This window comes from Sceloporus occidentalis, unplaced genomic scaffold (assembly GCF_023333645.1).
Source record: "Sceloporus occidentalis isolate IW3139 unplaced genomic scaffold, rSceOcc1.0.p SCAF_5, whole genome shotgun sequence".
Classification (NCBI taxonomy): domain Eukaryota; kingdom Metazoa; phylum Chordata; class Lepidosauria; order Squamata; family Phrynosomatidae; genus Sceloporus; species Sceloporus occidentalis.
The window spans coordinates 183,743,203-183,814,698 of record NW_028316985.1 but is presented as its reverse complement, the minus strand read 5'-3'; the positions used below and the strand labels follow the sequence as shown (position 1 = coordinate 183,814,698).

Below are 71,496 nucleotides of genomic sequence, written 5' to 3'. Positions count from 1 at the left end.
CTGGGAGGGTGTCAGAGATGGAGGAGGGATGGAGGCACATAAGGCTGGCTGTGCATTTGGGGGGGGGGGGGAGGGTCACATGTTCCAAGCTAAAGAAAAGGAAATCAATTCCAACATTACAAAAAGAAACTGACAATAAGAACAGTGAAATAGCCTGTCTCAGAAGACAGTGGACCCCAACCCCTTTTTGGAGGGTTTTAAACAGAGGTTGGATGGCTATCTCTTGGGCTGCATCTGCCCTGCAGAAATGATACCATTTGAGACTACTTTAATTGCCACCAATCAATGTTACAGGATTTGGCAGCCCTTTCCTCCCCAACTGCCACCAAACAGATTTCTAAAGCACCATCTTGCTCTCAGGAGAAACTCATTAACTGGAAGCAAATAAAGAGAAACAGGAGAAAGGCCCGGTGCATCTACACTGTGGAAATAATGCAGTTTAGCACCACTGTAACTCCATCCTATGGAATCCTGGGATTTGCAGTTTTACAAGGTCTTCAGCCCACTCTGCCAATGAGCACTGATGCCTCAGAAAACTACAAACCCCAATATTTTGTAGGCTTAATGTGTTCATGAAACCACTTACTCAGAACAGTAGCTGTCTGAGGCTGCACCCACACTGCAGAAACAATCCAGTTTGACACCACTTTAACTGCCATGACTCAATGCAGAGGAATTCTGGAATTTGTAGTTTTGTGAGATATTTAGCCCTCCATGTCAGAGAGCTCCAGTGCCACAACAAAATGACAAATTCCAGGATGGAGCCATGGCAGCCACCAGCAAAGAATTTTCTCTGTCTCGTGCTTTTCTGAATGGAAACCTAAGGGCAAGGAGTAATCATTTATGTATGTCTCTCTAGGAACCTTTGGGGGCATGCAAAGTGGAGTATGTGTGTCACACACACACACACACACACCACATAAATAATAGAAGACCCTTCCCAGGTTTGACTTTCTACTTAGTTGTGAAGTTAACCAAGTCCTCCTTGACTATTTCTCCTCCCCACGTTCTTTTAAAAAAGAAAATCCTATCCAATATTGGTTATTGGGGGAATTTATCAGCAAAAAGAATTAAATCTGTCCATGACAAATGACAAATTACTGGGGCATTGTGCCTTTGCATCAATGGCTGCGTGACGTCAGCTTTTTACTGGAAGTTACTGTCTGAATAAAGACAGCCAAGCTTTGTAGATTTCCCAGCAACCCAGAACAAAGAAGCTGCCCTGTTTCCAAGAGATGCCCTCTATGTTTCTTCAGTAGCCAGCTGTGCGTTCTCATTGCATCTGTCTATAGGAAAAGACCAAAAAAATGGCAGCTACTTCTCATTCACTCATCCCTTCCTTTATATTCCACCTTTACTACAGCACTGAGGACTAGGGTTGCCATCATTCTCATTCAACCAGCCATAGCTTTAAAATATCCCCTAAAATATACAAATTCCAAAAAGTGAACCTTGATTTTGCTATTTTATATAAGGGACACCATTTGACTATGGCACTTGAGTATCCACGGATTTTGGTATCCAAGGGGGGCCTGGAACCAAACACCAAGGTCCCACTGTATTTCATTTGTTGTTGATTTGTATATTGCCATCCGTTTATATTCTGGGATTTGGAGTTTGTTGCTTCTACCGGCCCAGCTGACGTTTTTCAAACCCTTCAATCCAGGATTTTCCTGGTTTTCTGGGACAAATGGTAAGCCTACTGAGGACCCTTTCACATTACATAGTTATAGTGCTATGATTCTACTTTAACTGTAGTGGCTGCATCCTAAGGAATCCTGGGACATGTAGTTTGATGAAGTTCTAGAGTTCTCTGATTGAGAATCTTAAATGACATTCCCTAAACATAATCGGACAAACAGCATGGGATAGTGCTTTGAGCATTGGGCTACAACTCTGGAGACCAGGGTTCAAATTCCCATTCATAGAAGTTGGAGACCCCAAGGGCCCTGCCATTCAGAAATACATAACTAAAGTATTCCTGAGAGATGCTCACCCAACCTGTGTTTAAAGATTTCCAAAGGAAAAGCGTCCACCCACCCTCCAAGGTAGACCAAAAAAGACCAAGTCAAGTCACACTATTTCATACTCAGAGGATGGCAATGACAAACCCCTCTGAAGAAACTTGTCAAGAAAACCCTATGTTAGGTTCGCCTTAGAGTTGCCATACATCATACAAACAATTTGGAGGCACACAACAGCAACAACAACACATAATCAATTTAGTTGGTGGCTGAATTATTAGTAGATTTCTGGAAGTCAACACATAGGCAAATCCAACTGATTCAATGACTTTGCTCTAGTTGGGACTAACAATAGGATCTAGGCCCATTTGTTCCCTATAGTTTTTTTAAATAAATAAATGCTAATATCTCGCCTTTCAACTGCAGGTCAATATAGGGTATAAATTCAAAAAAGAAGAAATGAGAGAGAGAATTTATCCAATACTGGGTAGATTTAAAGGTTGCTTTCATGCCATGCCGAGTCTCGGGTTGCCTCCCCCACTTCTCTCTGCTTTAGCACATTGGTTGATGAATCATTGGCTAATCTGCTTTACACCTGACCCTTTTCAGCAAGAGAAGATAACAATGCTTAGACAAACAGCAGAGTAATTATGGCCCAGAGTAACTCAAGGGGTGTGAGTGTGTGGAGAGAAAAGGTGGCGCATAAAAGAGTTCAGCTGTTCAGAAAACATCCACAGATGCAATCATGTTGCATTCATGCTATGGAAATAAAATCAACTAGAGGAAGGCACTTGCAATCCAGTCCGGAGATGCATAACAGAAGACTTGTGCCACCATGGTGCACAATCTCATGTTCACCACGTCCATCCTCCTATGTCTGTCATCTTTCATCGGCATGATTGGCAATCTCATCGTCCTCTTTGCCTTCATCAGCAATGCGATCCGAAACAAAGTGTTGCAGCCTTTGGACCGGATCATCATCAACATGGCTCTGGTGAACTTCCTTCTCTGCTGCTATAAGATCATACCTGGCTTACTTGTTTATACCAGTACCAAAGTTGTGGGTGAGCTGGGCTGCAGGATAATTCTCTATTCGTACCATACATTGAGGCTGGTCAGCATCTGGTCTGTGGAGAACCTAAGTTTTCTTCATCTCATCAAGATCCGAAGGCCCAACCTGCAGTGGTCAAAGTTCATCCATCGGCACCAGGGACGATACGTCAACAGCACCCTTGCCGGTTGTTGGATATTCAGTATCCTCTTACACATTTCATATTTGCAGTATGAGAGAACAGTAGCCAGGGACAATGAAACTATAATTTTCCTGACAACTTCAACATGCCTGGGATGCACAGAGAGTTTTGCCATGAAGCTCACCACGTATATGTCCATCACTGTGGACCTCATCCTGGTTGTGTTAGTCATTGTCCTCAACGGCTTCATTATTGACCTCCTCTATAAGCACAACCGGAAGGTGGAAGTCACTACCTCGATTGCCAGCAGCTGCTGGAACAAGCACACTGCCCAGGCCACAAAAGTCTTGCTGTCCTTGCTCTGCATATATGTGGTCTGCTGGATCTCCAATGACATGGTGTGGATAGCCATCATGTCTGGGTACATCAAGAGCAATTTTGAGAACAGCATCCTCAACGAACTCTATGCAATCCTGTCTTCTGTTTATTACTCGGCCAGTTCATACGTTGTGGTGTTTGGCTACAGAAAAGTCAGAGAGTACCTTATTGAATCCTCCTGGTGTTGCAGATATAAAAGATCCACCATGGTTCAAAGCATGTCTTAGGAGGCTGCATCTCATAGCAAATTCCAATTAGATGGAAATGAGAATCCTATCCATGAGATCTTGGTCCCTACTAGAGGAAACTGCAACCTAAGAAGAAAGTTACCATCCTAGAGTCAGCATACCAACACCTGGTTTTCTGGATTCTCAACATGCCAATGCCTGGCTTTCTAGATCCTTGACATACCAACCCCTGACTTTCTGGATCCTCAACATATGTATGCCTGGCTTTCTGGATCCTCAGCATACCAATGCATAGTTTTCTGGATCTTCAATATACCAATTTCTGGCTTTCTGGATCCTCAACATACCTACGCCTGGCTTTCTGAATCCTCAACATACCAATGCCTGATTATCTGGATCCTCAACTTATCAATGCCTGGCTTTCTGGATCCTAAATGGTTGGCATATTTTGCTGCCTTATTGGTGGAAGAGGATATAAAAAGGCTTTGCAAGGAGTCCAGCCATCAGACATGTTTAGAATGCATAGGTGCTGCAGGCAGGACTAGCCTACTTTTCTACCTGTGGTTTTATTTCATGTTGCCCATGTTAGGATATCAATATCTCACCTTTATTCTTCAAGTTGCACCTCAGCTTTAACTGAAATGCCTTCCCATTTGGCTTGTTCCAGGTAGTCCTTTGTTGTTGTGTGCCTTCAAGTCATTTCTGACTTATGGTGAACCTATTACAGGGGTTTTATTGTTTGGGGTTTTTTTTTGCAAAGTTTGTTAAGAGGGGGGTTTGCCTTTGTCATCATCTGAGACTGAGAGAGTGTGACTTGCCTAAGGTCACTCAGTGGGTTTCTATGGCTGAGGAGGAATTTTAACCCTGGTCTCCAGGTCCATAATCCAACAATTACACCACGCTGGGTCTCCCAGGTAGTCCAACCGATGTGCTCTGTAGATGGAGGGAGTATCCAAAATAACCAGCATCCAAAAGAGGGGAAGAAGGAAAGCAAGCCAGTGCAAGGAAAGAAAGGAGGAAAGGAGACTTTAGTCTAGAGCAAGTGTTGAGGAAATGAAGCAGAGAGGCTGTAGTGGGAGGCTGGTCTCCAAGGGCCCCCCAACCCTCAAACTCCTAGTTAAATTAAGGCCACTTCTAGGCCTAAAACAGTCCAAGACATTGTCCACTGCACTCCCAAGAGCAGTGTTACTCCAAGTGGAGGTCTGCAGACCCAAACTGGCCCATGAACTATTGGTTGCCAGCATGTGATGAGATTCTAGGAAAGAAACAGCTGTACAGTGGTTCCTCCACATTTGCTGGAGTTAAGGGAGAAGGACCCCCATGAATGTGGAAAAACCACTAATAAAAGAACACTATTCTTTTTACCAGGGAGGATGCTTCTCTAGGAATCTCCAGGTCTTCTGGTGCAACTCTGTGGTCAACATCTACCAGAGGTTGATCACAGGATCGTGCTGGAGGACCTACAAATGCCAAGAGAAGTGTTTTCTCTAGGAACGTATAGGTTCTCCGGTACAACTCTACAGTCAACTTCTGGTAGAATTACTCTGGTGGCAAACTGCATTTATTTCTGCAGTGCAGATGCAGGGTAAAAGGCAGCTCAGGAATATTAGGCAAGCAGCATGGAATGAGGTTGGGAGTATGAAGAATTTGCTATTTGTAGCCCTGTGGGAGACATTCCCACAAAGGAAAGTCCGGATCAAATTCATTACTTTGGAAAGAGGTTGCTGGGTGGAATCTTATCTCATCCGATTGCAAGAAGGCAAACAGCTACCATGGCTAGTTATAGAATCTCAGCCCTGCATAAAACCAGTTGTGTTCAGATAGGATCTGAGATGGCAGAGTAGCATTTGTTTCTTTGGTGGCTGCAACCTCAATGGCTGCTGGCACACCACAGAATTAATGCAGTTTGATACCACTTTAACTGTTATGGCCCTGTCCTATGGAATTTGGGGGTTTGTAATTTGTTGTGGCAACAGATCTCCCTAATAGGGAAGGCTAAATATCTCACAAAACTACAAATCTCAAAATTCCATAGCCTTGAGCCATGGCAGCCACATTTGTAGTTCCATTCCCTGAAGGTGAGATGTGTGTGTGGCCTTCTACATTTGATTACACACAGAGTTAAGAAGACCTGGGATGGGCCGAGCTGGATTTGCACCAAGCTCCCAGTTGAAGCTGCATGTGTCTTGCTTTTTTCCATCAGTGTGGGAAACTACTCTTTGGGGGTCGCAGAATGGTGTGACACCATTTGTCCTTCTTTTATGACAAGGCTGGAGATCATTCTGTATTTCTGTGTACTCAGCTGTGATGGCTCTGGCAATAAACAATAAAGTTACAATTACAGAAAACTGGGAGGGATCCCCATCACCACTTTACAAGGATGATGGGACAGATGTTGCATTTCTTCCCCACCAGTGGTCAAAGCTAAAACTCAAGGTAGTGTGTTCCCTAATGATACGGACCAAGCTCTCCAAAAATGAACTTTTTTAGCACTGGATTAAATGGCTGGCATCCTATTGGAGATTTATATATTGTGGAACCTCCATGTTCACTGGGATTAGGGGCATCGGACCCCCGTGAAAGTGGAAAAACCACTCTCTAGGAATATTTAGGTCCTCCAAGGCAAGTCTGTGATCAAGATCTGCCAGAAGTTGACCATGAAATGGCACTGGAGGACCTACAAATGCCTAGAGAAATGTTCTCTTTAGGAATCTCTAGGTTCTGCAATGTGAGTTTTGTCAGAAGTTGACAACAGAGTCATGCTGGAGGATCTAGAGATTCCTAGAGAGAACATATTAATTAAATCCGTGGCTAATCAAATCTGCAAAAGTCAAAGCCACAAACATGGAGGGGGAATTGTACACATAAGGGCCTAAATGTCCTAAAAACCCAACAGGTCCACGGCACGGAAAAGGTGCCATAGCCACTGCCACATAAAGGGTGCCATAGGCGCCACTGGTCTGCAGCTCTTCCGCAGCTCTTTGGCACAGTAGATCCACACACTGCGCTAAAGATGCAGCATGATGCCACCACTGTGCAGTGGGTGTGCAGCGTGATGCCGACATGACACCGGCATGAGGGCAGATGGTGGGCAGTCACCATGCCCCCCACTCTGCCCTCACGCTGGCGTTTCATCCCTAAAACTAATTCCTCAGATGCAAAGGTCAGTCCCCAGCTATCCATTCCACCAAACACATCTGAGGAAGCAGTCTTAAGCCTACGAAAGCTCATGCTACCAACTTCTTTCTTTCAGTTAGTGGCAAGGGTCCGTCATATAATGGAAAGTCTGTACAAACGCGGCACACACAGCACTACCCTCCAAGAGAGGAGAATGCTCAGGACATTTTTGGAAGAACAGCTGGAGATGTGACTGTGTCCTGAGGCAATTGCCTCACTCTGCCTACTGGCAGGGCCAGCCCTGCCTATTTGTTGAAAGGCCTGGCTCAAAAGCACCCTTGTAATCCCATGTTATCTCTTGAATCTGCTATGAAAACTCTCACTGGGGATTTATCCAGACTGTGAGGCTTGATCATTCTCCACCCAATTCTCTGTTCAAAATCTGATTTTAGATTCAAGGGTGTTTATCCAACCCACCTGTGCAAATTAGCCAGCAGCACCATGTACTATACCAGGGCCCCTTTACACAATTTATAGCACTATGATTCCACTTTAACTGCCATGGTTCCAGCCTATGGATGCCTGGGATTTGCAGTTTAGGGATGGGTACTTAGAATTCTCAGCCAGAGAGCTCAGGTACCTCTGACCAAACTACAAACCCCAGGATTCCATAGGATGTAGCCATGGCAGTTAAAAGTGAACAGGTAATGCTATACCTGCCTTGTGGGAAAGGGGTCCAGGTCATAAATCTGCTTTCAGTGCACCTAGCATTTTCAACTTGGATTTTCAATAATTTTTTATATCACCGGCTCCATGATCCTTTTACCTCTAAAACAAAACAAGCAAACAAAACACTTATACATGCCAAGGCTTTGAAGACAAGGCCTTATACTAGCAAGGCATAATCGCTGTCACTGAGTACTGTCTCTCCATTAATTTTTCATGCAGCACTTGTAAAGTTTCTTTTTTGGCCCACAGCACTTTGAATTCTCCCATGCAGAGCAAAAAAGGAACTTTTACAAGCTCTTTGTTCAATTAGGGATGGGGAAATCTGACGGTTTTGCTTTCTCCCACTTTGGACTACTTCCCCTCCCTTTTCAGGTTGTTCTTTACATCACAAAAAGTCTCATTATTGTTATTATATTTGTTTATATCCTGTTTTTTCCTCCAAAATTGGAACTCAGAGCGGCTTACACTAGAACACTACAAGTAAAAAATTTGCAGGTTTTTGATAACAGCAAGACAGTCCCCAAAGGCAACCATTTGGATTAAAATGCTGAACTGGAATCCGCAGCATTCTTCACCACTGACTGCCAGTTAGAGCTGAAGGGACACATGGTCCAACGAAACATCTGGAGGGCATCATGATTCTCACCCTGGATTTATGTCTTCAAATTACAGGATAATTTTTGTCTTTAAAAACGGTCTCACACTCCTGGACTTGAAAGCATACCTTTGAGATTGTAAATCAAGCCTCTATTTGAATTTATTTATTTTTGCCACGATGGCAGTAACCAACACAGGCAAACAGCTAAGCCACTCCTAGTAACTGGTGTGCAGTGTATACTTTGGAAAAACAGATTTCTTTCCCCAAGGCACATGTCTGGTAAACATTAGCCACCAATGAGACAAAGACAAATTAATGGCTCCAAGCATTACCATCTCTACCCGGAACACTGGAACAAAAGCTCAACTCATAGTTGACCTCTGAGCACTGAAATCTCCTGTTTATGTTATCTAACAAGGCAAAAAGGAAAAGCTCAAACCCCACTACCACCACCAAAACCATGAGCAGTGCATAAAAATTAACACTGCAATCCAGCTGGCAGTGTTCTTAAGAAACTGTCACATATATGGGCAAAGAGCAACTTTAGAAATAAAACAGAATCATAGAATCAAGGTCCCCCATGATATTCTTGCAAACAAGCTGGTAAAATGTAGACTAGACAAGGCAGCTGTAAGGTGGATTTGTAATTAGTTGACTGGCTGAACCCAAAGGGTGTGATGCGGCAGCTAACAAGGCCAATGCGATTTTAGGTTCCATCAATAGATGTATAGTGTCTAAATCAATGGAAGTAGTAGTGCCACTCTATTCTGCTTTGGTCAGGCAACACCTGGAATATTGCATCCCGTTCTAGGCAACACAATTTAAAAAGGATGTTGAGAAACCGGAGCGTGTCCAAAGGAAGGCGACTAAAATGGTGAAGCATCTGGAAACCATGCCCTATGACAAGAAACTTGGGGAGCTGGGGATGTTTAGCCTGGAGAAGAGAAGGTTAAGAGGTGATGCGATAGCCCTGTTTAAGTATTTGAAGGGATGTCATATTGAGGAGGAAGCAAGCTTGCTTTCTGCTGCTCCAGAGAACAGAACAACGGTTCAAGCTACAGGAAAAGAGGTTCCACCTGAATATTAGGAGGAACCTCCTGACAGTAAGAGCTGTTTGACAGTGGAATATAGTCCCTCAATGGAAAGCAGTGGAGTCACCTTCTTTGGAGGTCTTTAAACAGAGGCTGGATGGCCATCCATCGGGGATGCTTTGATTGAAAGTTCCTGTATGTCAGAATGGGGTTGGACTGGATGGCCCTTGCGGTCTCTTCCAACTCTATGATTCTATGATACTTGGGACTTGTATATTTGTAGTGACTGAGTTGCTCGTGCCATTCATTTTGAGCAGCGGGCAAAACCCACCCCAGAGGACAGGGAACAGCAAATGCTTTAAGCAATGGGCTTGGTGTGGAAGGGTTCCCCTAAAGCTTTTTAAAAGCTTTAGAAGGCTCATATAATGTGCCACAGGGACAAGCTGCCATGTAACCCTCACCTCAAGACCATTCCCTAATGCATTTGCTGTTCCCTCTGAGAAATGCACCCTGCCTCCTTCCCCCCCCCCCCCCCCCCGTTAAAAGCTGGTTCTTGAGACTCACTTTGAGACTCAACTTGAAAGCATCTTCCAATGACTTGAGATTCGACTTGAGACTTGGACAGAAAGACTTGAATACATCGCTGGGTGGGAACAAGGGAGATATGACAGGGCCTCCTTGTCTTAGTTCCAAATAAAGACAATAAAATACTTTAAGCAAATCAAACAAGGTGTCATAAACAAGTGCATGGTTCTGTCATGATAATATGAGGATATGATGATATGATGCAATGGCGCTGTGATAACATGCGGGGTATCGAGAGGGAAATGTTAATCATGTAAAATTTAAGCCGGGGAAAAGAATGGAAGAGGCAAATGGCCAGCGGATATTGACAGAGATGGATATTGATAGCAGATATAGACAGAAATGGTTTAAGTGGATACATCTTTGCCAAATTCGATTATCAAGCAAACATAAGGAATAGTTTTTTGCGGGGTTTTCCTCAGAGAGTGGTGGGTCTCCTTCTTTGGAGGTCTTTAAACAGAGACTGGGCGGCCATCTGTCAGGGGTGCTTTGATTGTGAGTTCCTGCATGGCAGAATGGGGTTGCTAATGGCTAGAACCAACTACAAATGTGTTAGGTGAGTTCCACCCAGAAATGAGGGGATTCTGGGAATTATATAACAAGAAATTAACTTTTTCAAACTCTCTTCCACACCTGGAAAACTGAAGCTGAAGGAACTGACCTGCCCATCCGAATATTCTGCTTGACCGCTGAGTCCAGACTGTGCAGCTAAAAAACACCTGAGGTTTCAGAAGCATTTGTAGCAGGGCTCAAATTTTTACGATGTCTACATTTTTAAAAAATCACTTCACTCACTTGATTTTTCTCCGCTGCTGGAAGAATGGCAGGAGTGAACAAAGGGAAAACAATATGGTATTTGGTCAAAGATACAGCACATTGCTGATCTCCAAGGAGGTTATCACACGGGGAAAAGGGGGAAAGAAAAAGGCATACTCCTGAGATGAAGCCGCCATAGATTTTCAGATGACGTTGCGCTCAATCGGGACTTTTCCCAGAAAGAAACAGCAATTAAATGGGAACAAACTATTCATGGGACATCCTGTGAATAAACTTCCCAATACTGTGATTAAAGTGTGATTGCCAGGGTGCGAAAGCCAATCGTGCTTCAACTGCGGCATCAGGGAAGCAATCCAGGCATTTTAAAGGGTCAGCATCAGCCAGGCATCTTTACGTTTTAAAGGGAACCAGCCAGGGATCGTTGAATTTTAAAGCAGCTGTGGGCAGCAGCAATGGAAATTTAAAATTTAAACCGCATATGTGCAGAACAATCAATTTCAATGTAATACTGAATCGTTATCTGATACATGCGGAAAGCAGTTGCGCAATTCTTTTGGTTTTGGGTATCGTTTCTGTATGAAAGTGCGGCTGTGTGAAAATATTGAGGGCTAAAGCATCATTATTCCTTTCTGTTTTTACTACTGCCATTATTGCTGCCTTGGCCCTGGTGTGATAATCTCCCAAGTCGCCAGACGCTTAATCAGGAGAGATAAAGAGCAAGATGAAGAGCAAACACATCCTGGGTGGACTTAATGGTAGCCTGTCATTTTGTTTAGCTGTCGGCAAAAGGAAAACCTCTCAGTGTTAAGAACCTCATTCAAACGGAGGCTGGAAAGCACTCTGTAAACTGATATATTAGGGCTTAACAGTGCTTTTATCTGTAGACATCAGGCTCAATCCTGCTTCTCATTTGCTCGCCATATACAGCACTTCATGCCCCCTCATCAATCACACTACTATAATATCATCAGTTTCCCTGCACAAGAATAACTGTCAGTTGCGCATATATTCCAAAGAAAGATCAATACAGATATGCAAACAAATGTGGGTTTTTCTCCATTTCAAGCTAGAAGATAGCCAGATGCAAGCAGATTATGCACATTCGAGGAAACTATTGTTTGCTGTGCCACCAAAACTCCTTGTAGGAGTTCACAGGTGTGCCAGAGCCTGGTCCTCATTGGTCATGCAGGCTGGGGACACACTGGGTGTTGCAACAAGGGAAAGTCAGGGGGAAGTGGGGTTTAAAAGTTGCATTATCCCATGGAAGTTGCGCGATCAATGCTATGCAATAATTTGTAGTTTTGTGAGACATTTAGCCTTCTCTCTCTGGGAGCTTTGGTGCCACAAAAAACTACAAATCCCAGGATTTCGTCAGATGGAGGCATGGCAGTTAAATTGATGTCAAATTGCATTAATTCTGCAATGCAGCAGCAGCCAAAGAAGCCCCTTTTTACAAAGTCTTTTTGCATATACCCTGCCTCCCCATTTTGCTTCTTTGACAGCTATGGAGCTGGAAGTTTTTCTGTCTTGTTTTGTTAGCAGCATTGGCATTGGGAAAGATGGCGAAGGAGGAATGGAGAAACATACTTTTAGTGCTGGGCTGCAGTAGTATGTCTGCAGTAAACAATGTAGAAAAGCTTGAGTTGGGAAAGAATAGGATTCAGCTCTAGCCGATCCTACTATAGCTGCATGTATGTGCCTACATATAGCAGGCAAGGTAAACATCAGCTGCCTGCAGAATCCCTTATTGAGCTTGCATGAACAGCGAAACAGAAAAGAAGGAAAGCAAATAAACCTGTCTCACTAGCCACCCCCAGTATGTCTAAAAAGCGTATTCCTGTATGTTTGGCCACCAAAACTGAAAGTGGAAGCTGGTGAGGGGGAAGCAAAATTTGGAAGACACTTTCAAGTGGTCTCTAAAAGGTTCAAATGTTTGGTTTTGTTTTCATTACTTCTGCAAGGGGTATCTGACCTGGCTGCTTTATTATGTCACGCGTGCAGATTGTCCGTTTTGAATTTAGAAATTGCTAGAATATGTTGAACTGCTCTCGTTTTTTGCACATCGGAACCTCTCTCTCTTCTTTCCATGTTATTTCTGCCTCTGACATCCAGTTTTCTGTTAAAGAAACACAATGACTTTGTTAATGGGGGCATAAATGTAACCGATGGAATAAGAGTAAACGGAAGTGGTAAATGTAAAGCCAATTGGAATTGAATTCTGTTGAGAACCATCACCTTCTTCTGAAAACTCAAAGGATTACCACCAGTTCGTTTTATGAATCCCTGTTGAATGCACAAGGTCCCTCAAATACAGTTCTCATGTTCAGAGCTGATTTTTGTTTGTTTGTTTGTGGCTTGTTTATTTTGTTTATAATTACCTCTAAGAAATTTTGGGATTTTTTAAGTATCTTCTTGAGTTCTAGAGAAGGGGTTACATAAATAAATAAATTTGCTGGACCTTGGACAGTATGAGATCCAAGAACAAACACAGAAAAGAATGGACTGAGACATGATATACTAGTCTTGAGCTTAACCCACCAGATTTAGTGCTCTCTATATGTATGAAATGTCACATGCCATCATCCCCAGACTGTAGCACAGGAGCTAGAGTGGATCACATTGGGAAGCACATCTTTGAGGGGAGTTGCATGTCATCTTTTGTGCATCGTTCATCTTAAGATCTGGAGTGACATCTAGTGGTGGGATTAAAGTGGCAGAGAATTGCTACCAACAAAAGCATCTCTTAAATCTGATCTGCACTGGAGATATAATGCAGTTTGATACTGCTTTAACTGCCATAGCTCAATACTATGGACATTTGGGGCTTGTAGCTTTGTGAGTGATTTAGACTTCTCTCTCAAAGAGCTCTGTTGCTAAAACAAACTACAAATCCCAGAATTCCATAGTCTTGAGCCAGATAGAGTTAAAGCGGTGCCAAACCAGGTTATATCTCCAGTGTGGATGCAGCCTAGGTATGCATTTTGACCCCACTTTAACTGCCCTGGCTCCACCGTAGCCTAGTGAATCCTGGGATTTGTAGTTTGGTAAGAACTAGGCACCAGGCCTCTTTGGCAAGGAAGGCCAAAGCCTTTGTCAAACTACAAATCCCAGGATCCCACACAGGACTTAAAAAAGTGAGAGTCAGCAGCTACAAGGATTCAATACTATTTGCCACAGCCCTGCAGGCAGTAGATTAGGCAGCCCCTCGAATGAGCAAGGGCCCTAAATAAAGCCATATAGCTTTGGAAATATCAAGACGTTTTGCCATAAATACTTTAAAGAGAGTAAATGTTTCTCCCTCATAAAAAACTGCGTCTTCTTTTAACGGGCAAAGGCCTTAAAAACAATATTTTTCCAAACAGGCACGCTATTAGATAGCCATATTGCAAGGCCCTCCTTGGTTGCTAGGCTACCGCCCAAAAGGACCGCACCATGGCTCCGCCTTCTCCGTACTGTAGATTTGGTGACGCCTGCAAAGAAGTGGGCGCGGCTAACTTTCCTCTCGCTCTGGATTGGTCGGCTCTATCATGAAGCGCTAGGAGTAGGGGGCGTGGCTAATATTCCTGCCGCTCAGGATTGGTCGAGTCAACCAAGAAAGGGAGGGGCTCGGGCTCGGGGGCGTGGCTAACTTGCTAAAATAAAGGGGCGTGGCTAAATTTCCTGTCGCTCAGGATTGGTCTCGTCAATCCTGGAGGGAGGCGTGGCTACCTCGGGATTGGTCGCGTCAATCATGAAGAGAAGCTAAGGCGAGGGGGCGTGGTTAGATTTCTTGTCGCCCAGGATTGGTCGTGTCAACCAGGAAGGGAGGCGAAAGTCGCTATTGGCGCAGTTAAGGGAGGAGCTAAGATGAGGGGGCGCGGCTAACGTGTCTGCCGCTCAGGGTTGGTCGCGTCAATCACGAAGAGAAACTAAGGCGAGGGGGCGTGGCCAACTTTGGAAGGGAGACTAAAGCGAGGGGCGTGGCTACCTTTTCTGTCGCTCTGGATAGGTCGGATCAAGTATGAAGGGGTGGGGTTACGGCGAGAGGCGTGACTAACTTCCCTGTCGCTCACGTTAGGTCGCGTCACCACAGGCTTAGGCGACAGGGGGCGTGGCTTGAGGTCACATGGTGAAGATGGACCCCGTGCTGTACGTCGTGGCGGCGGCGCTCTTGGCGGCGCTCCTGATTTTCGTCAGTCGCGTCAGAGGACAGGCGCGGGCGGGTAATGATGACGTAGAAGGGGGCCAACGCTAAGTGGGCTACTCACTTCTCTTTGGGGGGAGACAGGGAGAAGGGCCTGTGGCTGCTCCAGAACCTATTTGTTGTCTTTTAGTGTGGCCTCCCTCAAGATGTGGGCCTTCTAACAGACTGTGTTTGGAATTGCCAAGCAGGAGTGCCTCTGAGCACATGCAGAGTGCCTTCCCACAGTGTATGGAAAGCCAATGGGAAAGGCACTCTGTAAATGGACTAGTGGATTATTATGTACCTTTAGATATCTGTATGCGTGAGACATAGTGGTTTTGAGCCCTGGACTACGACTCTGGAGGCCAGGGTTCGATTCCCAGCTCGTCTGTGGAAACCCACTGGGTGACCCTTGGGCAAGTCACACTCTCTCAGCCTCAGAGGAAGGCAGTGGCAAACCTCCTCTGAGGAAATCTTGCCTGCAATAAGGTCGTCATAAGTCGGGAGATAATAGCTGTGTGTGTAATTATAATATGTGTATCTGTGTTATATAATATACAATGTTTAATATATATATATATATATATAATCACACATAAACACATATATGCTTATATATATATGTATATGTGTGTGTGTGTATAATTATATATATAATCATATATAAATACATTTATTTATTTATTTGTAGCCTGCTCTTTTCCCAGGACTGGGACTCAAAGCGGCTATATATGTGTGTGTGTGTGTGTGTGTGTGTGTGTATATATATATATATATATGTATAATCACACTCACATAAACACATATATATATATTATCATTAACTTTATAAAGTGTGGAAAGTTTACAGAGCGCTGTACATAGAACAGAATAAAATAAAATGGACCTGCTGCAAGTGGCGTATATTCTAGAAAATAGAATATAACACAAAATCGAAACACAATGTCATTCAACAAAATATGCAAACAACAGATTAAAAGAAACATCAAATAACAACCAAGTGATGTCTGGGAATATATGTGTGTGCGTGTGTTTTATTTCCTCAACCATTTCTCACTTTATTGACCTTTATTGAAAATCCATGTGCCAATCAATATACATAAGAACTAGCCCTGCCAATATTACTATTGAGATTGCTAGGGATGGGAACTGAACAGTAAAATGTCAATGTATAATAAAATAGTGACATGCCATTGATTGAGCCCCTATGATGTCTTATTCTGCATCTCTCACTATCAATAGGAATTACTGCATATATGTGTTTATATGAGTGTGATTATACACACACACACACACATGAATGTGAGAGCCAGCGCAGTGTAAGGGCTTGCGCTTTGGACTGTTTGTCCGAATCCCTGCTCAACCGCAGAAACCCGCTTCATGACTTTGGGTGAGTCAGGCACTTTCAGCCCCCCAAAACCTGCAATAAGGTTGCCTTAAGTTGGAAACGACCTGAAGGCACACAGGAACAACCATATTAAACACACACACAGTTGGCCCTTTGTATCCACAGATTCAGCCATCCGCGCCTTTAAAATTCAGTACTCAAAAACAATACAAATTCCAAGGGCCCACTGTATGTATGATGATGTTGTGTGCCTTCAGGTTGTTTCCAACTTACTGTGATCCTAACATGAGGTTTTCTTGGCAAGATTTGTTCAGAGACAGTTTGCCATTGCCTTCTTTGAGGCTGAGAGTATGTGACTTGCCTATGGTCACCCAATGAGTTTCATTGCCAAGCTGGGAATCGAACCCTGGTCTCCAGAGTTGAAGGCCACCACTTGAGCTACATACTATGCCATGCTGTGTATGTGTGTGTCATATATACATGTGTGTGTGTATGTTTTATATTATTAGAATTTAAGGATATAGCTGTGTTAGTCTGTAGAATCAATACGCAGAGAGATCTTGTAGCACCTTTGAGACTCATTGAAAGAAAGAAGTTGGCAGCATGAGCTTTCATAGGCTTCAGTCTACTTCCTCAGATGCATTTTAGACACATATTCCTTTTATATTATTAGTTTTGATACAATGTCAGAGACTCCAAACCTGTCAAGCAGCCTTCTCCCACCTAGTGCTGTCCAGATGAATTATGGACTACCATTTCCTGAAGCCAATTTTTCAGTGGGCAAGGACTGTTTTTGCTCTTTGAAACCTATTATAATAACGGAGTGCCTCTGAGCCTGTGCAGAATGCTTTCCTAAGGAATCTGCCTCAGTCTTGCCCTCCTACACTGAGAGGCAACACAAGGCTTCAGGGAGTCCCACCTAAGGCTTGTAATTACGAATACTGCATGTAGGTACAAAGCATATGCTCAGCCACTGTGCGGCGGCAGTCACTTTTCACAACAGGACTGCTTTCACATTTGATGCTTAGCAGCCTGGATGATACTGATTAATAATAATGATGATGATGATTTATTTATATCACGTAGAATCTGAGCAGGTTACAGCAATAAAAAGTACAATATAATTCAATACAAATCAACAAAAATCAAAAGAAAAAATGCTTGCCTCCCCCCCCCAAAAAAAAATCAACTTTAAAGGGGGTGGGAATAGTATATACCAATTTTATGTAGGATGTCTTTCTTCTAAATACCTTGGAGACACCAGATGCTGCCTGATCTTGGCAGCCAAGAAGGGTCAGCCTTGGTTGAGGGTGGCCAGATGTCCTAACCGCAGAGGCACTGCATACTGTAGGACATTCAAGGAAAATGGAGGATATTCCCAAGCAACAGCTAAAAACACTAATCATATAAATGGAAATTCATGCTTCTTAGTCATGCTAAGAAGGGCATTTTGAAATTACTCCTGGAAAAGGAGGATATCTGGCCATCCTGGCCCCGGTTAGCATTTGGACGGAAGATCACCATGTGCTGTAGGCAGTTGCAGAGGCTTCTGATTATTCCTAGACTAAGAAAACCATACGAAATTTATAGGGTCACCATAAATTAATAGGGGACCTGAGCGTATAGATTCACGGATCATGGGGTTGGGGTAGTCACAGCCAGGACTTCACATGTCTTACAAGAGCAAGAGTGAAAGAAAAGGAAACGTGTGTGTGTGTGTGTGTGTCCTAAAACTTGTAATTGCACATTTTTGAACATTTGAATGGAGAGGTTCTCTTAACCTGCCTCAAGCTGTGAGATAGGTGGGTAAGAAATAAAATAATAATAATTATTATTATCTTAACCTGTGCAGGGCTTTGTCAGTTTTCAACTTGAACTTACCCAGAATATCTGTTGTCACCACCTCCTATACAGTATTTTTATTTCAGGGAGTATAGTAGCCTCTTGGGCTTAAAAGCACAAAGTGACTGTTGTTGCATGAAACATCTCGGTCTCTTGTTTCATTCTTGTTGCCCTGGGTGTGTTCCCATGAGGAATGTGGTTAATTTATATTAAAGGAATTCTGATTGTAAGCCTAAACGTCGATGCTGCGGGTGTTTCCTAGCTCCGAAAAAGGGCATTAATAAGTAGCAAGCATCTGCCTGGCCACCTTTAGGGTGATCCTATATGTTTTATTGTCTGTTTTTGATTATATATGTTTGATGTTCCACCCTTTAGTAGAAAAGGAGTTATAAATAAATATTAGCATTATTATTGTTGTCATCATCATCATCATCCTGCATGAGCATTTTCATCTTGGATCATGGACTCCTGCCACAATGAAATTGAGTTAGATGGCAGGCGCAAGAATGCAGTACAGTTATCCCTCCCCATTTGCGGCTTTGACTTTTGCGGCTTTGATTAATACATTCTCTCTAGGAATCTCTAGGTCCTCCAACAGGACTCTGTTGTCAACATCTGCCAAAAGACACACTGGAGGACCTAGAAAGAGAGAACCCTTCTCTAGGCATTTGTAGGCCCTCCAGTGCAATGTCATGGACTCATGGCCAACTTCTGGGAAATCTTGACCATAGAATTTTCCTGGAGGACCTAGAGATTCCTAGAGATTTGCTCTCTCTCTCAAAAATAATGGTGGTTTTTTATTTGAGGTTTTTCCACATTTGCAGGGGTCCTGTGTCTTCATCCCACTGAATGTGAAGGGTCCACTGTATTGGGATTCTGTGCTTCATATAAATGGGACACCGAATACAGAAGGGCACATCTGGCCCTCTTTGTGGGCCTTACCATACGTTGAACATTTGTTTTTCTTGCTTTGCGTTGTCCACAACTGAACATTGATTAAATCTTTCTCTCCAACCATTCTGTCACATGTCAGTCTTAACATTTTACAAGCCAAGAACATCTGAGCTGTGCTAGTATTTAAACTAGAGGAACTGCAGGTCTCCCAGGATGTGGTACGGACGGTGCAGAATTAGATTGCTTTTAGACATACTTGCACAATGTAGTGTGTCTCAAACACTCTTGTGCATCTCTTCCTTCTCCACTTTGAATTATAAAGTTGGAAGGAACCCCCAACCATTTGTTCTAACTGCCTGCCTGGGCCGGAAACCTTGAAAGAGGTCTGCATTTACCGGTTCCCCCAAGTTTTTTTACATGCCCCCCCCTTAAAAAAGTATTCTGTGAGGATAAAATTTTGCCTTAAAAAGGGAAAAGGGTATGACCACTACCACCCTTCTTTGGTTTACCACTGAATTTACAAAAGAATTCCATGAAATTCAAAAAGGCAGGATATAAATCCTTTAAATACATACATACATACAGTATTAGAGACAGCTTGCCTGCATGTTATACAAAGTGGACAGAGGCTTCATCTGCACTGCAGAAATAATCCAGATAGCCACCACTTTTAACTGTCATGGCTCAGTGCTAGGAAATTCTGGAAACCAGTTTTGTGAGATATTTAGCCTTCTCTGTCAAAGACCTCTGGTGCCTCAACAAACAACAGTCCCCAGAATTTGATAACATTAAGCCATGGCAGTTAAAGTACAGTCAGCCCTTCTCATACACTGATTTTTTTATACATGGATTCAAGCATCCACGGTTTGAAAATGTTCAAAAAAAAGTATAAATTTCAAATATCAAACTCTGACTTTCCATTTTTTATACGGGACACCATTTTGCTATGTCATTACATTTAATGGGACTCAAGCATCCATGGATTTTGTTATCCACAGAGGATCTTGGAACCAAACCCCAGTGTATAACTAAGGTCCACTGTAGTGTCAACCTGGTTTGTTTATGTATTGTGGATGCAACCAGAATGTAGGCAAGTAGTTCCACAGTATGCTAGCAATGTATGTGGTGCAGTGGCATCACTAGGCTTGGTGTTCGGTGTGAGGTGGTGGGAACAGTAGCAGTGGACATGCCCCCCAGACCCAGAAAGATCTGGGCATCTGGTTGGGCAGGCAAGCCGGGTAGCTGACCGCTCCGGCCCTCCCTTGCTTTTTCGATTTAAGCATCTGCAGACGGCAAGCCCCATTGTCCCGAATGGCAGCATGTTAATGCATCTAGAGTAGTGGCTGCTTGCACGTTGTGGTGCCATTAGGGACAACAGGATTTGAGATCCTGTGTGTTTTTCATATTCACAGGGGGGCCCATAATGGATCCTCCACGGATAGGAAGGTCCGATGGTATAAAAATAAATCTATGCTTCTTAGTCGTGTTCAAAACGGAAGACATTTAGAAAATCCCCTGGACAGAAGGTTGAAATGTAGGGCACATCCTGGAAAAGGAAGGTGTCTGGTCACCCTGTCTTTGCCTTATCCATGGACTGCCTCCGCCCCCCCCCCACCCCCACTTTGTTTCACCTGCCTGCCCAGCCAGACCAGAATGTCCTGGGCAGCTGGATGGGTGGGTGACACAGCAGACTGTCCTTGCCCTCCTTTCCCTGCTGCTGCCCTGCCCACCCACCCACCTGGACCCTGAAAAGCAAGACGGTGGGAAGGAAGGGCAGTGCTCTGTGATGGTGGCATCCTCCCCGTCTTTGCTGAGAAGACCTGCCTAGCAGAGGGGAGGGATTGAGATGGGCTCCCAAGCTGTCACCCAGTGCACTCTGCATCCCTTGCACCCCCTTAGTGACGCCCCTGGTGTGGTGGATGACTTTCTATCATCTATTGGTGTCATTTATTGGCACCGCTTTGTTTAAATGGGGCTGGCATGGGGCAGTGAGAGCAAGAGGCACCAGCCCTTGGTCATCCTATTTAATTTGCCTTTTTACTGAGTCCATAGACTGAATATGCCAACTGCAATTAGTCTGCCGTGCAGCAGCTTTTTCTCTAGTTGAGCCATCTGTTCTGCTGTCATGAGAGATTTTGAAGTTGTGGTGTAGTGGGAAAGCGATTTTGTTTTAATTTATATTTTTGCAATATCCTCATTTCTTATTGTTACGAGTTTGGGGTATACTTGAGTGAGGGTAGTTAATAGTCCCGTGGACATCTGCAGAATTGTGTCTGTACAAACTCACAACCCAGTGTCTGGAAGCTAAGGATTAGAAAATAGTTTTCTCCGAGAGCAACTCATTTGAAAGTGAAAGGCTTAGAAAAGAAAGTGGTCCTATTAACTCCCAAGCAAGGGGAATTGGGTGCACTGAATAGCAGGATGAGTATTGTACCATCGTTATTTGGTAAATTTATATGCAGTGCATTGAGACCCATTTAGCAGCAGAGAAGGGGCCGAGCATCCTGATCTTGGGTGGCTCCGCCCGCTTGGCTCCTGGTAGGCAGGTAGGGAACAAAAGAGACAAAAGGTATGACTGGGGCCCTGGCCCCCCGCCCTTGCGGGCGGAGCTACCCAGGAACCCCAGTCTTCTTCCTGCCTCGCACCTGGTAGGACGTTTGTTTTTTTCCCATCCATCTCCAGAAGCTCATCGCTAGCTCCCTGTACTCGCCTGGCTCCCTTTTCTCTTCTCTCTCCTCTTGTCCCTTAGCTCTCTCTTAACCTAAAAAAAAAAAAAAAGCCTTTTCCCCTACTGCTGCCTTTGCCCTTGCCGCCTCCCCTCCCCCCCCCTTGACGGACATGGCGGCCGACAGGGAGACCAGAGCCACAGGAGAGCTTGCTTCCACTTTGCCCGGGCCAGCCCCGGCTTTGCCGGCTGCTCGCCGAGCGGCATCTCCAGCGGCGCCCCTGGACGTGGAAGCGCGCCCGCAGCGGCCGGAGGAAGCCCTCCCTTCCGCTGCAGGCTCAAGGGACTCCCAGACGACCCATGGCTGGTCTGAAGAGGGAGAGCCCTCTCTTAACAACACCGGCGAGGAGGACGTGAGTAACTCCCCCCCGCCGCCACAGTTGGTGAGGTGGTTCAGGGCCTTCCTCGACCAGGAAGCTTCCTCCTCCACCGGGGCAGCCCAGGGAGGGAGCGAAGGCGCCGGCCTGCACACCCGCGAGCCCAGCGCGGCGCCTTGGGGGGCCGCTACATTCCCGGGCCGCGGGCCGCTATTGATGTGGCCGGGTTCCATGCTCCCTCAGCCCTTCTTCCCCAGCGACTCCCTTCCGGGGGGGGTGGGGGATGATCCCGGGCTTACCCCAGGCCATCGCCGACCAGGCAGCCCATGGCGGGCGCCATCTTGGCTGGGCGGCGCTCCGCCCACTTCCGGACGACCCGGAAGTACCCCAGCGGCGCCATGCGGCCGCTCATGGGCGCCGCCATCTTGGCCATGCGGCAAACCATGGGCGCCGCCATCTTGGCCACGCAGACGCCCATGGGCGCCACCATCTTGGGCGGCCAGAAGCCAATGCCCACAGTCACCCCACCCGCGCGGCGCCGGGATCAGGCGCCACCGCGCCGACAAGGGTTTGCTCCGGGGGGATAGGGGAGGTCCCCGCCACAAACAGCCAGCCCCAGGCCAGGGAGGGACAGGGACACAAGGCTCCCAGAAAACGGGGGGCCCCGGCCAGAGGCACACCCTCCCCCAGCCAGACTCCTTTAAGCCACTCAGGGGCCACTGACTCAGAAGGGGAGGATGAAGGGTCTTCAGGCTCCTCCTCGGGTTCGGAGCGCTCTTTCCTCCCTCCAGCCAAGCGCACCCGACACGACAGGGCCCCTAGTCGTAAGCGGCCTCGCGCTGCACTGTCCTCCGAGGACGAAATCTCGGAGGACACTCACAACCTCTCAGCCTCTGAGGCAGAGGAGGGCGAGCTGTCACATGATGAAGGGGACACCAAGTTAGACCCCCAATTGTCCTCTCGTCTGTTTAAACAGGAGGACTATGCGCCACTGATAAAAAAGACAACCAAAACCTTAGGCCTTACCACTCCTACAGACCAGGCCACCCCTTCCCCAGATTCAGACCTCCCTAAAATGAGCGAGGATTTGTTCCCAGTGCCGATCTCCCCAGTCCAACAAATCCCATGCCCACTCAACATCATGCAGATTATTAGAGACGAATGGGCAAAACCAGCCTCGGCCAAATCCAACCACGGCATTACCCGCAAGTACTATGTACTTCAGCCAGCCGTCATGGACAGGCTCAGGGTCCCATCCGTGGATGCCCCTGTGTCGGCGCTCGTCTCATCAGCGGTGTTCAGCAGGGATGGTGAGGACACCCTCAGAAACCCAGAGGACCGTAGGGCCGAAGGAGCACTCAAAAAGGCCCACGAGGCCCTGTCCATTGCCATTAGGGCTGCGACCACCGTCTCAATGGTGATGCGAGCCAGCCTCCAGTGGTCCCGGCAACTCCTGGACATTCTACCCAACCCAGATACCAGGGTCAAACAAACCGTTAACAAAATTGCCAGGGCGGCAGCCTTCGCGGCCGACGGCACCCTCGACACCATCCAGCAGTGCGCTAGAGCCCAGGCAGCGGCCGTCGCAGTCCGCAGGCAGTTCTGGCTTAAGAGCTGGAATGTGGATTCAAAATCCAAGCAGAACTTAGCTTTCACCCCTTTCCTCGGTTCCAAGTTGTTCGGGGAATCCTTGGAACCGGTGCTAGTAGAAGGCAAGGACAAGAAAAAAGCCCTTCCCACCTCCAGAAAAAGGGACGATAAGAGGCAATACAAAAGCCGCTCTTCCTTTCGCTCCCAACCCTCCTACCCCTCTTCCTCCAACTCCTTTCGAGCCAGGGAGTCCAGACCCAACAGATCAAATTGGGGAGATTCTAGGTCTAACAAACAGACAAAACCATCTTTCTCCTCCAAGGAGGGAGCGGGATCCAAGCAGCCCCGCAAGAATAACCCCCAATGACGGCGCCCCCCCAGTAGGGGGCAGGCTGCAGGGGTTCAGCCACATCTAGGAGACATCCACCTCGGACAAATGGGTCCTGGATACCATTCGACAGGGCTACAGGATAACGTTCCACCGTACGCCCCCAGACAAGTTTATACCATCTCCCAGATCAGCCGATCCCAACAAGCACCACCTCCTGCTGGAGGCCATCAAGCGCCTGCTAGACATCAAGGCCATCGAACCCGTCCCAAGACAAGAGAGGGGACTAGGTTGCTATTCCACCTTCTTCCTGGTTCCCAAGAAAAACGGTGCCTGGAGAGCCATCCTGAATCTCAGGGGGGTCAACCGATTCGTCCTGAAGAAAAAGTTCAGAATGGAGACGCTCAAGTCCATCCTAGACGGTCTCCAACCAGGAGACTTTCTCTCGTCACTGGACCTTCAAGATGCTTACCTACACATTTTGGTGCACCCTTCCTCAAGAAGATTCCTCAGGTTCAGATATGGCAAACGTCATTATCAGTACAGAGCTCTCCCCTTTGGGCTAGCCTCTTCCCCCAGGGTGTTCACCAAAATCATGGTGGCGCTGGTTGCCAAGTGGAGGAACCAGCGATTACACGTCTATCCCTACCTCGACGACCTTCTGATCCGGTCGTCCTCCAGGCGACAGGGGACTCAAGACATCACCTGCATTCTCAGGTCTCTGCAGGATCATGGGTTTCTCCTCAACCTAGAGAAGAGCTCGCTGCTCCCAAACCAACAGATCCACCATCTGGGTGCCATAATAGACACCCAGGCAGGGACGGTACGCCTACCTCCAGACCGGATCCAGTCCATTCAGGAGGCCATCTCAAAGGCCCTGACCTCCAGGCGCCCCAGCTTCCAGCTCTTAGCTCGCCTCCAGGGTCTCATGATAGCAGCTATCCAGTGCCTTCCCTGGGCGAGATTCCACTCCAGACCTCTGCAATGGCTCCTTCTGCCACACCAACGGGCCATTGCCCTCAAAAGACACAAGACGATACAGCTCTCCAGCGAAGCAAGGGAGTCGTTTCGCTGGTGGATGTCCGATGCAATTCACCAAGGCCGCCTAATTTGGGGGGCCCCGAGTGTCCAAATCACCACGGATGCCAGCCTTCGGGGCTGGGGAGCGGTTTGTGGAACCCAGCTGGCCCAGGGCAAGTGGACTCCGGAAGAACTAACACACAGCATCAACTGGCTGGAGCTCCGAGCAATTCACTGCGCTCTCCTCGCCTTCAAGCGGACGATCCGTCAGAGGTCAGTCCTGATCAGAACCGACAACACCACGGCCAAGGCTCATGTCAACCGACAAGGGGGAACCAGATCCAGGGCTCTGATGAACGAGGCTCAATCCCTTCTAACATGGGCAGAGTCCAATCTCATAGCCTTGGAGGCAGAATACCTTCAAGGATCCCTAAACTCAAAAGCCGACTGGCTGAGCAGAACAGACATAGATCAAGGAGAGTGGAGCCTCCATCCTCAGACCTTCCAGATCATCGTCAACAGACTCGGCCAGCCCATCCTAGACCTGTTCGCCTCCCCCGCCAATGCCAAGACACCCAGGTTCCTCTCCAGATTCCTAACGGAAGGGGCCGAGGGAATGGACGCCCTCAACTACCCCTGGCCACAGGGCCTCCTCTATGCATTTCCCCCGACTCCACTTCTCACAAAACTCCTGGCCAGGATACGCAGGTCCAAATCGCAAGTTATCCTGGTAGCTCCAGCGTGGCCGCGGCGACCCTGGTTCTCAGAGATCCTCGCCATGGCGTCGCAAGGCTTCGCCCTTCCACTCAGGAGGGACCTCCTCGCTCAAGGACAGATCCATCATCCAGACCCAGCCTGGCTACGGCTTCACGCCTGGAAATTGAACGCCACATGCTAAGTGGCTACGGATACTCCCCAGAAGTGGTTGACTCCATCCTCGCATCGAGACGCCAATCTACGAATAGGATCTACGAATACACCTTCAGGTCGTTCAGGAGGTGGTGCAAGCGCAAGAACAAAGACTTCATCAAGGTTTCTGTTCCGACGGTGCTCCAGTTCTTACAAGAAGGCTTTCTCCAGGGCCTGCGGCCCAACACTATCAAGAGGCAACTGCCAGCCATCACCTCCATCCTGCCCCATAAGGCGGCGGCCAGGATATCCCAGCACCCCCATGTCCGTAGATTGCTAAGGGGGGTCGCCAACAAGGCGCCCCCAACCAAACATAGGTTTCCGTCATGGGACCTCCACCAAGTCCTAAAGGCCTTGACCATCTCGCCTTTCGAGCCGATTAGGGAAGTAGCTCTCAAGTTCCTGACCTTCAAGACGCTGATGCTGACAGCACTGGCTTCGGCGAGGCGTGTGTCCGAGATCGGCCCTCTCTCCGTCCGCAAGGAACTGCTAATCATCAGGCCAGACTCCGTTCTCCTGAGACCGGATCCAACTTTTATCCCTAAAGTCAACTCCGTCTTCCACACCACTCAGGACATCGTCCTCCCCTCCTTCTGTCCTCGACCTACAACCGACTTGGAGAAGTGTTGGCATACTCTAGATGTTCGCAGAGCCATAAAAGTTTACCTCAAGAGAACGGCCACATTTCGAAAGTCTGAGGCGCTATTCGTCTCCTTTCGACCTAGCTCTAAGGGCAAAAAAGTGTCGGTGTCTACCTTGGCAAGGTGGATCAAGCAGTGCATAGTCCAGTGCTACAGGTCACTCAACCTACAGCCGCCGGGGGACATCACCGCTCACTCGACAAGGAGCGCAGCTACTTCAGCGGCCCTGTCCACCAACGCTCCGCTGGCTGAGATTTGCAGGGCAGCCACTTGGAAGTCCCCGTCTACCTTCACCAGACATTATAAGCTCGATCTCTTCCAATCGGCAGAGGCGGCCTTTGGCCGGAGGGTGTTACAACAAATAGTGTCAGATCCGCCCTCCGCGCCAGCCAGCCCTCCCTAGTATCTGGTCAGCTTTTTTATATCCCAAGATCAGGATGCTCGGCCCCTTCTCTGCTGCTAAATGGAACGTTGGACTTACCTGAGAGACGTCCCTTTACAGCAGAGAAGGTCCGAGCATCCTCCCCACCCTATCTGCCTACTGGCGCGGGTGGGCGGGAGACAAGTTTCTCTAGACTGCATTCATCCTAGGGTGCGTTCGGCTTAAAATCGACTGGGGTTCCTGGGTAGCTCCGCCCGCAAGGGCGGGGGGCCAGGGCCCCGGTCATGCCTTTTGTCTCTTTTGTTCCCTACCTGCCTACCAGGAGCCAAGTGGGCGGAGCCACCCAAGATCAGGATGCTCGGACCTTCTCTGCTGTAAAGGGACGTCTCTCAGGTAAGTCCAACGTTCCATTTTACATTGTTTTGTGCTGGTTTTGAGAATGGTTAGCATTTGAATAGCCCTTTAGATAAATATGGTACCTGGAAAAAGGGCAAAATACAAAAAGTGGTTCATTTTTTCCATGGTTTTGGACATGTTGCAATAAAATAAAATAACTTGGTCCCTTGAGGTAGGTTGTGTTATCCCACCTCCGGTGAAAAGCTGCTCCAGCAGTGTGTTGAAGACTATTTTACATATATTATCCCAGTAATTAGGCTTCAAAGTATTGATGTTAATTTTCAGTGTCCTGAATTTCATGTATTCTGAATTTCTGAAAGACTAGAATTGTGGAGATATATTTCAAGTCCTTGGCTTTGTTTAAAAAAGCACCACTAGGAAAGATCTGCCGTAACAGCTCCCCATTTATTTTGCCTTCTGCAGAGACATAGGTAGTAGGAGGTGAAATCCAGTTGTGAAAGGCAGTGCCATTTTAGTTTCTGTTGAGTATGTGCCATTCTTTTATTGTGCTTTTAAAGCTTCGGTCTACAGTGGGCCCTTGGTATCCTCTGGTGTTTCATTCCAGGATACATACACACACACTGTGGATACCAAAATCCGTGGAAGCTCAAGTCCATTAAAAACAGTGGCATAGTAAAATTGTGTCCCTTATATAAAATGGCAATATTGAGGTTTGCTTGAATCCATGGATAAAAAATCTGCCAATATGGAAGGAGCTCTCTTCTGAGTAAACGTGTATCTCTTGTCTAAGCATTATGCCCTTATCCTATCCTATCCCCCACTTTTCCCCCAAAGTTCAGACTCAAGGCAGGCTTTCAGAATAAAAAGAATTCCATGTGTGTGTGCTTTTTAAAATACATGAAGAAGAAGAAAAAATACCAAAAGTTGTGATTTAAATCATGTTAAACTGTCTACACAATCAAAATTGTTTATAACATGGACTTAAATGGGAAGAATAAAAGCAGCATAGCACGCTGGGGAGCCCTCATTTTAGGGCTAATTTTAAAATGCAGGATATCCTCTGGAGCCACCAGTGAGAATTTTGCTTCATGAGTAGTAGTAGCTAAAATAACAAAAAGTGAAAATAATGCAGTGGTCCCTCCACATTCGCTGGGGTTAGGGATGAAGGACCCTCGTGAATGTGGGAAAACAGTAAAAAATATATTTTAAAAACACTGTTGTTTTTACTTAAGAGAACACTTCTCTAGGGATCTCCAGGTCCTCCAGTGCACTCCATGGTCAACATCTGCCAAAAGTTGATCATAGAATGATGCTGGAGGATCTACAGATGCCTAGAAAAATGTTTTCTCTAGGGTCTTCTGGCACAACTCTATGCTCAACTTCTGGCAGAGTTGCGCTGGAGGACCTAGAGATTCCTAGAGAGAACATAATAATCAAAACCTCAAATAATCAAATCCACAAAAGTCAAAGCTGAAAACAGCTTTTAATATTTTGTATTTTAGTTTTCTTAGGTAAGCACTGACCTTAGCACCAGTTTTTATTTTCAGTGGTGCTATTTGTTGGGGGGGGGCGGGGTAACCTCCCAGGTGAAAAAACAAGCCAGGACTTGAGGTAGGTTAAAATATCTGTCTTTTCTCTAGATGATGAGCAGCACCAGCAGCAAGTGGTGGCCACTGCAGCAGCCAGGCCTCAGCCTTTCACTGCAGAGCGGGGAGATGGGATGCCCAGGCGCCGAAGGAACATGGGGAACCGGTTACTAGCTCAGAGACGGCAGCAAGCAGAGGATGCATTGGAAGGTAACCAGTGCAAACAGCTTCTCAAACATTAGTTTCACTTTGTGTGATTGTTCATTTATAGAATGTACATCCTGTCTTTTAGTATTCAAGAGGTCTTGGGACAGTAGTGAAAAACCATTAAATACGATAAAAATGCACTGTTAGATGCAGTACCAAATGGCAGTGAAATCACAGACAGAGCAGGGCCAGGTTGAATATCTCTGACCTGAAAAATCCAAAGTTCTCCAAAATCCAAAACTTTTTTCATGGGTGGCTGAGACAATGACACCTTTTCTTTCTGATAGTTCAGGGTACATAACGTTTATTTCATGCACAAAGTTATTTGAAATACTGTATAAAATTATCTTCAGGCTATGTGTATAAAGTTTATGTGAAACATAGGTCCAAACTCAGTGGAGAAATAATCCAGTTTGAGACTGCTTTTAACTGCCCTAACTCAGTGCTAGGGAATCCTGGGAATTGTCATTTATTGTGGCACCAGAGCACATGTATCACTGCACATGTATCAGACTGACTTGAGAGGTGCTTGTTGCAGCAATAGTCCAGTAGTTGAATTTGGGAAAGGCCAAGGCAGAGTGAAGGTGACCTCTTGTTGAAGCTTAAGGCCAACAAACACCCATCATCTTGAGAGCGGACAGCTCCAGCTCAAGATGCAGCCCTCAAAGCACAGGTTGTAAGGTGGAGAAACCAGGTGCTTTCATAAATCAGGGATGCTGGGTTATGTCAGTGCAGTTTGTGCCATGGTGGTCAAAAGCCTTGGAAATGCATATGCCTTCTTCATTCCTACCACACTGGCATCTGTACCAAGGATTAGCACACTAGTACTATGCTACATGTGGCTGCTGTAGAATAACATCTGAACCAGGCCTTGTAGTTGTACTGATGCTATACGTATTTGCCTTATACTGAGTCAGATCATTGGCCTGTTTAGTCCAGCATTGTCAGCTCTGCCTGGCAGGAGCAGGTCTCTGTGGTTTCAGGACATACGTTTTTTTTCCTGTCCCTACTTAGAGATCTTTGGCAGTCTCCCATCCAAGTACCCCTGTTAGTGAAGTAGATGTGTTCCTGAGTGTTGCTTCTATAACAGAAAATTTAATACCAGAGGCAGAAATAACAGAAATTACATAATAGGAGTAGATTCCTATACACACATGCCTGCGTGTATACACACACACACACACACACAACATAGTTGAGTACACTTTTTATTGAAAACTATATATGCTTATGTGAAATGAAACAATCAGATCTGATAAGCCTCGCATAAGTAAAGAAAAACACGTGAACCTTCTAGAAACCCATTAGCAAGTTTCTTTCAAAATGCATCCAAGGATGGTTCTTTTTTTCTATCCCAGATTTCACTTTTCTTATGTTCTCCAGTTCAGTAGCAAAATGGATCGAACTACTAAAAAAAACATGCTGGGGTGAGCTGGCAAGCAGGCTTGTTCGTTCTCCCCTTTTCTCTCTTTTGCTGTTTACATATGCTCAATAAGGGAGACAGTTGTTATTCATCTTCCAAGTTGAAGGCGATCACATCCATTCTTTTCCAGCTTAAGCTTTACTTCATTTTCCTTTTTTTTAACTTTAGATAATGCTGTTGCACCCTGATACTGGAAGTGTATGTTTCCCCAGCCCTCCTTTTCTATACTCACAATGCCAGTGCTGTTAAAAATATCCAGCTAGGCAGAGGACATGGAAGAAATAGGAATAAAATAATATGATCTTGCTTCTGAAATCAGACAACACTGCAAATGTTCAGTATACATACACCATTATTGGCTCTTGGATGTGTTTTCAACATCCCAATCCTTCTGATCAGTCCTATCAGTTTATCTATTGGTACAACTAGTAGGATCAGGGAGTCCAAAGCCCTGTTTTGTAACTCATACCACAGCCACCGCCATGTGGATCAGCATCTCCTGACTCCTGAAAGCTAAGAGGGCAGATGTTTCTAGGCCATGTTAAATGGTGGGTGGTGATATGCCTTTGATTGCATCCTTTTCTCACAATAAAACAATAATAATAATAATAATAATAATTATTATTATTATTATTATTATTATTATTATTATTTGTATACTGCCCTCTGGCAAACCAATCCGGGCGGTTAACAACAGTAAAATATACAATATGACAATTAAAAACCCTTTATCCCTCCCCCCTTAAGACAGTATTAAATAGTATAACATATTAAAAACACAATATCAAGCATAAAAACAGCAATTAAAACTAAAAACCCTGATATCCCTCTGTTGATCCTCAACCATCACTAAGATGGGGCCACGGGAGGAATGAGGGAATCAGGGAACCTGGGAACCTGGGCCGGGATGGTTAATCTGGAAAGGCCTGCCGGAAGAGATCCGTCTTGACCGCTTTTTTAAAGCTGTCTAATGATGTTATCTGACGGATCTCATTCGGCAGGTCGTTCCAGAGTTTGGGGGCGACAGCAGAGAACGCCCTCTGGGAGGTCGCTGCAAGCCTAGATTTTAGAGGCTGCAGTAAGTTCCTCCCAGAGGACCGGAGAGCGCGGGGAGGATTGTACGGGAGGAGGCGGTCCCTGAGATAGCTTGGACCCAAGCCATTTAGGGCTTTAAAGGTGATAACCAACACCTTGTACTGGGCCCGGAAGCTGATAGGCAGCCAGTGGAGGGACCTCAAAACCGGAGTAATGTGGTCCCTCCTAGATGTACCTGACACAAGCCTGGCTGCCATGTTTTGAACCAGCTGTAATTTCCGAGTCAAGCACAGGGGTAGCCCCATGTAGAGTGCATTACAGAGGTCAAGGCGTGAGGTTACCAGCGCGTGCACAACCGTCTCAAGATCCCTTACTTCCAGAAAAGGGCGCAGCTGGCGTATCAGCCGAAGCTGATAACAGGCACTCCTGACCGTCGCATTTACCTGATTTGTCATCAGGAGCGACGAGTCAAGGAGCACCCCCAGACTGCGAACACAGTCACTGGAGGAGAGTGTGACCCCATCCAGGACTGGAGTTGGTAATCACCCTTTCTTTCAAGAGACTATAGGTTAACCTATGAAGATCTGGCATGATCACATCTAATCTGGACCTTTCTCACAAACTCAGCTTCCCTCATAGCAATGCAGAGCTGAGGGGAAGAGCTTATCCTGTTCCTAACAGGGTTCTGAGGAAGCCTTTTGAATCTCTATGCATATGAAGTTTATTGTCGTGATTCAGGGCACTGACCTTTTAGCCCAGGCTGACTATTCTTTTTTCCCCAGAGATCCACCCAACTTTGCTACCTGCTGTTATTCTATGGAGGTGAACCTGGGGCTTTTTGCATGCTGTTTGTAACTGCTTGGGTGTGATCCCACAATATATCTGGGTTCCAGACTCTCTGTTTCAGGCCTTAAGTTAAACTGTGCCCCACATATGACCTGCAGAGTCTCTCCCATCAGGTGGTACTTTCTACCTGCTGAAACCAAGAACGTTTCTTTGCTGAGAAATAGGAAGTACATAATGAGCAAGCAACCCCTGGATGCCTTCCTTTTTGAAAGGGGGCTGCGTTTTTCCACTTTGAAAATTGTAGAACTTTTCTCTTTGTTCTGCCATAACAGTGCGCCGGCTGAATTCGTGATTACATTTAGTGGCGTGTAGATGAGAAATTGACAGCCATGAACTTTTCAACTTAGGGTGTATCTCTTTGAAGTGTGAAGGCATTTCAAAAAGAATGAAATCAGAAAAAAATGCTTTTGATGTTTTCAGGCCAGGCTGCTTATAATTTCTGTCAAATTACTAAACCCCCTTGAAGTAATCTCAAAGGCATGGTGCTGCTTGCATTGAATCTTCCAGTGCAGCAAAGAAGCACTGTGTGGGTGAACAAGTCACAGCTCCATTGGGCTTCAGATACTGATTGATTGACCAGTGAAGTATTGTCACTCAACTGCCACTTGAAATTGAAATAGTCAAATGCCCCAGAAACATCTTTGGATTGTATTCAGGTATTACATTAAACTGTAGTTTATTACACCATGACCTGTTACACTAACCTAAGATTAAGTGTAACTATAATGAATTTGGTGTAACTATAATTTAGTATAATCTCTGCTCCACTATCCTCTCTGGCTCATCTCCAAAAAGAATATTAGAGGTGTTTATTTTACCTTCCCCTTTACTGTGGTTTGTCATTGCATTTGAACTAGCTGGTAAGTTCTACCACTGATTTGTTCAGACTAGTTAACTTTAAACTGCTGCTCTGAAGCTGGCTTGTTTGGATAGTTAAAAGTAATGATAGTTCCCAGTAACAAAGTACACTGAGTTGAGAAGAGAAGCCAGTGCTTCTAATTGTCTCAGATCAAATCTGGAAGGGGAAAAATAATCAAGGAGGCAGATTCATACACATCGTGCAGATATACTGGTTTAGCATTATGTAAAGATGTGGTCTTTGATACGCTAAACATGGTTTAACGTAATCTAAGTATGAGGTCTTGATACCCTAAATTTAGGTTGTGTGATGGAGTCATTAATGCTAGCAGTGGCAGACTCTCAAACTCAGATCCTACAAAAGTTAGGAGCCACAAGAATATGGGCCTCATTGAGAAACAGGCACACACACTCACTCACACACATGGACAGACAAAGACACACACGATTTTAAATTGCACGTTGTTCTTGAATTGTAACTGCCAGCATCTCAGAATACAACCAGATTCAGAAAGAAGCGTGAAGTGACCATATTTCAGTTAGCTTTATTGGGGCAAAGTCTCAGTCCCAGTGATTCAGTCTATGAACTCCCTTAGTTTGGAAAACACACCGCACTTTGAATAGGCTCCAAACTCTCATGAATTCAGGTCAAGCCTTCCACTCCTCAATCCATGTTACCATTAAGGAGGAACAGGAATGCAGAGAAGGCAGGCTGAAGACTGAAAGGGGTTTAGGTCCCCTTTTGAATTAGCCCTAATTCTCCTGAGCATGTCCTTGAGCATTAGATATTGGGAGGATATATGGGAGTGATAGATTGCTATACTGTATGGTTTAGTGTGATTCATGATCCCTATCGTATCTGAAATTTGTTGTCCTCTGATTTTCAAGTTTGGATCCAATATTTTTATTTTTGTTTGAAATTGATTTCTCCAACAAGAGCCCCATCTGATTAATGTGAAAGGTTGTCAGAGTAATGTACAATCAAAAAAATTCAAAATGTGCAGAACAGACATTTGATAACTGTTATATTTATATTTCCATTCAAAATTCTGCCAGGATTGTTCCCATGGATAACACCAGATTGTAGCTGCATCTCTGAAAAGTCCTCCTGATCAGGAAAAGCATAAGAAGTTTCCTGAAAGATTAATGATGGAGCCAGCTGGACTGGCCTCCTGTGGTGTTATCACTTTGATAATGAACTACTGCTCTTCTTCATCTCTTTTTCTTTTTAACTTTTAATAACATAACCTAGAGGAAAATGATGGCACTGAAGCTCCTGAGCCCCAGTTTTCTGGAAAGGTTGGCGCAAAGAAACAGCGAAAGTTAGAGGAAAAGCAAGCAAGAAAAGCTCAGCGAGAGGTGAGTGTTATCAAACTCAGATAGGCGGGTTCAGTGGGTCCAGAGAGGCAATTTTGTCTCACCACTGCCAAGCATAGGCTGCCCCCACTGCCAAAAGGGGAACATTTTCTCAATACCAGAATTGGCCAGAGATTCATGGGTGGTTAAAAGAAAAGCTCCCATCCTCATCCCCATCCCCATGCACACACACTAAAGCAGGGTCCTGAGCCTTGCTTTCAAGGAGAAACATTGAACAGAATCATTCCAATTAGAGGCATGCCAACATAATTGAAGAAATTGTCTGCAGCCTGATGGTATAATAATAATAATAATAATAATAATAATAATAATACATTGTATTTATAGCCTGCCTCTGCCTGCGGATCAAGGCGGATAACAACAGACAAAAATAACAATAAAATACAACATACAATTAAAATACACCTTTCTAAGTCATTCCCTATCCCCACCCCCCCACCAATCATAAAAAGTAACAAACTAAAACAATAACAATATAAAATGATCAGCAATGTAAAATATTAATTAAAAATAAAAATTAGAGGTAATTAGAGGCAAGACATCTAACTTTCTTAGGGTAGACGGGGGGCTATCAATATCAGTGGAGGGGACCTCAAAAACGGCCACCTCATCCAATTCCCTGCCATGCAGGAATGCACAACTACAACACTCCTGAAAGATGCCCAACCAATGTCTGATTAAAGACCTCCAATTGGTCTGAAGCTGGGTTTTTTGCATAACCTCTGAGTGAAATATCCATGTTTTCTTCGGTAATTTTTTTTTACTTCTGTTTATAGATGCGGAGGGAGGCTGTTTAAAGCTCTTGCTAACATAAATTTAGTACAGATACTCTAATAAACACTGTTTTTAAAAAAAATTCAGGGACAAGTGATAGTTTTTGTAATGTATGATCCTCTGAAGGCTAACATTTGACTTTTCTCCCATCCCTTGAATTATCAAAGGCTGAAGAAGCAGAACGGGAAGAACGAAAGAAGCTTGACAAGAAGCGAGAAGAGGAGAGGTGTAAAGAGGAAGAGAGACAGCGGCAGGAGGAGGAAAAACAGGTGGGCTTTAGTGTAGACCTAGAATAAAGTGGGGAACCTTTTACGGTCTACATTCCCGCTGGGGAAGCTTTCTGGGTGCTGCCATGTCAATAATGGATAGTATCAGTAGGCACACCCATTACTTTCTCACTTTTCTCACATTCACTATCTTCACCCATCTATTTCTGTTTCTCCTTTTCTCTTGCTTTTTCACCCTCCTTCTCTTTCCCCTTCTGTCTCCGGTTATCTCCCCACTCTGTCCTGTATTCCAACGTATATGCTTTAAAATTCCATTGTTAACACTGGAAGTCTTTTTGAAACCAAACTGCTGTGCTAATGTGGGAGGGGGATAGTTTTCAGGAGGGGTTTTTAATGCACCTCCCCCTTCATGTCCCCAGGAGAGCCCTCCCCCCCAAACAAAAACCCATGTCTGCTGTTCTGTCTTGGTCAAGGGTAGCTTATCTGCTCCCCTTTTCTCCTTGTTTTGCTGTTAATTCATGCTCAGTAAGAGATTCTGGGGGCAGCTGCTGTTTGCATTTCCTATTGTGGGTAGGTGCACACAAATACACTAGGATTAGCTAGCATAGACTCATGCTTTTTCCCAGATCAAACTTTATTGCCTTGTTTACTGCAGACATGCTGCTGCAATCTTGCCAGTGCTTCTAAAAAACTTTTAGCTATTTATAGAGGAGGAAAAGTGGGGACGAGGTAGATGTAAAAAGGCTTTGTTAAAAAAAAGTAGTTTCACTGTGAGAGGCTTTGTTAATTGAGGTATGCCTGTATATGCTGTACAGTGGTACAGTCTCACAAGCATCTCCTCTCCTGCTTGCTAGATGAAAATAGGTTGCTGCTGTTAATGCCTGTAAACAACAATACCAAGTGCTATTCTGCTTTCAGTCCATTTGCATACACACACCTGCTTCTGCTCTGATTTAAGATCAGAAGATTGTTTTATTTATTTCTTTTAAAGATCTATGCTCTGGGTTTTGATCAAACGGTTCTCAAGGCAGCTTGAAACACATGCAATAATATAAAATGAAAGGCGTGCACAGCATTCCCTTGGTTAGTGGAAGAGGCTAGTTGCCTGCTTGTTTACAATGTGGTAGTCTCAGGGCAGATGTTGGTGATTTGGGTTTTCTAGAAAACGTAGACAATTTGCTGGAAATATTCTAAATATTGTTATCTGATTTAAAACATTGTTGTTGTTGTTGATTGCCATCAAGCCAACTTCTGACTTTTGGCGATCCTATGAATGAGAGATCTCCAAATCCCTGTGCCAGAGGATAAAAAGACATAAATCAGATACCAGGAATGGGAATACACAAAAACAGATGGCAGAACATTTCAATCTCCTTGGGCATTCCATCTCAGACCTCAGAACAGAGATCATTGAACAAAAGAACTACAAAGGTAGATTGGAAAGAGAAACAGCAGAACTGGAATTCAGTATCTACTTTGAAGCTAAAAGGGTGCTTCTCCCATGGATTTACAGTCTAAAATTTACAGGAAAGAGCAGGAAGGCATAGAGTGTGAATGCAGATATTAAAAGAGTAATCATAATCACATTACTCAGAAGTCAATCTTACTGAGTTCAGTGAAGTTTGTTCCCTAGCAGAGATTAGAAAAGTTAATTTTGGGCCTGCTGGTTCTGCAATCCCTCAGCTGGTTTGGCTGCTGACCAGTGCTGCATCTGCACTGCAGAAATAATACCACTTTAACTGTCATGTCTGAATGCTTTGGAATTCTGGGTTTTGACCTATGGTAGTTCAAGAGGTGTGAGATTACTTTATTTCTGCAGTGCAGATGCAGCCCATGCAAGCGAGAGATTCTGGGGGCCCCGCTTCCCAAGCCTTATGATAAATGCGTTCTGGCCTCAGGCTTGATTTTATAGTAAATGAAGAGTATGGTTTGATTTTTTAAAAGCCATGGAGAAGGTGGGCTTTAAAGAGACAAGAGCTGATATGATGTGGACATACTGGGAGAAAATGACAAGCATACCAAGCAGCAAGATAATTTAAAAAGTGACATTTATAGGTTCGAAGACAGTTGAAGCTGATGGAAGACCGAAGGTCATGCATGGAATCAGGATATATTGAGATGCAAGGGAAGAGAGTTGTGTGCTACTCCCATGGAAGGCACATTTTATACGTATATATGGTGAGAATAGCCTGCAGGATCTATCTGTCCCCAAGAATGACACATGTTTTTCTATGGATATACCATATTCCAGAAATCCCAAAACATGGCCTTGCTGAATTATAATAAATTAACAAATTCAATGGCTTACTGAGGGCCTGAATCAAGGTAGTGGATTCTTAGTGCACTGTGACTAAGATAGTGCCTAAATACTGTAAAGACCTCTGTTCCCATCTGATCTTGGAAGCTAAACAGGGTCAGTCCTGATTAGTACTTAGAAGGGAGACCTTCAGTGAATACCAAGTGCTGCAAAGCTATGTTTCAGAGGAAGGAACTGACAAAACCATCTCTGAGTATTCCTTTCTTTAGAAAACCTTATGAGTCACCATAACAGGTAACTTGGAGGCACACACACAGAAACACTCCCTAAAGGCACCAGATCCCATCTGATCTTGGAAGCTAAGCTGGGTTGGCCCTGGTTAGTACTTGGGTGGGGGGACTGACAGGTGCTGTAGGCTATATTTCGGAGAAAGGAACTGGCAAAAGCTTCCTCTGAGGATTCCTTGCCTAAGAAAACTATGAAATTTGTGCAGTTGCTATAGTCAGCAGGCAACTTGAAGGTACACGCATGGCTGAAAAGGTATATGGAAGCACTACTCAGTGTTGCAGTCCCTAGACTAGTGCCAGTTACCTCTCCACACACCAATTTCCATTGTAAGGCAGAGATGGACCCATGTTACCCTAGTGATGTTGTTTGACAGTCACTCCCAGCATTCCTGACCCTTGGACATGCCATCTGGGGCTGCTGGGACTTCCAGTCCAACAACATATGGTTTCCTTCCCCTGGGTGTAAGACAACTTTTGGGGGACAAGGAAGAAATTGCCCATAGTAGTGGGGTCACTAATACCATTTTGCTAGTCCTTATATTTATTTTTACATCCCTACCTTTGCAACACTAGACCAGTATTTGGGTGCTCATGTGTGCATGTCTTTTAAAACCTGTTGATGGGAATAGTTTTTATGTTTTTAGGAGTGCAGATGTGTCAATTTCGTGGTCATAATTTTAGGTGGGGTTCCAAGTACATGCCCCCATTGCTTCTGGGTTTTGAAACCATTTCTTTTTTAAATACCTTCTTTCCTCTCAAAAGTCCCAGTGGTCGTGAAAGATATTCTCAGCTTGCAATGGCTCTTTGCTTCAGCATTGCACAGCCCTGGGAATTTCCCTTTTGCCCCTGGAGATTTTTTGGTGGAGGAAATGGTTCGCCGCAGATATTCTATTAGCAAGAGAACAAATGTCTCACCTACTTCAGTTTGGAAGTAGCATATGATGCAAACCTGCCGCCTTTTGCACAGCACTTTTTTCACCTTGCATACTTTCTCAGTTTACAAGCCAACCCTATTTCAAACCAACAGTTTTAAACACTGCTTTAAGAGATTAAAGGAAGGCTTCTTACAAATTTACTTATGCTTCCCACATGAAGAAAAGAAAAAGGGAAAAGTTGTAAATTAGTCTTCAACTTTAACTTGAATACTGTGGCCTGAATCCTGTAGGTAGTCACCATTTGAGAAGACTCATGAAATTAGCATTGTTTGCCTATGTGTTCACTCACCACTCAAAAATCTGTAGGACTGAGGCCATTGTAAGCATAAAAGTAATGCTATGTATTTCACTTGTCATTGTTTTCTTTCCACTTGCAAGGGATGTTTTTCAAAACTTTGGATAGTTATTGAAAGTTTAGACTAATACTCAGATCAGAGTCACTGTCCAACTGTCATGAAAGCCACCAGCCTCCAGTAATGCATGTGTACAACATAGGCTGCATCTACACTGCAGAATTAATGCATCTTGATACTGTTATGACTCAACACTATGGACTAATGGGATTTGTAGTTTTGAGAGCTCTTTAGTCTTTTCTGTCAGAGAGCTTTAATGCCACAGCAGACTACATGTCCTAGGATTCCATAGGATGGAGCCATGACAGTTAAAGCACTGTCAAACTGCATATTGCCTCTCCAAAGCTACATCCCTAGGTTAGATCCTGATTTTGTCTTACCCAGGATAGACCTGCTAAGATCAGTAGGGCTTAAGTGAGTCCAGACTAACTTTGTTTCTGTTGATTCAAGTGATCTTTATTAAGTATGACTAATACCACTCAGTGAAGAATACACCTGTTGCATTTAAGTTGCTGTAATCCAGGTGTTTTGTTTTATTTAAAAAGAATAAATTTGGATTGTTTCTACACTACACCACTTAAGACTTCATTTGTTGTTCTTGTTCTGTGCCTTCAAGTCGTTTCCGGTTTATGGTGACCCTAAGGTCAACCTATCATGAGGTTTTCTTGGCAAGAGTTGTTCAGAGGAGGTTCGCCCCTTGCCTTTAACGGTGGCTGAGAGAGTGAGACTTGCCCAGGGTCACCCATTGGGTTTCATGGCTGAATTGGGAATGAATTCTGGTCTCCAGAGTCCAACACTTGAACCACTATGCCACTCAAACCAGCTCTCAATTGACTATGCTCAAACCAACCAACTCAAACCACTATGCCACGCTGACTCTCAAGACTCCGTACCAATCTTCATATTTATAGGGGGGAATGGACCAGTTCCAGAGTTTAGATAAAGTTAGATTTTGACACAACATCATGGCCATGGTGAAGGTTAGGGGTGCTGTTCTCCAAAAAGTAACTTTTAAATTTTAGAAACAAATAATTTGGCACAGTTATGCAGAAAAGAAGAGCCAGTGCGGTGTAGTGTTTGAATGTTGGACTATGACTTTGAAATCAGGGTCCCCACACTGCCATGAAAACCCAGTGAATGGCGTTCAGCAAAGTCACATGCTATCAACCTCAGAGGTCACTGGCAAAAAACCCTCTGAACAAAGCTTGCCAAGAAAACCCTGTGATTGGCTTGCTGTAAGTTGGAAGTGATTTGAAGGCACACAACAACAACAACAACAACAACAACAACAACAACAATTCAGAAAAGAGAGTAACTTGCTTTTCACTGCTTTTCAAGGCTAGCCATAGAACACTTACACTACACCACCTCTTTTATTTACACATCTTTTTATTAAAAACAAAAGAAAGCAGAAAATAATGTGTGTGTGTAAAATATTTTCTAAATATACATAAAAGAAATGTATGTATTAATAGTTTACAACCTAGGGTGGTACTACAATATTTGTATCATACATTTTAAAATTCTTTTGTTATAATCTTCTACAAGTCATTAAATCACTTTTGACTTCCTTCCACCTTAGTGTTGGTTCTTTCTTCACATTTCAGTTTCCCTGTATTCTGTTCTTATTCACTGTTATACTGCACACATCTATCATGAATTTTTCCAAATTTTTACCATTTGGTTTCTGAGTTTTATAATGAAAATCAACCTGATGCAATACACACATAAACAAATCCATTGACCACACCACCCAGATCCTCTATTCCCTCCCTGCGGATCTAGTGCTACAAGGCAGTGGCACTTCATTTTCAGTTTTCTCCCATTCCACTTGGTTTGTTTCTCTAGCTCTCTGTAGGAAAAGCTGCTTCTCTCTCCCAGCAACTCCTATCATCCCACCTCCCCCTGATAGTATATTCTTTTGGAAACATCTACATGTCTCTGTGCGGCTTCATTCCAGCTGCAGTTAGATTTTCTTTTAAGAAGAAAGAGGGGTTGCTTCAAAAAAAATTGGTTGTCTTAATAAGCTATATCAAAGAACTCTTTTATGCTCCCTGTTTTGTCTTTACCTTGCCATGATTTTGTCTTAAAGCTGTGAAAACATATGAGACTGGACTGGGCTGTGAAGGGAGCTGCTTCAGAGCAGCAACAAAAATCAGGGGTAGAATTCTTTGGGAAAAGGAATGTGTGGCTCCTAACTTTTATAACCCTAGTTTTGAAAACAGGTGCTGTGCTGGGAATGTCTGGCAAGTTCTGGTAATATTTAACTTCCAGAAAGTGGCCTGCAAAAACTCAGGCATATGGGCTTCTAGCCCTTCTCGGTTTTGTAATGTTGGATGAGAAGATGCTCTACGTATGTTCAGAGCCTTTCTGTTTTATTCTTACTGCTCAAGAGAAATAGCTCTTTACCTATTAGCCTGAACACAATTTGAACCCTCTTGCTGATGTACATAAATTGATGTTTTTCTATTGATCTAGCTAAAAAAGAGATGTAAAATTTTATGTATCGATTATCACAACACTGTAGAAGTGTATCTCTCAGTTTAATTGTGGCAGCTAAGTCACTTTAGGCACATAGTAGGAAGCAAGATTGCAACTTTGCAGAGTTTAGAAATTTAGCTCCTCATCTTGCACCAGATCGTGGCCAGACCTGATCACAGAAAAAGAACATATTGGGGTGGGAAGGCAGGGACTTCCTACTGTCTGCAGCACGTCAGAAATGGGCTTATGCAAATTGGCAGAACTTTTTGCTGTATAAGAATCAGCATGCATGAAAGAGCTTTGCCTCCTTTTGGTTAGCAAGTCAAAGAAAAAGAAGGGTCAAAGGGACACCTTTTTAGCTCAGCAGTGTGAACCAGAGATGCATCCTTATTGTTTGCCCCTTGTCTGGTCTAATTTAAGTACCATCTCCATAGCAAGGTAAGTAGAAAGTTTATTAATGGTGATTTAAGAATTTGGTGTGCTAGATAGTAAACCCTAGGAATGTGCCTTCCACTGAAGTCAGACCACTGATCCATATTGCTCAATATTTGTTCCACCACTGTTCTTTCTTTCAGGAGGAAGAAAAGAAGAAGGCAAAAGAAGAGGAGGAACAGCGGGAGTACGAGGAATATCTCAAGCTCAAGGAGAGCTTTGTAGTGGAAGAGGAAGGGCTGGATGAAGCCATGACAGAGGAGGAGGTAGGCTCTACTATCTGATATGGAGGTTGGGAGTTTGCTCTAGACCTGGAACAGAAGTTGGGAAAGTTGAGTCTGAAACCATTTATTTCCAGCTAAAATGGAACTGAAATAAGTAGGTGAGAGAGAAAATGGTGTGAGGAGAGTGTTCTGCCCAGATGTAGGACTAGGAAGAATCCTGGAACAATCAGATCAAGGGCTGTGGCATAGTGCTGGAAAAAAGAAATGCTTAAGAGCAAACCATATACAAAACAGATCAATTATATGATTCTCAGCTATATTTCACTGGTCAACTGGCTGGTCTCCCATCCTAAATTCCTAAATTCCCTAAAGGCACCAAATCCCACCTGATCTTGAAAACCAAGCAACATCAGCCTTGGCTAGTATTTGGATGTGAGACCATCAACATATACCAGATGCTGTAGGCTGCATTTCAAAAGAAGAAATTGGCAAAACCATTTCTAAATATTTGTTGCCTAAGAAAACCCTATGAAATTAATGAGATTGCCATAAGTCAACAGGCAACCTGGAGATGTATGCACACAACCTAGCTCATTCTCAGCTAGGATGGGCATAACAGCCAGTTGATCAATCAAATATAGCTAATTCACTGCTCATCATCTGACCACACTTAAAATATTTCCACTGTGAAAATGTCAGTGTACTTTATTTATTTATTTTGCTGTGGTATCATTTACTAGCAAAGGCAGAAGTGAGGGCAACTGTTTTCCTAGTCCTACATTGGTCAGGGACAGCCTTAGCAGCCAAGTGTGTTCCACCTACAGTAGTTACAATAATAACATCTTCCAGAAGTCCATCTTCCAGAAGTCCCAAGTAGTACAGCCAATAGTCAGGGATTCTGGGTGCTTAAGCCCAAAACATTTCAAGAAGCAAAGATGGAAAACCACTATGGTAGATGTCTCCAAACATGGACACAATCAGACTTCACTGGCTTCTTTGCAGTTAGAATAAACTGTCTTAAGGCATAGAAAAGTCAGGTTCAAAGCTTCACTCAGACTTATTAAACAAAGGGATCTTGTAGCACCTTTGAGACTAACTCTGCAAAAGAAGTTGTCGCATAAACTTTTGTAGACTTGGTCTATTTCCTCAGATGCTTGGAGGAAATAGACTTAAGTCTGTGAAAGTTCATGCTACATCCTCTTTTGGAAAAGTGCTACAAGATCTCTGCATACTGATATTCCAGAGTAACTCAGCTATGTCTCTGAATTCTACCCCCATGGATGATGATGATGATGATGATGAAGAAGAAGAAGAAGAAGAAGAAGAAGATGATGATGATGAAAATGATAACTATTAAACATAATCATGAGTTTAAAATGGATTTAAAAGATTAAACAAGTTTACAGAACTATGTACACCAGTATTTGCGATACATTAATGAGGCCTAAAGGGCTTAATAAACAACAAAATTTTCACTTGACACCTCAACAAAATGAGTCCTCCACGGGGAGAGCATTCTACTGTTAGGGTACCACAGGTGAAAAGGCCCCCTCTCATGTCCCAGCATAGTATATTGACCTCACTGGTGGGGCATGGAGAAGGGATCCCAAACAGACTTAACCTCCCTCAAATGTCTAGGTCTCAAGCAACATAGAAAACATTACTGAGGTTGTTCTGGCCTCAGCTGACCCCTCACAGATTTACCATTATTATTATTATTATTATTATTAACCTTTATTTATGAAGTGCTGTAAATTTACACAGCGCTGTACATGCAATCTTTTTAGCTAGACGGATCCCTGCCCTCGGGCTTACAATCTAAAAAGACATGACACAGAAGGAGAAGGGAGTGGTGGAGGGAAAGGGTAAGAGGTCCAGCAGTTCCTCTCTACCTCCGAGGCCTGGACCAAGGCAGATGGACTGGAGGGAGGGCTTGGTTTCATAATGGATGGTTAATCTTCCAGGGAAAATACATACTCTCAAGTAGGATAATGCATATACAGTACATAGCAATACAGGAAATGGTTTGATAAACAGGCACCAAAAGAACATCAAATAGTAACCATTGGTCTAAAAGGGGAGAGAACACAGGTACACATTTCTGAACTCCTTTTGGGAAAGACATAGGAAAATAAATCTATTTTTATGTCATTATCTCATAATCAAAGCTGTCTAATTTACTCTGTAACAAGCACAGGTATCAAAGCTTCTGATTATGATCTTTTGTCGTTAGCCTGTCTTTAATGCTTTAATAATACTTGACCATAACACACACACACACACACACACACACACACACACACTTCTTTAGCCCTGCTCTGAACCCAAGCTTCTGCTTTGGGTGTATATTGATCAAAAATGGTATTAGAAACACCCTATGTTCAAAATTCAACACCCACACTCTGTGGGGCCTTAGTTATTCTGTGGACACCTCTGTTGAATCATTGAACAAAAGGCATAATTTTAGCCAAGCTCTCTTTTATGTTGATCATTGCAGCTGGTTAATATTGCAGGCTAAATGTTGCCCTTGGGTGCAAGACGAGCAGAATGTCCTGGAAGGCCGGGTGTGAAATGGTTTCTTCGATAACAGAGTCATGAACGTGTGAAAACCTTCCAAGGTCACTGGATATAAAGTGCCATCTTGTCCTAAAACAAAATGCTTTTGCTTCCCACCATTTTATTGAAAGCTTATAATATCAAGCGGTGGTCCTTTTCTCATAGCATATTTACAAAGTTTTTTTTCAATTGTTTTATTCGAGGATGTGTGTTATCTTATTTGTCATTCCAAAAGCCCAGGAAAAGTGAGCTAACACTCCGATCCACACTATTAGAAAAGAGAAGTGGTGTTATGTATAGAATCTGTAATGATGAATAAGCTTTTAAAATGCAGTATATTTTCACATCTATGAGTCAGATCAGGGGGTGATTTCATAGAATCATAGAGTTGGAAGAGACCACAAGGGCCATCCAGTCTAATCCCCTGCCATGCAGGAAATCCAAATCAAAGCATCCCCGAGAGATGGCCATCCAGCCTCCGTTTGAAGACCTCCAAGGAGGGAGACTCCACTACTCTCCAAGGAAGTGTGTTCCACTGTCGAACAGCCCTTACTGTCAGGAAGTTCCTCCTAATGTTGAGGTGGAATCTCTTTTCCTGCAGCTTGCATCCATTGCTCCGGGTCCTAGTCATGGCATATAATATGGTTATGGCAGTGGATGGAATGTTTTCTAAGCTAATTCAGAAAAAATTTTTATAAGAAACTGATGTGTGAGTTTTTGGATGTTTCCAAAACAGGAGAAGCATCCAGTCATACCTAATCAGTCCTGGGACCCTTTAGAGTATACTTAAATGCAAGAACCTTCTTTTACTGTTTTCTGTAGATTTATAAACAGAACAGGTTTCCTTCATTTGCTTTATCACAGTTGCCATGTTAATTTCTTGAACACACTTCTCCTTTTGACTAATGACCATTTCTCTTGTTCTGCTCAGTCCCGTAGCTTTCTAACAGAACTTCTTGACTACATCAAGGTATGTTACTCTCTCTTATTTTACTCATTCTCTAAGATTTAATTTTAAAGAAAGAAATACTCTCCTTTTCTGGTGCTGCAGATCTAGTAACCATCTTATAGCATCTTGCTACAAATCTAAAGGATATAAGCAACCATCAGGTTTAAGAAGCCTCCGTGGAGCAGATTGCTGATATTTACTCATCAGTTTGGTCACTGTAGTGGGACCTGGGATGGCATTGTTTCAACAGCTCCACTTGGTTGCCAGTCTGTTTCTGGGCACAATTCAAAGTACTGGTTAAAGCCCTACACGTCTTAGATCCAAGTTATTTGAAGGACTGTATTCTCCCTTATGAGCCAACCCATGCTCTGAGATCTGCTGGGGCAGCCCTTCTCTCTGTCCTACTTCCCTCATAAATACATCTGGTGGGAATATGGGAAACAGAGCCTTCTCAGTGGCTTTTTCCAGGGTCTGGAACTCCCTTCCCAGACAAGTTAGACTGGCAGCCTCCCTACTTTCGACTCTCAGACAAGCAAAGACTTTTCTATTCTGACATGCATTTGATAAGGGATTACATAAGGCCCATCTTACACAATGCATTGGATATTGCTAATTGTTGAGCTGGTGATGTATGTGTGTGTTCTAATGATACATGTTTTAACCTGGTTTTCATTTTTTTCGGGATCATGTGTATTTTTAACCTTTTTTTTAAATTGTTGTAAGCAGCTTTGAGTCTCAGTCTGGGGAAAAGGCAGAATATAAATAAATAGATAATTGGTTTTAGACATGGCCCCTTCACCCACCTTGGTGCCCATGCCACAGTAGAAATAGGACCAGCTTCTGTAGATTGCAGCCCCTCTGAGCTGAAACTGCAGCTGTAGAGTACAGTTTTATGGGGTTCCCTTTTCCTACACAAGCCTCCTGAAATTATATTGTCTGTTCAGGGATTACATGCTCTACAAGGCTGGGGCTGCAGGAATCATTGGCTATTCTGGTAAAACTACTCAGCCTTCCTCTCTTCCCAGGGGAGGCATTGTAGTTCTGCCTCCATCTGAACTGCTTACCTGAAGATGTTTGGGGACAGGTTAGAATGACATTATACCTGTGTGTTGACTAGTGCTTTCACTGTACAGGGATGGATGGGGCATGGAAAGAGCGCAGTGTTGGGATTAGCTGCCTGCCTGGGTTTGCTGTTTCACTTGCTACCTATTTTGTGGCTGGAATTGCCAAGAGTCTGGACTGCATCAGGCTGGTCTTTGTCTTGTCAAAGCTGCTGCCTGGTGCATCAGGGCCATAGGATTGACCTATCTTTATGTTTTTACCCTGTATCATTTTAAATGAAGATGTGCTTGTAGGACTCTGGCAGTCCCAAGCTCTGAGAACTGGTTTTCATGGACTGGTTTCAATTTACTCAGTCCATAATACTCAGTTCTCTAGCTTGGCTGTATCTGACATCATAATTAGAGAACCTGTGAGCTCAGGTTTTATCTGGATTTCCAGGATTTCCCTGTGGATAGCAAATTTTTTATGGATTCTCCAGTCCCATTATATACAGTGGCGTAGTAAAATGGTGCCCCTTACATAAAATAGCAAAATCAAGGTTTGTTTATGGGATTATTTTAAATATATATATATATTTTCAAGCCATGGGTGGCTGAATCCACAGATGCAGATCTGTGGATATACAGGGCCAACTGTACTATTACTGTTTCTGCTACCACTTTATTTACTTATATTCTGTATTTCCCATTGCAGCTGGGACTTGATGACAGCTTACAAAAAAGAAAACATACAGACAAAATATAGGTTAAAACATATAAAAAGTTATTGTCAAAATGCAACCCAGCTATCTATTGAATTAAAACAATAAAATATATACATCACCCAAAGGATGCTGAGCAATGGCTCCTCTTCATCCTGGAGAGAAGTGACCAGTGGGGTGCCACAGGGTTCTCTTCTGGGCCCAGTGTTATTCAACAGGATGAGATCATAATTTAAAATGACCTTAATAGATTAGAAAGCTGGATCAAAACTAACAAAATGAATTTCAACAGGGATAAATGTATGGTACTGCATTTAGCCAGAAAAAAATGAAATGCATAGATATAGGATGGGGGACACATGCCTGAACAAGACTATATGTGAAAGGAATACTAGGAGTCCAATAATAATAATAACAACAACAACAACAACTATTATTTTAAACCCCACTTTTCAACCAAAAGGCTATCAGAGCAGCTTACAAATTGTTAATTAAACATTTCCCTGCCCTCAGGCTTACAGTGTAAAGAGACATGACACAAAAGGAGAAGGGAATGGCAGTGGGGAAGGGGGAAAGTCCAGCAGATCTTCTCTCCCTCAGAGGCCTAGACCATGGCAGATGGACTGGAAGGAGGGCCCTTCTTCTTACCCTCATTAAGCCCAATGGAGCTGGCTTACCTCTCTCTCCCTCTGAGTGGTGGATGGAGGGAGGGCTTTCTTCTTTCAGGCAAGGCCACATGTCGAACATGTAGACCACATGTTGAACATGAGCAGTTGTGATGCAGCAGATAAAAGGTCAATGCAATTCTAGGATGCATCACTAGAAGTACAGTGTCTAGATCAAGGGATGCAATAGTGCCACTCTATTCTGCTTTGGTCAGGCTCCACCTGCAATACTGTGTCGAGTTCTGGGCACCACAATTCAAAAAGGATGTTGAGAAACTGGAATGTGTCCAAAGGAAGGCAACCAAAATGGTGAAAGGTCAGGGAACCATGGCTTATGAGGAGAGACTTAAGGAGCTAGGTATGTTTAGCCTGGAGAAGAGAAGGTTAAGAGCTCATTTAATAGCCCCTTTTAATTATTTGAAGAGGTGTCATATTGAAAATGGAGCAAGCTTGTTTTCTGCTGCTCCATAGATTTGAACCTGGAGCAATGGATGCAAGCTGCAGGAAAAGAGATTCCACCTCAACATTAGGAAGAACTTCCTGACAATAAGGGCTGTTTGACAGTGGAACACACTACACTTCGTTGGAGTGTAGTGGGATCTCCTTCTTTGGGGAAACAGAGGCTGGATGGCCCTCTGTCAGGAGTGCTTTGATTCTTTGTTCCTGCATGGCAGAATGGGGTTGGACTGGATGACCCTTGGGGTCTTTTCCAACTCTATGATTCTATTATTAAAAAGCCAAACAATGAAAATAAGGATTTATTTTTTAAGGTTCTTTGCCCCCATTTCTTAAGGCCTGTTTTCTGCTGGTATAAAAATCAGTTAAAGTGGAGGTTTCTTAGCCAGCTTTGTATCTAGGCTTCAGGATAGGTAGAAGTGCTTCATAAAGCAAAATGCATATAAGGAATAATGAGTAAACCCTATGAAATCCATGGGGTCATCATGAGTCAAGAGGTTATTTCACAGTACATATGCACGTACATACCCAATAAAGGTATCACTGGCGGTATCCAGACTGGATACATGCTAGGGTTGCCTCGTGGTAATGGCGGCGCCCTGTCTATACGGGCGCTGCCATTACGATGTCAGAGTGGGCCGTCTCCAAATGGAGCGGCACGGGCGTGATGCACGCGCGCCGCTGCAGGACGCTTGTGGCGCCCTTTCAGCGGCGCCAGAAGGAGCTCTGAAACGGTGCTTGTATCATTGTCACAGCTTTTACACGGTTGCACCAGTCATACAAAAGAGAAAGAAGCTGAGTGGCCCCTTTCTCTCTCTCCCTGCCGCTGTCAGGGTGTCCTTGGGGCATGAAGCTTCCTCACGGCCTGGAAAAGCGGCGGATCGGGGCCTCTGGGGCTGCCGCTGTGGCTGCTGAAGCCCTGATCCATCGGGGAAAGGGGCAGGTGCAGGCCACCACTGTTTTGTGGATTTTGAATGTTATTGTACTTTGCTATATGGCCAACACAGTTACCCCTGGATGTGTTCCATGCATGTGAAGAAACAACAACATAATGAAACTTTGTGAATTCACCTCCAAATGTAGACATTAGCCTGACAGACACCACAGTTCTCTGTCTTCAGTATGATTTACACAAATTTAAATACACAATTCACACATCTTAAACCAAACCCCAGACTGTACTTTTTCACAGTAGCATTTATGTTTTCCATTAATTCAAACCTCAGTTTTAATCTTAGCTACCAAATGACTGGATTCCAGCTTCTCAAAGTCTTCTTTGAATTTCTTCCAAACGCAATCAATTTAGTCATTTCTTTTTGGTGCTCCATTTTTCACAACCCTTCAGTCTTTCTAGAACTTTGTTTTCCATGCTCTTACATAATGTATTGTGAGCCATTGTGAAGGTGTATAAAGCTAGTGGTTATTTCTTTAACAAGCATAATTTTAAAGCAACACTTAAGAGGCACACTTTCGGTTCCATTTCTACTTTAATATTTCATCGATTGCTCCCAGCACTCGTCTTCCAGTACCTAGCCACATTTTCACTCTCCACCACATGTAGCATTAATCTCAGCCTTTGACATGTACAGCAGTTTCCTTCTCTCTCTTTATAGATTTTTCCAGGTTGTTAAATGCCTTTAAGCGCTCCATTTTAAAGTAATTTTCTTCATACTCTACTGCTTTTTCCCCCTTCCAATGAAAGACCACTGATGATGCTCAGGATGAGTCAGTTGTAGGGGTGCAAACAAGGTGGACATAGCCAGACCCAATATGGCTGCAGCCAGAATACAGTTGCCATATTGGATATAGGATGGGCCTCTTGTAATTTTAATCCTTAACAGATCTTGGAGCAAGATGAGATTCCATAAAACTCCATCAACTGGGCATAAAGGCCCTTTCCTAACTCACCTTGCAAATCCCAATTATCAGCCATAACTGCATCTTCCAAGCATAGCTGTTGTCTGGCCAGTGAAGAGCAGGGATGCTGTGGGGATTACTCTTGAGTAATCCTACCACCAAATGTGGGGATCTCAGTTTATATCCTACTGCTACCTATGCCAAATATTGAGTTTCCACCCTTTATCACACCACTGTATACAAATGTCAGATTTTTGACTCCACGCCAGTGCCTCCAACTGTGAAGCTTCCTCTCTAACAGTCCCACCACTGTGGCCAAATGTGGGGGGGGGGGGGTCTTTATCCTTAACCCACCAAATGTGAAGGCTTTCCTAGTGTTCAGTGCAAACACTCAGTATGATCACCACCTCTTCTGTACTTAAAGACTTCTTCCTGTCCCGCTTATGTGACACCAACTGTGAGGTCAGTCTAAATGCCCTCTAAGATCCCTGTGAAGATTGATAGTACTTTTATCTCCCAGCAGGACCTCATCCTTTCACCTTCAGTGCTGCCACCACATACACCTTGTCTGAAATACAGCTTTCAGAATGATAGTGAGTCCAGAGGACTTTATTTGTAAGATACCAGATTGTGTGTGTGTATGCATGCACACAAATCAGTAAAAACATGCACAAAAGTTAAAAAATACAGTCAGTAATCTGTTTGTCTGCCTAGCTAGTGTGTATAAATAATTTGAAACACCACGCTCTCATCTCAAGCTAAATCAGACCCTTACTAATACAACTCAAACTCCTCTCTCTCCCTCCAACCCTAGTCTTACTCCAGACACTTTCTTAAACACATTTTCTCCTTGCACTCCTCTTGAACCAGCAGCAAAACTGACTCCATTCAGTCTGCTGTCCCATGAAAATCTCAAATGTTCCACCAGTCAGCATCCACTTCAACACTCGATTCTCTCCCCGCTCCCAACAGCTCTTATCTCATACACAATAAATCAAGCAACATTTATATCTACGATCCCATGCCACCAAAGACTTATCCCTCTCTATATCCCTCCACCCTCCTTCCCTGCCTTCCACCAGCAAGGCGAAGACAACTATGGCTGAAAGTTGGGGTTTAAGGGTGAGGGAGGACAGATACCATCATCCCCCTGGTGGATCTTTTTGATTGAGCTTTATGGTACGTCATCCTATTGCACTATCTGTCCATGAATTACAGGAGTTTTGTCCTGGATGTGCCGTGCCAGCCCTAAGCCAGAGCCAAAAGTGAGTGGAGTTTTTCAGATTTTCACTATGCTTTTTTCTACCAGCTCCACCACCCAACTTGGAATTAGGTTGAGGGCAGGCTGACCCTGATGTCATAACTGCAAAGGAGGACAAGGAACCACAAAATGTGGGACATTCAAGAAACATGTAGGATATTACAAAATAAAAACTAAAAGCACTAATATAAATGTAAATTCATGCTTCTTAGTCATGCCCCAAATGGAGGACAATTTGAAATTCGTCATGGACAGAAGGCTAAAATATAGGACATGTCTTGAAAAAGGAGGCTGTCTGGTGACCCTGGTTGAGGGCCATAGGTTACCCAACCTAGATGCAGAAGGAAAAACAAAAGATGATACACAGTATAAACCAGAACTGGGAAAGTGTGACTATGGGGCTGCTCAACCGCCCCCCCGCCCCCCCCCCCAGTTATTTTAGTTATCTTCTCCCTATGGCCACCCTTTTTCTCATAAAAAGAGAGTGTGTTGTCTCTCCTAGAATCTTCCAGGAAAGGCAAATCACCTTTTATATAGGTTGCTTTAGTCAACCCTGCACTATTAAGCATTAAAGTTGTGTGTTTGTGAGTGTGTTTCAAACTGAAAAGTAGATTTCCAGCCTCTTGGAAGCTTTCAGAGGCAGAAAATGGGCTTCTAGACTTGCTAAAGTTGTGCACCCCCAAATAAACTGTAAATCAAATACTGACTGTTAATCATACTAGAGGCACGTACCAGGCATCCATCTTAGAAACGAGTCTCAGTAGGACATCCTATGAATAATTAAGCACTGGCTTCCAGATTTCAGAGATTATTTGATGTCTGTCAATGACACCTTGAGAAGATGTCAGTTGAAACTAACTTAATTAATCCCCGTGTTTTGTTCAACTTTCTTAGACTTTATTATTGCCTTTGTTTGAGTATTTTACCCTGGTTGTAAGCATACACAGCAGAGTAAGCTGTATGCTTAAAAATACATTATTAACAAAATTAAGGGAACAACATATTGAATCTAGGACTAGCTGTTAACCAAAATATTTCTTTGTACCATTTAAAACTGGGGTGCTCTTGGCAGTGCCACTAGATATGGTAAAAGTTTGCTTTCCTCTACATCAGAGATGGGCAGACAGTAAAGTGGCCCTTCCTGGTAGTTTATCAAATTATTTAAATTGATGACAAGAATCACCTTTGTAAAAACAACTTTAGGGTTTCCGTCATCTGTACCTCCCTAATTTAAGGTGTCAGGATCCCAGATCTCAGATGTAGATATGTGCGATGGAGTCCTGCAGATTTCACCCACATTTGTCCCTGTATGTGGCTAAAAGGGTGCACTAGACAGTTGATTCCTCTCACTTCTTGTTGTGTGCCTTCAAGTTGTTTCTGACTTAAGTTGGGGGGGGGGTGGCAAGATTTGTTCAGAAGAGGTTTGCCATTGCCTTCCCCTGAATCTGAGAGCATGTCACTTGCCCAAAGGGGGTTTCATGGCCAAGTGAGGGATCAAACTGCAGAGTCGCAGTCCAACACTACCATGCTGACCAATGTTTTGTAACCTGCATCACTCCTAAACAAACATGTTGCCCTTGGCTCTTGTTAATTGGTCTTGTGATTCTAGTAAAATGACAAAGTTGATGTTACAAACACAAAACCCTGATTGTTCTGTAACCTCTGTCATAAATTAATCTGTTAATTTAATACAGTTCGTGCATAGACCAATGTGTATCAGTACAATTGAAGTGTCAAAAATAAAGCCATTTCAAATCTCGTCTCTTCCCTACAGAATGCCAAAGTGGTTCTCTTGGAAGACCTGGCTTCCCATCTGGGCATAAGGACACAGGTATGTGTTTGCAAGCCAGACCATAGGCAGAACAGTAAATCCTTCATTGACATCATGGGGATGCTTCCACTGATCGTATCACCAGTACAGTGCCCACAATTGAGCTGCCTCCCCATATGGCTGAACATGGATGTACATGTTATGATGTGATCAGAACTGCATTCCCTTTCTACTGACATCTAATGCTATAAGCTGGGACACATGCTACACAGTGACATCCCATGCTAGCAGTGCCATCACTGAAAGCCTTCTAATTGTGACAGGTGTACTTGACCTAGTGTTGGCATTTGAGAAGGAGATCCCCTTATCACCCTTAAATTCTCCTTTGTAAGCAAAATGCCCCTTTTTGTTTAGAATTCCCTTAATTTTGTCCTACAGTATTGATTTCATAATATTCCTCCCCAGTCCATTTTGTGTTTAGTGCAATTCTGAAGGATAAAAATCCAGCTTTGACAGTTAAAGGGTGATGGCTGGTAGATGGAGGGGCAGGGGGTTTCAAAGTATGGGTCATCCATACTTTGATCCCCATGGATTACCCATATTTTGATCCCCCACCATTGAGGGATCCCTCAGCACAAAGTGCTCAGAAGCTGCATACTGGCTGTAGGTGGGCAAAAGTTCAGAAGTAGACTTTAAAATACCCTAGAATGCTTGGGAGTTTCTCCCTTTCATTATCATTCATCCATAGTTGGTCTCTTACTGTTTCACCTCCTCTCATACAGTATATATGCTCCTGCTGCCTTCCATCCTCACTTCAAAACAGTTTATAGGATTAGCTGATCCTCAGTCTTCCTTTGTATGGCCTCTGGCATGCTGATGTTTTCACAGTGTCATTATCAAAGGGAAATGGGACAATTTGGTGGAAGAAAGAAAAGTTTTAGCAAGCAGATAGGCCACCTGCAGTATGTAGAACCAAATGGCACTGTGCAATGTCTACAGCATTGCTATTCACTTTGTGGTTGGATTGCACCATACTATCTCGAGGACACCTAGTCCCATATGATTTTGGAAACTAAACCGGTCGGTTTGGTTGGTTTTTGGATTAGAGACCACAAGGGAGTACCAGGGATTTCCCGGTAAGGCTAAGAAAGAATACAACCTGAAATTTGGAAGATTCTGCCAATCAGAGTTGAAAATACTGAACTTAGTGGAACAAGGGTTTGATTCAACATAAGGTAGCTTTTGTACATACACTTGTTAGCTGCTGTCACATCGACCTCAACTCTGACGATCCTGTGGATGAGATATCTCCAAGCCCCCCTATTCTCTACTGCTCTACTTAAGTCGTGTAAATTCAGGCCTCCCTGATTGAGTCTGTCCATCTGGTGTGTGGTCTTCCTGTCTTTCTACTGCTTTCTGCCTTTCCTAGCATTGTCTTTTCCAGTGATTCTTACTTTCTCATGATGTGGCTAAAGTACAACAGCCTCAATTTAATCATTTTAGCTTCCAGGGATAAATTGGACTCAGTCTGTTCAAGAACCCATTTGTTTGTCTTTTGCATGCACTTGCTATCTTTTTCATTTCTCCTTGCTGTGGTACAAAGATGTGGAAGTATAGATATGTTTTAATACTGTGATATTTTAATTCTATTTTATGCTCACTTTTGGATGATTTTTATTGTTCCTTTAAACTGTAAACTGCTTTCAATCCCAGTTTTGGGGGTAAGAAATAAACAGCAGCAGCATTATTACTGACACAGAGAAAGGCTGGGAGTTGCATGGCTTTTAGGTTGCCCACTTCAGGACTGACTATCCTAGTGAAAGTAGAATGTATGAGGTGTTTTATGGAACATGGATTGAAAAGATAGGGAAATACTTTTTTAAAACACACACAACACCTTCCAAAACAAATAGAAAATATCTTGCTCCATGCAAATTCACATGCTTTGCATTTGGAAGGTCCCTGGTCTAGTGTTGCAAGACTAGGTTAGCAAAGATTAGATTTCACTTGTCTGAAACAACTGAGAGCTTCTACTTTGTGTCAGTACAGACCAAATTGGAAAACTGTATGGTGGCCAGATCACCCAACCCCCAGGTCGCACCCCCACAGCAAGCCCTATCAAAATGGCATCATGTTCTGTCACCATTTTAAGCGAGACTGCCGAAGAAAACAAATGTATTTGGGGATAGTATGGGGTTCTGAAATCTTGTGGGAGTATTTCAACATGTTTTTACTCATGTGGGCGGCTTTCTGCATAGTTTGGATGCAAAAGTAGCAATTAAAAAATATTTGAGGGCTTTTAAGAGACTGGTGGGAGACTTTAGAGGTGCAAACATGGCATCTAGGGTGCAAACGCATCACATAGGCGATAACATAGCTAAATGGACCACTCATCTTGACTCTGTAATGCAGCTTCCCAAGTTCATTTTTTGGCTGGCTTTGCTGCATTCTGAATGCCCCCAAAAATAGACACTGCATGGGCCTTTGTTGAAATGCTGGTGTGTCGTCTGAAAATGTGCCAGCGCACCTGGAAATGTGAAGTGTGTTGCTTACTTGATTTGTTTTCCCTCAACAGGATGCAATTAATAGAGTGCAGGACCTGATGGCAGATGGAACATTAACAGGTAACAGTGAAAACATTATGGGGTTTGATCGTCTTGTTTAGATTGAAACAGATGTCTGACTCACAATATATGTGCAGCACCTAAACATCTTCTACTGATTTTTATTTTCAGTTTTATTCAGGTTATATTTCACTTTACAGCAATGCAGTGTTGCAAATATCAGCCATTTGGTATCCACAGGGGTTTGGTTCCAGGAACCTCCATGGATACCAAAATCTGTAGATGCTCAAGTCCCATTAAAAACAGTAGCATAGTAAAATGCTGTGCCTTACATAAAATGGCAAAATCAAGGCTTGCCTGTTGGAATTTATATATTTTTGAAATATTTTCAAGTTGTGGATGTTTGAATCCGTGGATATGGAGGGCTGACTGTAATGACAGATAAAAAATCTGGTTGACAAAAATAACATGAATTAGCATATTGTTAGTGAGTGTTGGACTAAGACACTGGGAGACTAGGGTTCAAATTCCCCGCTCAGCCATGGAAACCCACTGGGTGACCTTGGGCAAATCAGTCACACAGCCTCAGAGGAAGACAATACCAAACCTCCCCTGAATCAGTCTTACCAAGGAAATCCTGTGATAGGTTCACCCTATCTATACACACACACTGGCTCTGCACACATACATGCACATGACATGCAATTTATTGATTTGATTTATACCCCATCTTTCTCCCTATGCAGGATCCAAGGCAAATTGAATAACGATCAGTTAAAAATAGAAGATTAAAATATTATAAAAACACAAATCATAAAAAGAGAAAAAGCGCAACCCTACCACAAACCCTTTGTATTACATAGATTTTAAACCAAATAATTGTATTATCTAGGTCAGGGGTAGGCAACCTTTTTGAGCCGGGGGCCAGGTTGCTGTCCCTCAGACAACTGGGGGGACAAAGCCGGGGGGGAGCTTCCACCCTCTGGGGGCGGGGCCGCATGCCGGGGTTGGAGCTTCCACCCTCAGAGGCCGGGAAAGAGCCGGCGGGGGCCACCAGCACCCAAGGCCTCCCCTTCTTTCCCGGCCCCTGACGGGCTCCTTCCCAACCTCCACAGAGGCTGAGAAGGAGGAAGGAGGCTGGCGGCCCCCCAAAGGGCCCGCGCACTCGCGCGCAAGACCTTTAGCCTCTCTTGCGAGGGTGCGGGGCCTTTGGCCTGTTGCATGAGAGGCCCGGTCCTGCTGCTGCTTGTCGCCAGCGTGGGGCCTTTGGCAATTGGCGGCAGGACCGGGCTCGGGCCGGTCCCCCAGCCTTGCCGGGCCGCGTGCAGCCCGCGGGCCGGGGGTTGCCGACCCCTGATCTAGGTGTTTGACATACAGAAGAAACAGTTTCAGCTCTTCATAAATATTTGACTAGAATGTAAAGTTATATGATGTAAGATGCTTTACATGAAATTACAAACTATGTGTCTAGACCACAAGGACTCTATATTCCTGCCTAAGGAGAGTGCATATCAGCCATAAAGTTTACTAGTTGGGTGATCTGGAGCTAGAGGTTATCTCTGAGCTTGACATACCTTAGAGGGCTGTTGTGAAGATATAAAGGAGAATTGGAGAATGATGGATAATGGGTCCCCTGGAGGAGTTACAGGATAGAAATGGAATTAATAAAACATATCTCTTAATAAAGATTGAGAGCCAGTGTGGTTTAGTGGTTTAAATGTTGGACTAGGTCCCTGGAAGCCAGGGTTCAAATCTCTGCTTGACCGTGGAAACCCAGTGGTTGACCTTGGGCTAGACACATTCTCTCAGCCTAAGAGGAAGGCAAAGACAAACCTCCTCTGAACAAGTGTTACCAAGATAACCCTGTGGTAAGAGTCACCTTAGGGTCACCCTAATTAAAAAATGACTTAAAGGCACACACCAGCCTATATAAATTGCATGTTCAGGGCAGGTGAACAGCTGAGATATAGTATCTGGCTCAGGATCACCCAACTAGCAGGCTTTATGATTGATAAGTAGGAACTGGAACTTGACAAGACATCTTCTCCCTTAAAGTTATAGAATCATAGAGTTGGAAGAGACCACAAGGGCTATCCAGTCCAACCTTCTGCCATGCAGGAACTCATAATCAAAGCATCTCCAACAGATGGCCATCCAGCCTCTGTTTAAAGACCTCTAAGGAAGGAGATTTCACCATTCCCTGCAGGAGTGCATTCCATTGTCCAACAGCTCTTACTGTCAGGAAGTTCCTCCTAATGTTGAGGTGGAATCTCTTTTCCTGTCACTTGCATCCATTGTTCCAGGTCCCATTCTCTGGAGCAGCAGAAAACAAGCTTGCTCCATCCTCAATGTGACACCCCTTCAAATACTTAAACAGGGCTATCATAGCACATCTTAACCGTCTCTTCTCCAGGCTGTCTTAGTGTACTTTTGTGAACTTTTCACAGTTGGGAACAGGATTTTGGACTGAGTTGGCTCCATTTATCTAATCCAACAGCATTTTTCTTGATAGTGACACTTTAGTGTGCTTTGCCAAACCAGATTCATAAATTCATAAAATAAAATAACAAATAAGGAAATATTAGTGTCATGAACTATTTGCATAAATCATTTGCAACAAATCATTTGCATTTTGATGGATAAATTAATATTGGGGGAGGGCATTAGTTCTTTCTCCCATATGTTCTGTTCTGGGTGACACAAGCTGCCACCACCGCTCACACTTGGACCCCGTCTCAGCTGGCAGTGATAGAGTGATGGAGGCGAACCTGCCAAGCAAGAGTAAAGGCCCTTCCACCGATTAATTAGTGGGACACTTAAAATCACATTTAAAACCCTAATGGCACCAATTATTCAATTAAAGGTTGAAGGCCTAGTCTTTGTATCTTACAACCTAGCTAGCCCAAACCTTAGAGGCAGACGGATTGGAAAGTTCTAATGAGGCAATTAAACAAATGAACCACAAGCTGTGGAATTTAATTCCAGTTTGGCCCTTTTTTCTCTCTAGGTGTAATCGACGACCGAGGCAAGTTCATCTACATCACACCAGAGGAAATGACTGCCGTGGCTGAGTTCATTCGTCGGAGGGGACGCGTCTCCATTACGGAACTGGCTCAACACAGCAATTCTCTGATCAACCTAGAACCTGAGCCCAGAGCACTTACTAAGGGGGTGGCATGAGTTGCCTCTCTGTATGTCTTGCAGGGCAGGAATAAAGGTGTACTCATAAACGGGGCAAAATCTCCACACCTGTCATAACACCAAAACAATAGATACTAAGTCAATAAATAAAATACTACCAAGAAGAACAGTGGACTTCAGAAATGTCTTGTGGCTAAAATACTTTTGTTTTCTGTGTGAATAAATAGTAATGTTAAATATGAATTACTAGAGTCAGCTAGAAATACTCCTTCCAGTGCTAGAGGCAGTTGGGCAATGTGAGACAGTGGGTTTGTCCTGCTCATCGCCTTCCTCAAGACAACTATGCAAACAGACTACTGAATTAGATAGAGAGCCCTTTGCTGTGATCCAGCAGGGCTTTTCTTATGCTTTTCTTAATATTCCACCACTAGCATGCTCATGGAAGGTTAAATGAATATGCATTTGTCATTTCCTAAAAAGATCTTAAATTGCAATTTACTACACAAGAGGAATTTAAGATAGAACACAGACTTCAAAAACACAGACTTCTAAAGCAGAAGTGGGCAACATATGTGGCCTTTTGGATAGCCCTGGACTGCAACTCCCTTTATCCCTAGATAGTATAGCCAGTGAAGGATAATGGGAGGAGTCCAACATAATCTGGAAGGCCACATGTTGCCCGTACAGTGTCCCTTATCTGGAAATCTGAAATATTCCAGAAACCAAAACTTCTTTCAAGGATGGCTGAGATAGTGATACCTTTGCTTTCTGATGGCTCAAGGTTCACAAACTTTGTTTCATGTGCAAAATTATTAGAAATATTGTGTATAAAATTACCTTCAGGCTCTGTGTATAAGGTAAATAATAATAATAATAATAATAATAATAATAATAATAATAATAGAATTCTCCCAATTGGATCGAGGTGGGATCACAGCAGAGTTTTAAAAATACAGTTAAAACATTACAATATTAATTACCACACAAGTTAAAACCACAGTTAAAAACATCAAAGCAAGTCATCAATCATGGGGTCAGATGCTCTCGTTTCATACAGAAACAGTCTGTAATTCATAGAAGGTCAGGTGGGTATGCACATTGAAAAAGCTCTGTCTTAACCACCTTCCTGAAAGTTTCCAGGGATGTAGCAAGGCAGATCTCCTCTGGGAGTCCATTCCATAGTCTGGGCGCAGCTATACTAAATGCTTTTGGGGAAGTAGAAACATATTTAGATACTGGCATCTCTAACAATTTCTTCCCATTTGTTCTAAGAGTGCGGGGCGGATTGTATAGGGAGATGCGTTCCTGTAAATAACTCAGGCCCAAGCCATGTAGGACTTTAAAGGTAATAACCAACACCTTGTATTGTGCCCGGAAGCTAATTGGGAGCCAGTGTAGATCGTTCAGAATAGGTGTTACGTGGTCAAATCTCGAGGATCCAGTGACCAACCTGGCTGCCGCATTTTGCACTAGTTGAAGCTTCCGAACTTGATACAAGGGTAGCCCCATGTAGAGAGCATTACAGAAATCAAGATGAGAGATTACCAGAGCATGTACTACAGCTTCAAGGTCCTTTCATCAAGGTAGGGTCGCAGTTGGCGTATCAACTGAAGTTGATACCTAGCACTTCTGGCAGTCGCATCTGCTTGAGAAGACAAATGTAGAGACGGATCCAGAAGTACTCCCAAACTGCGAACTTTGTCCTTCAGGGGAAGTGTGACCCACGTCTAGGAGTGGCTGACAAATTTCCTTCCCTGGGCCTATGGCAAGTACCTCCTATGGCAAGTACCTCCGTTTTCTCTGGATTCAGCCTGAGTTTGTTTTTCCTCATCCATTTATGAAACATAAATGAACATTGTGTTTAGATGTGGGTCCCACCTCCAAGATACCTCATTATATACATACAGTATATGAAAATACAGGTATTCCAAAATCCCAAACACTTCTGGTCCAAAGCATTTCAGATAAAGAGAGACTCAACATACACCTATTATAAAGCAATCATATATATGTATGTGTGTGTGTGTGAGAGAGAGAGATGCTCATAAATATTGTGATGGCTTTGGATATCATTACCAACCTATGAATAACTATTTCACTTCCCTTTGAAAAAATGACTAAAGCTAAGAGACACATCACTAGAAGTGCCTTTCTTAACACTAGTACTGTCATGGTTCAATGCTATGGAACTCTGGGAACTGTAGTTTTGTGAGACATTTTGCCTTCTCTGTCAGAGACTTCTGGTGCCGCAACAAACTGCAAATCCCAGGACTCCAACAGCAGTTAAAGTGGTGTTAAACCAGATTATTTCTGCAGTGCAAATGCAGCCTTTGTCAGTATACAAAGTCAGCAAGGTTCATTTGTGGTTTTTGAAAATAACGATGGTAGATTTTTTAAAACAAGACACTCTTCTTTCACCAACCTCCCCCCTTAGCAACCAAAACAACACAAGTTGAGTTTCCTTATTTGGGATACTGAAATCCCATAAAATCTATTTTGTCTACATGGATGGCTAGGATAGTGACACCTCTGGTTTCTGAGGGTTTGGCGTACACATAAAGATGTGTCTTGAGGATGGGATCAAAGTTTAAACACAAAATTCATGTATGTTTTATATATATATACACCTTATAAACATAGGCTGGAGGCAAGGCGACCATCTATCCTAACCGCAAAGGAGGACATGGCACCGCAAAATGTAGGGCATTCAAGAAAAACAGTGGACATTACAACATAAAAAGCTAAAAACACTCATAGGAGTTTATCACATGGGCTGATTTCGACATTAAAGAGAGATTAAAGCGCATTTAAAGAATCCTGCAAATGAAGTGGAAATGGAGAGTAATTGTGTGAGTGGTTATTGTGCAAATAAATGATAGCGGAAATGCATTATCGCTGAAATCCCGAAAGTAAAAAGATGCGCGTTAATGCTTCTTTGCGACGAGTTTTGTGCGACGTTGTGAATAAAATAAAACAGTAAATAAATAGATGTGCATAAAGAGGCGTCTTGGCGATCTTGGGGCTGGCCCAATAAAAAGTATATCACTGTTTTGTGGATTTTGGATGATGCAGTACTTTTCTATATGGCTTTGTCTACCCTTGAAAGAAATATTTTGCAAATACAGGTGTTCCAAAATCCAAAATAATCTGAAATGCCATTGGATAAGAGCGTTTTGGATAAGGGAGACTCAACGTGTCATGGCCATGGCAGGCAGTTGTGGCCCCCCAAATGTGTTTGGACCGTATCTCCCATCGTCCCCAGCTGGCCTAGCCGAGGGTGACGAATTCTGAGAACAATCTGGGTTAACTGTGAGAAATATCATTGGTGCCTATGCCAACAGAACAGTTAAGGCTTCCATGCCCTGGCCCAGAGGTTCTCTAGCTGCAATGGCCGCCCTGCTGCGCGCAATCGCTCCCTGCGCAGCGCAGGAGGGAAACACATAGCCCGTTATGTCAGGGAGGCAGCCCATTGAGCCCCGCCGTGGGCAAGCGCTGGAGGCAAGTGGGGAGTGGGCCGGAGAAAATGGCCGCCTCAAGTGAACAGCCGAGGAACTAGAGTGAAGGCTTGAGCGCGAGGAGTAGGCCTCAAGTGCCTGTTTTGGCGTTGCGACAGACCTGAAAAATGGAGGGGCATAAAAACTTCATTATTTTTGTTGAAAAGATAGTAGTTGTAGTAGTAGTAATAGATTTTTTAATAATAATAATAATTATTATTATTATTATTATTATTATTATTATATGTATTCCGCTTTTTCACAAAGGAATCAAAGCGGATTCCAACAGTAAAATTAAAACACCAGACAATTAAAAATTACAATTTAAATACCCCAAAACCTTTCTTTCCTGTCTCTCCTCTATGCTTGAGGTGAGGTTGTTGTTTCTGAAATAATAATAATAATAATAGATTTTTATTTCTTTTTCCACATCTCCTTAATGCTTGAGGCAAGGTGGTTGTTGCTGAAATAATAATAATAATAATAATAATAATAATAATAATAATTGTTATAGATTTTTATTTATTTTTCCACATCACCTCAATGCTTGAGATGAGGTTGTTGTTGTTGTTGTTGTTGTTATTTACTTCCCACCTCTCAATGCTCGAGGCAAGGTTATTGTTGCTGTAATAATAATAATAATAATAATAGATTTTAATTTATTTCTCCTCTCTCCACAACGTTCAAGGCGAGTTTGTTGTTGTTGTTGTTGTTGTTGTTATAATGACAACAGTGTTTATTTCTTAGCCGCTTCTCCCCATGGATTGAGGCAGGGAGCAACAACAATTTACAAACAACACCAGTTAAAATGTATCAATTAAAACACACCTCAGTTTAAAAGGACAAATAAGATATCCACATATTAAAACAATCCACATTTAAAATTCATTATTTAACGTTCACAATTTAAAAAGTCATAGTCCAGCACTCACCAACTACATCACAAGGTAAAACATATTAAAATGCAAGACACCAAGGAAACACATGAAACCAACAGTTAAAATATAGTACCATAAACCCTTTAAAGTACATGCATTTGAGTACAGTGGGCCCCTGTTATCCACTGGGATTTGGTTCCAGGATACCGAAATCCATGGATGTTCAAGTCCCATTAAATGCAATGGTGTAGTTAAATGATGTCCCTGATACAAAATGGCAAAACCAAGGTGTGTTTGTGGGATTATTAATTTTAAAAATATTTTAAAAGCCATGGGTGGTTTGAAGTCCTTATCATACTCAAGATGGAGGATGTTTTGGAATTCCTCCTGGACAGAAGGCTGAAATGTAGGGTCATTGTTTTGACAAACCCTTTCTACCCACTTCAGGCCTGAAGACTGGGAAGTGGTCAACAGCACGATATATGTGTTGTGTGTGTATTCTGTGCCTTCCCGTCGTTTCCGATTTATGGCAACCCTAAGGGGTTTTCTTGGCAAGATTTGTTCAGAGCAGGTTTGCCATTCCCATTCCCTGAGGCTGGGAGCAAGGTCACCCAGTTGGTTTCACAGCCAAGAGAGAATCGAATCTTGGTCTCCAGAATCGTAGTCCAACACTCAAACCAGTATCATGCTGGTTGACGCAACAAGATATACCTAAACTATTCTTCTTTTTTTCTTTTTCTTCTTCTTTATGGCAGAACCAGAAATATCCAAGAGAAACAAAACCACAACCTGCCTACCAGACAAATGTTGAACTTCGACCAAGACCCCAACCTATCCATGAGCAGATGGAAGAACTGTCATTGTCCACCGTTTATTTTCTGCTGGCAGCTCTGATGCAGTGTTTGAGCTTGACATGCCTCTGTGTGGCCGTTTCTATGCTCAAGTGGGTCCTCGTGATTCAGCCTGATAACCTTTACCCAAGGGTTTCCATTTCCAATAACTTTGGGGTGCCCTTTGAGATGAATGTGAACAACTTGACCAACACCAGTACTCCATTTGTGGGTAAGAGCCACCTTGGAGATTGTTAAGCAGAGGCTGGATGGCTCTCTCGAGGGTGCTTGGATTGGGTCTTCCTGCATGGCAGAATGATGTTGGTCTCCATGGCCCTAGGGGTCCCTTCCAAATATCTGGAATTCTATGACTTCCAGGATGAATGGGGAATTTGCAAGAAGAGACATTAGCACATCTGGCCCTTGAGTTATGCTAGTTCATCTGTTGGCGATCGTTAAAGCTGGGAAAGATATGACAAAGCTGTGTATTACCAGACTATTATCGGAAAACATAAGATGACTGCCGTTTGGTTTTCCAACCCATCTGTAGCCATAAAGCAGCCACAGATGCTAGCAAAATGTTAGGAATAAACTGTTTAGATCACAGTCATATAGCCCAAAAAACCCACAAAATAATGGATGCCGGCCGTGAAAGCCTTTGACTTCACAATAACAACAACTTCCCACTGCTCAGGATGGCAAAGCTGAGACGCTGCCACCAAGCACAGGGCAGTGGCTAGGAAGCCCCTCTTTCTGACTTTTTCCCAACCTCCGTTGGAGCAGCAGGGAAAAGGGAAGAAGGGTTGCCATTTAATATTAAATACAGTGGGCCCTTGGTATCTGCTGGGGTTTAGTTCCTGGAGCCTCCGTGGCTACCAGAATCTATATGCTCAAGTCCCATTCAGTACAGTGGCCTAGTAAAATGGTGTTCCTTATATAAAATGGCAGAATCAAGGTTTCCCTTCTGGAATTTATATATATTTAAAAATATTTTCAAACCCTGGATGCTTGAATCCGTGAGTTAAAAAAATCCAGGGATATGAAGGACGGACTGTACATGATTACTCTTCCTCGACCAGTTGGGTTTTTTTTCTTTGCAGAGCTACTAGCAAGTCAAACTAGGCATTCCTAGGGCAAGATGGACTAACCATCGGTCACTGGATGAAACAGCTTCACACCTTTCTGCCTGCTCCACTGTGTAGTGCAGTGGTAAATTCTGAATGAAAGCCTGTTAAGGTCCCTAGACCTAGAGCCATATCACTAAGGACAATCAAAACATCCAGGCAGGCGGTAATGGGCCAGGGGTATGCTGCTGTGAAAACTGCAGACAAGCTGAGAAGGAACTGTGAAGTTTGAAGGAGGTGGCAAAAAATTCCCTTCTCCTCCATCAAAATTACTTTTCTGGGCTACAGCTCCCAGGTGTTACATCCAGCATTGGCAATGGGAATTGCCATCCTTAAAAAAGGTGTCTTTTTCAGTTCTTTCTCTGTTAAGTCAAAATATCGTAGTGTTCCAGACCTGCAGGCATTGATCTCTCTGCAACAGTTTTGTCCCCTTTACCAAAGAAATCTGGGAATGTTAGTTGTTACTGAAAGCTATAGTTCCCAGAATTGTTGGCAGGCAGGGAGCCTAAAGGGAGTATAAAATTGATCTGCACTTGCAGGTGGACACAATATTCACTAGTACTACCACCACTACTACAGGTTGAGTCTCCCTTATCCAGAATTGCAAAATAATATTCCATAATCCAAAACTGTCCATGGGGTTGTTTGGGATAGTCACACCTTTGCTTTCTCGTGGTCCAGTCTACACAAATTACATTTCATGCACAAAGTTATGAAAAATATATTTTTAAATTACCTTCAAGATATACAGTCGTTCCTCTGTTTTCGTCCCAGACCCACCCACCCTGCAAAAACAGAAACTCACCAATATTGAAGCCCCATTAGCTTGAATGACAGCGTACCCCATTTTGTCCCCCTCCGTTTGACACCCAGATTTCATGTTCATGAAAACATAAATGAATTCCACATTTAGACAATCTCACTTTGCCGTTTTCCACTCTTTTCTAACAGGGAAATTTTATTTCTTCAGTGAGGCAGAAGAAGATGTGATGCCAGTAATGGTCACCATTTGTATAGTGAGCTTCATCATAGGCTTATTGGCCTTTCTCCTGGATTTCGTAGAAATAAAATGTTTAGGCCAACAGCAAATGTTCATTAGTGTTTTCCTACACATTTTGTCAGGTAAATGACTTGTCTGTACCTCCCTTGCCTATCTGTGCACCAGAGGCTAATATGAGGTAGTTTCAATCTTTAACATTGCCATTATAAAAATGGAATGAGGCAAATCATTGTGTGTGCAGACAAGATATGCAGTGGAGCTTTACCTAGTGTACACCATCACCATCTGTTGTTGTTGTTGTTGTTGTTGTTGTTGTTATCGCCATTGTTTCATACATGAACAGCAAGCTTGTAGTCTGAATGTGGATCCCAGCATTCCACACTCCAATGGAAAATATTGGTTGACTTGAAGCCTCAAGGTTTGCAGAACTTTCTTATTGTCTGCCATCAAACTGATTTCAATGTATGGCAACCCTATGAATGAGAGACTTCCAACAGCCACATCATCAACTACCCCACTCAGGTCTTGCAAACTAAGACCCATGGCTTTCTGAATCAATCCACCTGTGTAGCAGCCTTCCTCTTTTCCTACTGCCTTCCACTTTACCAAGCTTTATCATCTTTTCCAAGGGTCACATCATCACATGATGGTTCCAAAACAGCCTCACTTCAGTCATTTTTGCTTCTAGTGAGTGTTCAGGCTTAATTTGTACTAAGACACATTCATTTGTTTTATAGCAGTCTGTGGAATCTGTAGAACTCTTCTCCAACAGCACGAATCAAATGAGTTGAATTTTAACCCCTGTTAGACTCGCTGGAAAAAAACATTAATGCTAGAAAAGGTGGAGGAAAGAAGAAAGGGAGGAAGGCCACATGCTAGATGGATGGACTCTGTAAAAGAGGTCACAAGTATGAATTTGCAGGAACTGAGCAGGGCATTGGAAGACAGGGAGTCTTGGAAATCTCTCATCTTGCCATGGGTCAAGATTGAATCAAGGGCAGTTAACAACAACAAAAGCTTTCTTCACTGTCCTGCTTTTACATCAATATATACAAATGCTCATACTATGGTCTGTATCAATCTGACTTTGGTATTTAGTGATATGTCTTTATGCTTGGGGACCTAAGCTAGTTCTTTCATTGGCTGCCTTTCCAAGACCAGGGCTGCTGCCACACTGCAGATGTAATGCAGTTTAACACTGCTTTAACTGTCATGGCTCCATCCTATGGAATCCTGCGATTTGTAGTTTGTTGTTGTACTAGAGCTCTCTGATACAGAAAGCTAAATATCTCACAAAACTATCCATCCCAGAATTCCATAGTTTTTGTTTGTTTGTTTGTTATTCTGAGGTCCAAGATGGAACACCTAGAAACTTGTCACCTCATCTCCATAACCACAAGTTTTGCATTTCTATTGCTAGCCTCACACACAGCCTGCTTCTCCTGCATCTGAGAGTAGACTCAAGTCTATGGACTTTATCACACAGGGGAAATGGGGGGAAATCAGGGGTTTAAACAGTGATTATCCTGTGAAAACCGCACAATCGCGATTAAGATTTTCACACACATCGCAATTAAAGAGTCATTATCCCAGGAATAACCAGGGAGATTTCCTTGTGAATGATTTGTTGCTGTTTATTGCCTGGTTATTCCTGAGATAATGGCTCTTTAATTGCGACGTCGTGTGAAAATCTTAATCGCAATAACGTTATTTTCATGGGATAATCACTGTTTAAATCCCTGATTTTCCCCTTGTGATAAAATCCTATGAAAGCTCATGCTGCCTACCAGCTTCTTTTTTTCAGTTAGCCTCAAAGGTGCTACAAGATCCCTTTACATACCAGGCTTCATACTTTGGCAATATCATGAGAAGGTATGCCTCACTAGAAAAGGCAATAATGCTTGGAAAGGCTTGATACCAAAGTAGGAAAAGAGAAGAACCACATTCCAGACTGATAAACTCAATAAAGGAAACCACGCCCTGAGTCTTCAAGACTTGAGCAGAGCTGTTGAGTCTAGTGTGTCCTGGAGATGTCATAAGTCATGGTCAACTTGAGGGCAGTTAACACATGCACACAAGGGATTTCATCATAGCCAATCTTGCTCATGGCCTTTCTTTCTTTCTTCTGCAGGCATATTTATTATAACTCTAATGGTACTGTGTTGTTGGTGCTTCCTGAAGATTAAGCGACGTGTCGGTGAGGGAGCATGGAAGAGATTCCAGTTAAAAGTTTCCCTAGGAGAGAGTTTTTATGTCACTTTAATGTGTTTAGGTCTGATTATCTTATGTATCATACTAAGTTTGCGGTCAATGAAAACCAAGTCAGAGATAACAACGATGCAAAGAGCAGCCTCTCCAAAAAAATAAGTGAAATATAAATCCCCCCCCCCCCCCGCAATATATAAATGAGCTCAGGTCCAACATTCCTCGTTTCATTAGCTTATGTTTGTGATGGGAGTAGGCAAAGTGCGGCCCTTAAAGTGTTGGACTGCAACCCACATCAGCCCCAGTTCCATAGCTAATAGGAATACTGGAAACTGCAATGCAGCAGTTTCTGGATGATCACACTTTGCCCACCCCCGGGTTCATGAAAATGGAGCCAAATATTGCACCCATTTGGTTTTCCTTTGTCCCCCAGCCCTGCATAGAGATCTTGGTTTGTTTAAAATGGATTTTCCAATGATATTTTAAATAAGCAACTCTGGTTTAACATTAGTTGACTAAGCAGGACTTTATGCCAAGATTGCAAACCAGAACTAAACCAGACTTGTCCATTTCAGATATAACAGGGAATACTGGTTTAAATGATGGATTTCCATGCTAAACCCTGGCCTCCATGGAGGAGGGAAGGGCAAGAGACAAGGGAATGATTCACAGACTCAAAAATATTTTACACCTACATAAACAGGATTAGGAAGCCAAGAATGTGACATCTGAAACAACCTACAGTGGGTGTGCAAATAAACCTAGACAAGAAATCAGTAAAAAGGAAGCAACATCTACTCCAGTCCTTTCTCACCGCAGAGATGTTTCATTTGAAAATACCAATTCACAGATGTATATATTCCAGATCCTGAAAGGAACTAATATAGCAGCATATTGAGTGAGTTGAGTGATGGAGAAGGACCTACTAGTGTGTGTTTACACAAATAAAGCCTAGAATAGTAATCTTTTCCCCCATAATCCGGAGTCAGTGAACATCGCCATCTTCCAACTGTCGCCAGATATATAAGACTTTAAAACTTGGGGAAGCAGAAAAGAGTCCGAGTTTCTTTCCCCCATGGCTGCCATGCCACTTTTGCAATAGCCCATGTCAAGTAAAATAATGTCTGCTGCATCAGGTGAAGATGGTGAGGGGAATCCAGACCTGCCTAAGCAAGGAAGAACCGACTTGGACAGTGTTGCTTTCTTTTGCAAGTCAGAGAGGCCAGGTTATAACTCACATGCAGGCAAACAGTTTAAAGTGCAATGCCAGTTTTAAAAGAATAGAAAAACAGCTTTGGGCTGGGGATATAGAGTAGAAATTCAGTGGCAGACCCATAGAATCACCCTCTACAGTATTTAACTAGGTTAATAATATGCTACAATGAGCTGAGGGTTTCAGAATCCATATTTCACCTCCTAGCTATTGAAGACCCATGTGAGCTCACCTCTTTGCCCAGAAGACATTTCTGCTGAACTGTGACAGTCTCTGGTACCCTTTCAGCTTTTGCCTAGCTGAGGCAAATCCCAAACAACTTGGAGGGCCAGATCATGTGGGTGGATAGATTACTTGATGGAAAACCCATAGAATCACCCTCTACAGCATCTAACTAGGTTAATAATATGCTGCAATGAGCTGTGTGGAATCAACAGGCAGACACATGACCCCCACAAAACTGGAGGAAGACCACCAGGGTATCACAAGCCACCATTTAAAGAATTCAAAACCTGGTATTCTTTGCAACCAGCTCTCCGGTTACGTACCATTTATAAACTGTTTGATTTCTGTCTTGTGCTTATGGGTTTCCACCTCAAAATAATCTCATTGTCTCCTTTCTTCTAAAGCTGCATTGTACATTGAAATGCGAGCTACTGTTTAGTTCAGAGAAATACATGCATACACCAGTGTCTCGTTTCTTCATTAGAAAATGGGGACAGCACTACCTTACTTACTCCATGTGTTAAACTATTAAAAATTGGCTTGGCTTGTTCTTTCCGTGTGTGTGTGTTTCCTGCTGTACTGGACCCTGGGGGCTTTTGGAGAGGTTATATCTCTTTCATTAACTGGGGATCCCAGTGGGTCACTAGGTAAGCCAGTTTAAATGGGATCTGTGTCATCTCGGCTAGGATCAAACCTGTGCTGAAATAGCTCATTTTTAGCTTAGTTGCAGCCAACTCTTCCTGAGTGAACAGAACAGCAGGACACTTAAGTATCCTGAGGACTGAAATTCAACTGGGATTTCTACCCTTCCACTTCCCCTAAAAGGTTTAACACGATGAATAGGTTGGCTGGAAAATCAAAGGCAGCAACATGGGGTGGGAATTCATCCCGATCAGAACATGTAGGATTCCTTTAACAAACATGAGCTGTGTTAAGATGAACCAGACATCACTTTGCAGCCCACTAAATAGAAGAATAGAACTTAATTTTGAACCATTAAGACTTGTGAATTTATAAATGCATCCTAGTGGCTAGAACTGGTAGATTTGTTGGGGTCAAATTTGAAACTTAACAACAAAAATATAATATCTTCTCTACTAAAATCAGCATTATACAATCTCCCAAAGACTAGAGATGTTAAAGCTTTGGAGGGGGGGATTGAGGGGGG

At 43.5% G+C, this 71,496-nt stretch overlaps 3 protein-coding genes across 7 annotated transcripts; all 3 read left to right on the top strand.

Moving 5' to 3' along the window:
- The first annotated feature begins 2,799 nt into the window (after positions 1–2,799).
- Positions 2,800–3,762, top strand: LOC149313268 (olfactory receptor class A-like protein 1). Its single transcript, XM_089527139.1, has one exon. It carries the CDS (start codon positions 2,800–2,802, stop codon positions 3,760–3,762), a length of 963 nt encoding a protein of 320 aa, XP_089383265.1.
- Positions 3,763–14,449: 10,687 nt separating this feature from the next.
- On the top strand, positions 14,450–59,526 carry DDRGK1 (DDRGK domain containing 1). 3 transcript variants are annotated; one of them, XM_089526383.1, is made up of 9 exons: positions 14,456–14,762; positions 28,716–28,871; positions 34,283–34,389; positions 35,349–35,450; positions 42,297–42,419; positions 45,865–45,903; positions 53,658–53,714; positions 56,230–56,278; positions 59,226–59,526. In XM_089526383.1, exons 1-9 carry the CDS (start codon positions 14,666–14,668, stop codon positions 59,396–59,398), a joined length of 903 nt encoding a protein of 300 aa, XP_089382509.1. In that variant the 5' UTR covers positions 14,456–14,665; the 3' UTR covers positions 59,399–59,526. The 3 variants fall into 3 exon arrangements, with proteins under 3 accessions (XP_089382510.1, XP_089382509.1, XP_089382511.1); XM_089526385.1 differs by lacking the exon at positions 14,456–14,762 and adding an exon at positions 21,193–21,252; XM_089526384.1 differs by lacking the exon at positions 45,865–45,903 and having other exon boundaries at positions 14,450–14,762.
- A 1,619-nt stretch (positions 59,527–61,145) lies between these two features.
- LOC149313266 (uncharacterized) lies at positions 61,146–70,867 on the top strand. Of its 3 annotated transcripts, none has more exons than XM_089526380.1 (4): positions 61,146–62,857; positions 64,487–64,793; positions 66,637–66,807; positions 68,817–70,867. In XM_089526380.1, exons 1-4 carry the CDS (start codon positions 62,810–62,812, stop codon positions 69,050–69,052), a joined length of 762 nt encoding a protein of 253 aa, XP_089382506.1. In that variant the 5' UTR covers positions 61,146–62,809; the 3' UTR covers positions 69,053–70,867. The 3 variants fall into 3 exon arrangements, with proteins under 3 accessions (XP_089382506.1, XP_089382508.1, XP_089382507.1); XM_089526382.1 differs by lacking the exon at positions 61,146–62,857 and adding an exon at positions 63,101–63,224; XM_089526381.1 differs by lacking the exon at positions 61,146–62,857 and adding an exon at positions 63,548–64,019.
- The last annotated feature ends 629 nt before the right edge of the window (positions 70,868–71,496 follow it).

What these genes read in the sequence shown, in the direction of transcription:
- DDRGK1 (XM_089526383.1), top strand. Translation starts at nt 14,666, where the DNA reads ATGGTGAAGATGGACCCCGTGCTGTACGTCGTGGCGGCGGCGCTCTTG. An exon ending in AAGCCATGACAGAGGAGGAG is followed by an intron (nt 42,420 to 45,864) that starts GTAGGCTCTACT and finishes TGTTCTGCTCAG; the next exon opens with TCCCGTAGCTTTCTAACAGA. An exon ending in AACTTCTTGACTACATCAAG is followed by an intron (nt 45,904 to 53,657) that starts GTATGTTACTCT and finishes TCTTCCCTACAG; the next exon opens with AATGCCAAAGTGGTTCTCTT.
- LOC149313268 (XM_089527139.1), top strand. Translation starts at nt 2,800, where the DNA reads ATGGTGCACAATCTCATGTTCACCACGTCCATCCTCCTATGTCTGTCA.
- LOC149313266 (XM_089526380.1), top strand. Translation starts at nt 62,810, where the DNA reads ATGTCAGGGAGGCAGCCCATTGAGCCCCGCCGTGGGCAAGCGCTGGAG. An exon ending in CACCAGTACTCCATTTGTGG is followed by an intron (nt 64,794 to 66,636) that starts GTAAGAGCCACC and finishes CTTTTCTAACAG; the next exon opens with GGAAATTTTATTTCTTCAGT. An exon ending in TTTCCTACACATTTTGTCAG is followed by an intron (nt 66,808 to 68,816) that starts GTAAATGACTTG and finishes TTTCTTCTGCAG; the next exon opens with GCATATTTATTATAACTCTA.